Source organism: Benincasa hispida, chromosome 3 (genome assembly GCF_009727055.1).
Source record: "Benincasa hispida cultivar B227 chromosome 3, ASM972705v1, whole genome shotgun sequence".
In the NCBI taxonomy this organism is placed as follows: Eukaryota; Viridiplantae; Streptophyta; class Magnoliopsida; order Cucurbitales; family Cucurbitaceae; genus Benincasa; species Benincasa hispida.
The window spans coordinates 3116692-3188780 of record NC_052351.1 but is presented as its reverse complement, the minus strand read 5'-3'; the positions used below and the strand labels follow the sequence as shown (position 1 = coordinate 3188780).

Genomic DNA, 72089 nt, shown 5'->3' with positions numbered 1-72089 from the left:
GAATCCTCAATGCACATGACTTTGACATGGTTCTGAATAAAAACATGTATGTTGCTCAACATACTTAGTGATCTCGAACAAACCATGTGACTTTTTCTTTATTGCATGAAGTCTCCATTTGCAACATTCTTCCCACTTCTTACACCGAATTGTCCAAATCGTCAGTGTCGATTCCAATGGTGTGTGATATTTAATAGCAAAACATTTGACCGCGTGTTGTAGCATTTCTTTGTCTTGACAAATCATCCCATTATACAATTAGGTATTGTCAACATCCACAGGGCTACACATTGGGCCATGTTCTCGAATGCTATCTAGTACATTCATATTCAAATCATTGAATGTATCTGAAGATAACTTATGTTCACGACCATCAAAATCCAACTCTTCAAATTCATCGCCTGTTTCTGTTCTAAAATCTCTGTACTGATTGTTAGCCATCATATCTTCATCATCACATGGCGATGCAACTGATTCTGATTCAGGATCGATACATTGAGTTGAATCTTCAAATGGACTAAATGGTGCATTCAAGTTTATATCCAACCCTATCCTACGTACATTTACATACAAATGCACTGAATTTGGGAGTGGCATCACAATTGAGAACATCAAATTCATAGCTTGTTCATTCGTAATAGGGAATGACATCAACCTTATTGATCCTGATGGTGCTAGATTATGATGTCTATATATTATTTTTATTTGATTTGTTCTCATATCTATACTAAGTGACATTCCCATCATTTCAATGAATTGTTCAAATACAATTCCACTGTATACATTTACGCTAAAACGTCCACACGGTGGTTGGTCATAATCAACTCCATCAACAACATCAATCATATTACCATTTTGTAAACAACATGAATCCCAAACATTTGTCCGTCATTTTCTAAAGAAAAAAAAGACAAAAATACATTACTAATTGTTTTACTAATTATCAAACTTAAAAAAAAAAAAAAAAACAAACAAACAAACAAACAAAAATAGATTTAAAAAATCAAAATAATTTTGTATTAAACTAAAATACTAAAGTTTTTAAACCCTAAACATCAACTTTTTAAATATAACAATAAACTAAACTTTTTAAAACTATTTTTCAAAGTTAATACTAAAAAAAGCAATTAGCATGAGAAACATATTAAAAAATCACAATAATTTTGTATTAAACTAAAAATACTAAACTTTTTAAACGGTTAACTTTTTAAACATAACAATAAACTAAACTTTTTAAAACTATTTTTTCAAAGTTAATATTAAAAAAATCAAATATCATCAAAAATATATTTAAAAAATCACAATAATTTTGTATTAAACTAAAAATAATAAAGTTTTTAACTATAAACATCAACTTTTTAAACTTAACAATAAACTAAACTTTTTAAACTATAAACATCACAGTTAAATGAAAACAAACAATAAAGTAGTAACTTTTTTTTATTAAAAACAAACAAAATACTAAACTTGTTAACTAAAAAAACAATGCTAAAATATAGAATATCATATAACAAACGATAAATAAACAAAATTACTTCTTGATCTTCAATTAAAAAACAATATTAAAAAAATAAATATTAACATGGTAGACTAACATAAACATAATATATCTAAAATATTATTAAATTCAGCAAAATATAGATACATAACTAATATTAAAAAAATTATTAACATCAATATAAAGAATAACAATGATATATTTAGCATAAGCAAATATTAAAAAAAAAAAAAACTACTAGTAAATAAAAGTTAAAATTCAATTCACAAATTCGACTGTAGTTCTTTTTTTCCTTCAAAGTGATAACGTTCACTTTTTTTCTTTTTTGTTATTTGTTATCCGACAACAAAAACTACAAAAAAATAAAATAATATTAGAATTTATTACTTATAAAAAAAATAGTAATTTGGTTGATAGAACAAATTCCTCTTTTTGAATTTTTGTTTCCCGAATAACAATAAAAATATAAATAATAATGATAATAATATAAGAACAAAAAAAATATTTATAATTATTCTTTAAAAAAGATAGAAATCTAGTAGATGAATTAACAAACAAGTATATTTTGTGATCAAGGGAGAAGTGTGGGGACAATTTGTATCAAACGAAATAGAAGAAGAGAAATGGAAATGGAAAGCAGTGAGGTAAAAAATGGGAGGAGAGGGGTTTCTGACGAAGGGGGAGTAGTGAGGTAAAATGGGAGGAGAGGAGTTTTGATCCAACGAAGAAGTGTGGTAATGTGATCTGAAAATAGGTAGAAGGGGGTTTTAAAAAGCCATAGGTTGAGTGTTGAACACTCGACCTATGAGAAGGTTGTGGCTGGGTTAAGAATCCGGTCAGTATGCAAGCTAGCACAGAAGAATCTCGGCAGAGGCAGGCAGAGGCATGGGGAAGAGGAGAATCTTAGCAGAGGCATGGGGATAGGAGAGACTGATGGGATGTGAGCTTTTTCTAGGCTTGAACTTTCAACCAAAGGAGGTCGAATGTTGTTGAACATTCGACAAGCATAAAACATAGGTTGAATGTTCAACACTCGATAAGCTCCATTGTCGAGCCTTCAACCTTCGACAAGTGCTTTGAAATTACAAAGCAACCACAAATATCTAAATAGTTTCCAAACCACCTATTTCCATAATTACTTTTCAAATTTACAATATTTCAATAAAAGATCCAACTAAAATGTGTGTGTTTTTTATTTTTTATTTTTTAAAAACATGGACGTCAGAAGTAAATATTGATTTAATCTATACTATATTAAAAGAGAGTATAAGTAGGATAATTTTCACATTTCTATTTTGTCCTTCATTTTTTAAACATATTTCCATTATACCCTACTTTAATAGTTAGTTATAACATATTTCCATTTTTACTAAATACACCCTTTCCCTAAAACACTATTTCGACAAACACCTCTCTATATAAAGAGACCATTAATCCTTTTCTTCTAAGCAGTTCACTATTTCGACAAATGTTGATGTTCTGTCACAATGAGATTTGGAACAATCTGCTTCCGCTCATTGGTTCTCTTTATATGTTGACGATATTCTACTCATTGGGAATGAAGTAGGTTACCTAACTGACATCAAGAAATGGTTAGCAATGTAGTTCCAAATGAAAGATTTGGGGAATGCGCAATATGTTCTCGGGATTCAGATTATTCGGAATCGAAAGAATAGAACACTAGCCATGTCTCAAACAACTTATATAGACAAAATGTTGTCTAAGTATAAGATGCAAAATTCCAAAAGAGGTTTGTTACCTTACAGATATGGAATTCATTTTTCAAAGGATCAATGTCCTAAGACACCTCAAGAGGTTGAGGATATGAGACACATACTATATGCTTCCGCAGTCGAGAGCCTGATGTATACAATGTTATGTACTAAATCTGACATATGCTATGCAGTAGGGATAGCCAATAGGTTTCAATCCAATCCTGGATATGATCATTGGACTGTCGTTAAGAATATCCTCAAGTATCTTAGGAGAATGAGGAACTACATGCTCGTGTATTTTACTAAGGATATGATCCTTACTGGATACACTGACTCTGATTTTCAAACCGATAAAGATGCAAGAAAATCTACATCGAGATCAGTGTTCATTCTGAATGGAGGAGTAGTGGTGTGGAGAAGTGTGATGCAAAACTGTATTGTGGACTCCACAATGGAAGCTGAATACGTAGCTGCTTGTGAAGTAGCAAAGGAAGCAGTATGGTTGAGGAAATTCTTGACATATTTGGAAGTCGTTCAGAATATGCATCTGCCTATCACCCTATATTGTGATAATAGTGGTGCAGTTGCAAATTCAAGAGAACCAAGAAGCCACAAGCGCATCAAGCATATTGAGCGCAAATACCATCTAATCCGAGAGATTGTACATCATAGAGACGTTGTAGTAACCCATATATCTTCTCAGCAAAACATTGCTAATCCTTTTACAAAGGCCCTCACGGCTAAAATGTTTGAAGGTCACCTACAGAGTTTAGGTCTACGAAGTTTGTAAACTAGGACAAGTGGGAGAACTTTTGGGTATATGCCCTAGTTTATTATATTCATATGTTTATTGTACTCATATGTTTCTCACTTAAATTCAACATTGTGATACTCCACTAGGAGATTAGTCTAAGTGGGAATTTGTTGGATTTTATGTCCTAAAACTCGTAGTTTGTAAATTAAAAAACATATTCTGTTTTGTTTTTGGATAAAGTTGTTATTGAAATTGTAATCTTGAATCCAATAAACTAAGGTCCTGAGGCTATTTAATATAGTTTGAACTTTATGTAGTGATATAAATGTGGATCAAGTTCAAATATGTAGCCAAAATGGTCTATAGTATATGAATACGGTTGGGCACCTTATTCTGGGGACACTATAGATGCGGCCCACTTTGTAGTTAGTACAAACGATGTGATCCTAAATCATTCATATAGAGATATGTGAGTGGGGGAATCCTATACAATGAGTTTGCATAAGACTAAACCATGAAATAGTCACTTTTTACGTTCTAAATGACGTTTTATGTATAAAACTGACTATTTCGTTAATCGATGACCTAGGTAACTTAATCTTAATCTTGAGCTAACTATGAACTCCTGTTTACTCGGAATTATCCTTAGATCTGCATAGGTTAGGGAAGCTCATCATCGCTGGCCCAATAAGTCTCCCATTTCAGGGGTAAGATCGGGTGGATAGCTGGGAACATAGGGTGCAAGACGAAATTCACTCCTACCCGTTATAGAGATAGTAGATAGGTTGTTCCCTTTAATACTGAATCTAGGTCTTGAACAAGGGGCCCCACCCTCTCCTTGGCCGATAGGGATTCGGTTTATAGGTTGGACCTTAAACCAATTGTTCATTAGAGGATCAGTGGAACTTAACGAACAAGATGTAGTCTTGGGAGTAAAACGATTTTTATGACCCAGCCGAGATTATGAACAACCTGTGAAGGATTAGCTTACTAATCATGGTTATATCAAATGGACACAAATATATCTATAGTGAGAGGAGTGCAACTACGAGACTATAGTGGAATGACCCGTTAGTTAACGAATATTGATTAGCTCCGTCTAAAGAGTTTAGCCAACTAATCTTGGATCGTTGGAGCCCATGATCTATAGGTTCATTAGGTTCCCCTACTAGCTCATACGGAATAAACTTAGAACAGTTGATAGAATGATCAAATTGTTCGAATTAAGTGAAGAGAGAGAAACCGACAAGTATATGCGATATAGTGGTCGGGTTTTTCAGTTTAGAGATACAACTTTAATAATTAAATGTGATTTAAATATCAAGAATATGAATATGATCATATTTGGAAGCTCGAAAATAATGGAAATGGTCAAATATGTAAAAAGTCAAAGAGTTGACTTTTGACTTTGAAAAGTCAAACTTTGACCGACCTTATATTCAAATGTGATTTGAATTTCGAGAAAATGAATGCGGATTCATGCTCGGGAGGCCAAAATTAGTCAACACGGAAAATTCATAAAAAGTCAAAATGTTGACTTTTTGGTCAAAATTTGACTTTGACCAAATGACTATTTTGCCCTTTGACTAAAGTTAGTGGGAAAATCCACACTTTTGTTGGATAATTCCACTAACAAAATAGTGGGCTAAGTGTTGGCTTATAGTGGAGACATTAAGCCCACTTAGATAGTGGATTCTAGGTGTTAGGTTTTTATGAATTGATTTTCATGCATTTGTTGCATGGCCTTTTTCTATAAATATGGGCTTTTGAATTTGGATGGAAAAGTTTTGACAATTTGCCAATTTTGTTTTCAAAATTGGGCTGGAAAAACAAACCCAAACCCTACCCAAATTCCATCTTCTTTTCAATCTCTTTCTCTCTCTCGGGTTCTTCATCCACCGGGTCCCACAACCCGGTTCTGAGTCCAGAGAATAGTAGGTCAACTCTAGTGGTGGTCCGTTCGTGTTCAGGTCGAGATTCAGCAAGAAAAATGGGTTTCGGGAGCTTCAAAGGTAATTTTTAATTACTGTTTTTCCTTCAATTGCTTGCATTTTTTCCTTTAAATTAAAAATAATTAGAGTGTAATTAGGTCCTTTATCCACTGCGTATATCTCGTGTTCCATTACGTGGTATCAGAGCATGCTTTAATTACGCTCAATTGCTTTTGGTGAGTGTTTTTTTCCTTTATATTCAAGTTTTGAATGAAATATGGACTAAAGTGGATTTATTATGATTTTGGCATTGTTTTTCTTTAAATTTCTAGTGAAAATTTATAACTGCTCACATGTTTATGAGCATTAATGTGTGAAAAAGGGTTTGTAAATTTGTTTGAGTCATTAGAGTTGAAATTAGGCTGTAACTTCTTGATTTTGGGAGAGAGGACAGCAGCAAAATTGGAGAATTTTGGCTCACAGACCCGAATTTGGCCACCAGACCCGAGCAAGCTCCCCGACCTGACTCTCAGCCTGAGATCCGACCTGGTTCGGAGAAGCCCCGTGCGCGCTAGCTGTCAACGAAGTGCTCTGGCCCATTTCCACGACCCGACCCGATTCTCTGCCCGAAGCTGCCTCACGCGCGCCTTTTTCCCTCGACCCGCCCCGCGTTTGAACTTCGTTGACTGCGCCAACGGGCGTTGACAAGCCGGTCCAGCCGGTCTGGACCTGTCTGTTTGACCTGGTTGAGCCTGTTTGACCGGTTCAACTTGGTTTTTGGAGTTTTTTGGCCGGTTCGAGAGTTTTCTGAACGGTTCCCGATGGTTCAAAGTGTTTGAAGCCAGTTCCGGAAAGTTAGTTGCTGTTTTTTGTAATAAATTAGTTATTTATTTGTTTTTAATGCCAAAATTGGTCCACTTTAGTGTTGTTTACCTATTATGCATGTGATGTATAATGTTGTTTGATTATGTGTGCATATAGTATGCCATATAGTTTTAAAACCCCACTAGAGGAAAAGCATGTGACATGCATTTTTATATCTTATAAGTATTATAAAATATATACTATGCATGCTTAGTTTTAATATAAGTATTATATTAAAGCATGTTTGATTGAAGGAAGCATGTTATAGATGAATGCTCTAGGGTTATAATTGTTATAATTTATTTTATAATTGTTATAAAATAACCTAGACTTCTAAAATCTATAACAAAGATAAGATGCATGCTCATTTAGGGTTAACCATCGAGCAATCCCAATTTTCATAGAAAATAGGTCGATATCTTGTAAAATTGAAGTTACAAGAAAACTCACCCGGCAAGATCTTGACAAAAAGTTAGATAAGATGACTAAGGTTGAAGGTTTTTAAGTTGACGGTTCACGGAACACCTACTACCTGGAGATCGAGTCGACGTCTGAGTTAGGTTAAACCGGTTTTATGAGCATGTGTGAGTGGTGTGAGGTAATAAAATTTGTTTATCACCTAGACATCGTAGGTTAAAAATCCAGTATAAAAGTTATACTCGGATGAGTCACCTAGACTTAGGATATGTTTAGTTAGCCGAAATGTATCGCTAAGTATTTTATACCCTAACTGTCTAATATACGAATGGTCAGGATCAAACCACTTGTAGCACTTTACAATACTTGTAACACCTACAAAGCGGGCCATAATCGTAGTGTCGCTAGGATAAGGTTTCCCTCCTTTATCCAGATACTACAGACCATTTAGGTTATCACTTAAAGCACGATCCACTTGTATGTCTCCACATACATGCTTAAGTTACAACGATAATCAGGGATCTTAGTTTATTGGTTTATGGTTAATGAAACTAAAATATCTCATATTTCATATACTGTAGTGAATAAAATATCTCATATTATTACATCACAAAGAGTTTGTTCATACAAGTGTTTACAAACTACAGGACCATACGAGATTACCCTACGAGATCAAGGGCATCAACCCCAACAAATACATCTTGCTCCTTAAGTAACCATTGATCCTCGATTAAACAATTGGTTTATAGATCAACTAATAAACCATTCCCCTATCTGTCGTGAGAGGGTGAGGCCCCTTTATTCAAGACCAGTAATCAGTACTTAAAGGAACAATCTATCACCTAACCCTAAAATGGGTAGAAGTGAATTCCATTTTGTAGGGCAATGTCCCTAGCTATCTATCCAGTTTTATCCCCAAAATGGAAGGCTTATTGAGCAGTATTGTTGAACTACTCTCACCTATGCAGATCAAATGATGATCTCGAATAAACAGGAGTTCATAGTTAGCTCAGGATTAAGATCGAGTTACCCTAGATCATTGAATTGAAATAGTCAGTTTTAAGAGTAAATGATCGTTATAAAGAAAAGTGACTATTTTGTCGTTCGATCTTATGCGAACATCTTTCAACGATTTCAGGTTCACATCGTTTGTATCAATATACAAAGTGGGTCGCATCCATAATGCCTCCAGGATGAGGTACCCAATATCAACCATATACTTATAGATCTTTTTAGCTATATACTAAAACTTGATCCTCTTTTATGTCTCTACATAAAGTTAAAGTATTCATACTATAGTCATCGGTTTGTTTATTGGATTTTATAACAGTATGCAATTTCAATAAGACTTTCATTGAATGAAATCTAAATAATACTTTTATTGCAAAATAGAATATGTTTAAACAATACGAACTACGAGTTTTAGGACATTCACTATTGAAGTTGATGCCCTAAATCCCGTGGGGTCCTATAGTTTGTAAACATTGTTGAACAAACTCATTATGCATTTATAAAATATTTGATATTTTATTCATTGTCTATACAATATATGATATTTTAGTTGCATTAACCACGGACCAATAAACTAACATCCAGGGTTATCTTTGTAACTTAAACATGTATGTAGAGACATACTGGTGGATCATGTTTAAGTGATAACCTAAATGATCTGTAGTAGATGGATAAGGCTGAGTACCTTATCCTGGTGACACTACGAGTATGACCCGCTTTGTAGGTGTTACAATTGTTGTAAAGTGCTACAAATGATCTGATATTGATCATTCATGTATAGACATGCGAGCAGGGATATTCTATATAAAGAAGTTTATACAAGACTGGACCACGAAATCTTTAGTCTCACTATATAACACCGTTCATAATAGATACTGACATTTCACTAGGATGACCATGGGTAACATGACCTGAATCTTGAATGAGTTGTGAACTTCACTCCTACCATTTCACCGGTCCTTTGATCTGTATGGGTGAGAGTGACCAGATCATCGACTCAACAAGCCTATCATTTTAGGGATTTGTTTGATTGGGGAGCTGGGAACACAGCTACACAAGATAAAATTCACTCATTCCACGAGACAGGGGTAAGTAGATAAATTGGTCCCTTAAAAGCTGATTCCGAGTCTTGAATAATGTGGTGCCACACCCTCTCCTGGCCCGAGAGAGGTTTAGTCATAGTTGGACTATGATTTATTGTTCATTAGAGGGATCAGTGGTACTCAAAGAGTTACATATAACTATATGGGAAAACGGTAATTTGGCCCAGTTGTACTTACAAGCAATTTGTTACGAGTCATCATACTATCGATTGGTTATATCCAATTGATACAAAATATATTTGTAGTGCGAAGAGTGCAACTGTTGGTCTTTAGTGGAGTGTCCGACAGTTAACGAATGGTGAATAATGTAATTAAAGAGTTTAATTAATTATTCATGTACTATTGGAGCTTTAAACTACAAGTCCATGAGGTCCCCTTGGTAGCTAAATAGGATTTAGTTGAGAATCGGTTTTTGGATTATTTTGAATTGTTTAAATTAATAGAAGGATTTAATTGTATATGATATGATTAAGTTGTTTCAATTATATGTGATATAATTGTCGTAATGTATTTGATGCATTATAGCTTAATGGGAGGAAATAAATATTTATATGAGATTCAAATATAGTTTCTATGAATTGGATTCATAGTTATTAAATTTAATATAAATATGATTTATATTAAATGTCATAAAAAAAAGAAAATAAACTATAGTTTATATTGTATGTGATACAATATTAAAACTACAGATTATATGTTATATTTGATATAACATATTATTTCTCATATATATATATATATATATAATATGATCAATTAGTTATCATATTTATATTTATTTTATTATTTTAATAATAAGGAATGGAGTTATAACTCCCTTCCCATTCTTTTCTCTCAACCCATGTAAAAGGATGATAGTTATTTTTGGCAAGAAGAATAAAAGAAAAATGTTTTTTTCTTCTTTTGGTTGGTTGGTCAATCGAGATTGAGAAAGTGTATACAATAGAAGTGCTCTGTGTCTTTGATTTTTTTTTTTTAAAAAAAAATTCTCAATCCCTTATCTACATTAAGTTTTTCCTAAAAATCCAAAATAGCTAGAGCCCACCTTTCCTGAGTTCTCACCCTGAGAATACAATGGTGACATTCTTGATAGTGTTTCTTCTTGTTCGAGGCTAATTTTTAAGAAGGTCTTCAAGTTGTTCGTGATTTGTTTGAGGGAAAACGTGAGTAAAAGGTCTTCAAATGTGAGGTTTCTTAAAATCCTTTCTAAAACATGTTGTAATTTAGAATTAAATGCATATCTTGCTTATTGTTTACTGTAAACTTTATATTAAATGAAAATTGAATTTGGTCGATCCGCTTCCGCTCAAAGTTCTCTCCCATTAGAGTTCCTTCATTCCCAACATTTATCAATTATGTTATCAGTGAAAGAAACTATCACTGATAACCACGATATGAGTGATACTAGTGATATTAGTGATATCAATGATAGAAGTTAGGTGAAATCTAGATATCGAGTTTATATGAAAGTTTATAACTAGTTTTAGAAGTCTATCAGTGATAGACTTTCATCAATAGAAGATTATGATTCGCTCAACCACAATGGTGGTTATCAGTGATAGTGACGGTATCACTAATAGCAACTACTAGTCGCTATTACTGATAGACTTTTATCAATTAGAATCAACCTTAAAATATTAACACTTAAGGCTAGTAATGATAGACTTCTATAACTAACTATAAACTTTCAAAGAAACTCGATATATAGATTTCACCTAACTTCTATCACCGATATCACTAATATCACTCATATCTTGATTATTAGTGAAAACTTTTTTCCACTGATAATATAACTGATAAGTATTAGGAATGTCTTAAAACTCACAGTTCGTATTGTTTAAACATATTCTACATTGCAATAAAAGTATTGTTGAGATTTCATTCAATAAAAGTGTTATTGAAATTGCATACTGTTATAAAATCCAATAAATGAACTGATGGTAGTCTATCGCGGTTTATCGCAGATAACCGATGATATTTTGCTATATTTGTAAATATTTTCAGTTACTTTGTCATTTAAAATAAGTTCTCATTTTTTTAATACTATAATCTTTTAGAAAATTTAATATTTAATATTTTTATGTTAATGTCTTTTCCATAAGAGCTCTTTAAAATGGTGCAATGTAAATGATTGGTGCTATTAATTCAATTATCAAATATATAAGTTAATATTTTTGTAGCATAATAAATATAATGCAACAATTTTTATTTTAATGTTTTATATATTTTCTACATGAAATAATGTATGGCTTCATTGTATGATAACTTTCATTAGAATTTAATTATCTCAGCAAACACATAATTACCTGGAATAGTTGTCATTGTGGGAGAGAGAGAAACAAAATAGATTTAAAAAAAAAAAAACGCAAATTCTCATTAGGAAATTATCACAAACTTTCATCTTATGAAATGAGTACTCTTTTTTTAAATCCATTATAATAGTTTTTCTTGATATATCTAAGATCAACCACCAAGATTTACTAAAAAATTTAATCTTTTCAATGTTATCGATTCTTTTGGCTTTTTTTAGTGAAATTTCAACCAGTATTAACACCAAGATTTTACCAATTTTTTAAACTTTATATAATCCTTACAAATTTTATACCAAATCTTTATTTTTTTCCTCCAAATTTGATCTATCAAATTTTATATCAAATGTTTACGTATTAGACGTTTGAAAATATTCTAACCAATATATGAAATATACTGGTAAATATGTTTGAAATGTAATCAAATACAACTAGTTTCACGACAACTTGTTGGTTTTTCTAGCAGATTCATGATTATTTTTAAATATTCCTTTTTTTGTGTGTGTTTTTACTCATTGTTAGCAGAAACATCCATTTGTTTATATTGAATGTAATATTTATCCCAGGTATTTTGATTTTGTATATTATATTCCATTGTTTATTTTACATATATTTATATTTCGCATTGGTATCACATATATATCAGTATATCTCATATAAACCTTTTAAACATACCTCTGTATATAGTATAATCCCCTCTTCTATATCCCATTATATTCATATAAACTTTCTACGTCCAATATGTTTCATACAAACCTTTTACATCAACGGGAAATCCAACACATTCATTAGACATATACATGATAAACCCTCAAACATATCATATGATAGAGTATGTAGCATAAAAACTAAAATCCCAAGTCTCATACCATATATCCACATCATATATCGTATACGAATAAATCCTTTTAAAAATAAACCATCTATTAAAGAGTATATATGCCAAAATCTCACCTTCACAATTATAAACCTAAATTTTATCATAAATATCGATACTTTAAAAAAATAGACTTGAGTGCATATCCAGTTCCGGATCGAGACGACACTCACCAAAAGAAAGAGGGAAAAACCTATTTGGTTTTGAGAGAGTGTGTAAAAAGAAGAATTAATTTGGTTCCATATTTTTCTTAAAAAAGTGTGTGCTCATTCAAACCCCATTTCATTTCTCTTTCCTATTTTAAAAAGTGTGTAATTAATTGATGGCTAGGGACTAAATGGTAATTGGACTTTTTTTAAAAAAAAAAAATTTTAAACAACTTAGACATTTTTTTGTTTTGTTAATGAAAAAGTTGAACAGTGTTTTATGTGTTGTTATCATTTGATATTCTGAATTGGTGGAGAATTTGGATGTTGAGAAATTGGGCTGAACATGCTATTCGTTGAAATATCTCATACATCAATATTTTGTGAGGGAATGCAAAAGGATATTTGGAATAGATAGTAAAATGAAGGAAAAAATCTAGAAATATATAACCTCTTTAAGATAATTTTAAATATAGAAGCATTGGCTGGTCAATTTTTTATTTTTTTTTCTAATTTCTAATTTTACCCTCCATTATCTTGTCTTATTGTACATCATCTTCTTCCCTTTCTTTATTTTTTTTAATTTTCTTTCATTTCTCCGATTTTTTATTCACTTTTTTTTAAAAAAAATTTATTTTTTCCTCCAGTTTTTGCTTCTTCCCTTTTGTTCTTTTTTATTTTATTTTCTTTCTCCGATTTTGGCTTCCTTTTCTTTTAATTTTCTTTCATTTTTCAAGTTTTTGCTTATTCTTTTTTTTAACAAAAAAAATCTTTTCTTATCCGACTTTTGCTTCTTCCCTTTTTTTCACAAGAATTATGAGGCTGAGTTTCATACCCAAGACTTGAAAGTACCCAATTTATAAGTGACTAACACTAACAAATCAATTATCAATTTTGATTATTATAACGAAACATTAAATATAAATAGCAAATGAAACGAATTTGAAAGAAACTATTTTTTTAGTCCCCAAATTTGTACCATTTTTAGAAAAATTTCTTAAAAATTTGAAATTAAGAAACGAGAATAGTTATTAAACAAGTTTATTTCTCAAAAAATGAAAAATGCGAACAATATCAGACAGATCAATAATTTTTTTTTAATATATATATAGGATTTTAAGAGTACGATGTCTATCAAAAATAAATTTGAAAAAATGGCATAGATGGCCCAAAATGAAGTGTACAAATTGAAATATTTGTGTCTTTATGTGTTGTAATATTTTTTACAAAATCAAAGGAAGAATAAGGGTTTGGTTTGGTTGTTCGTTGTTTTACGGGAGTGCCTTTGAGAGGTATCAAAAAGAAAAGGAACTGTACGAATGTTTGGAAAGGACAAGGAAAGAGACAATAAGGTGGTCAGTAGTTATCATTGATAGAAGCTACCACTTATAGCATGTTATCGGTGATAGTAGCTAACACTGATGACACGTTATTGATGATAAAAACTACCAATAATAGCACATGAACCATGGTAGAAGCTATCACTGATAGCATGTTATCGGTGATAGAGAGCTATCACAAATAGCATGATATCATTGAGATTATTGGTAGCATGATATCAGGAGATCATTGATAGCATCTTATTGTTAGAGTAAACATGCAATAAACAGAAACTAACATAATCATTATGTACTCTAGTTACATTTAATTTGAGTGATAAGCATACTATAAAAACAAAGTTTTACATAGAGGGTTTCAGAAATACAACCTTTGTAGATTTCCTCCAAATCCTTGCTAATCTCCCCGAATTTGACCTTCAAATCTTCAGTAGACCACCAAGATAATCTTCTCTACTATTCTCAATCTTGGATTTGAGTGGCGAAACTCAGAATTGAGAGGGATTTGGAATGGGAAGGAAAGGATTTTTTAGAGCAACTCAAGAATTGTATAATTTTCATAAAATTTGAAAATTATGAATGCATGAACTTCAATTTCAAAAAATTGAAGTTTTTATTCAGTTCATTCATACAAGCACTAAACCTCTCAGCAATTTGACACTTCAAATTGCACTTAGGTAATGAGGTAGGTGTTAAATCTGGCATGAATCTACTAAAAGAGCAAAAACTTGGATTAATCCACTATAACTCAATTTCAAATTTAATTAGGGACAATAAGGTGGTCAGTAGCTATCATTGATAGAAGCTACCACTGAGAGCATGTTATTGGTGATAGTAGCCAACACTGATAGCACATTATCGATAATAGACGCTATCAATAATAGCACGTGACCGGTGATAGAAGCTACCACTGATAGTATGTTATCAGTGATAGAGAGTTATTACTAATAGCATGACATCATTGAGATCATTGGTAGCATGATATCAAGAGATCATTGATAGCATCTTATTGTTAGAGTAAACATGCAATAAATGAAAGCTAACAGAATCATTAAGCACTCTAATTATATTTAATTTGTGTGATAAGCATGCTATAAAAACAAAGTTCTACATAGAGGGTTTCAGAAATACAACCTTTGTAGATTTCCTCCAAAACCTTGCTAATTTCTACGAATTTGACCTTCAAATCTTCATTAGACCACCAAGAGAATCTTCTCTACTATTCCCAGACTTGGATTTAAGTGGTGAAACTCAGAATTGAAAGGGATTTGGAGTGGGAAGGATAGGGTTTTTTAGAGTAACTCAAGAATTGCATGATTTTCATAAAATTTGAAAATTTTGAATGCATGAACTTCAATCATAGAAAATTGAAGTTTTTATTCAGTTCATTCATGCAAGCACTAAGCCTCTCAACAATTTGTCACTTCAAATTGCACTTAGGTAGTGACCTATGTGTTAAATTTGGGATGAATCCACTAAAAGAGCAAAAACTTGGATTAATCCACTATAATTCAATTTCAAATTTAATTTAATTTTCAACTTAATTAAATTAAACTAAAATTCAATTTATGAAAATGAATTTCTTAATTTGAAATTGATTTAATTTAACTAATTGATTAAATAAATTTAATTAACTAATTAATTAATAATTTAATATCAAATATTAAATTAATAAAACACCTAATTCAAATATGAATCNTGAAAAATGAATTTTTGTACTAACTAATTTAAATAATCCTAGTTTACTAGTTAAATATATTTAAAATATTGTTAGCTAATTAATTAATAATTTAATATCAAATATTAAATTAATAAAACACCTAATTCAAATATGAATCCTATTCATGTAATCAATATTTAAAACACTATTTAAATATTTTGAACTTTTCAATTACATTTAATTTTAACAAATTTAAACGTTAATTATATCGAATATAATTATCCAAAACCTAAATTTAAAGTTGAACGATTCAAATTCACTCAATATTCTAATCCAAAGTTTAATCTTTTACAAGCTAGTAGAGGGACCTTATGGACCTACAGATCATGGGCTCCAACGATTTGAAATAATCGGCTAAACTTTTTAATCGAATTAATCAATATTCGTTAATTATCGAGACATCTCACTATACCTTAGTAGTTGCACTTTCCTCACTATAGATATATTTCTGTTCACTTGATTTAACCATAATTAATAGGTCGATCCTTCAAAGATCGTTCGTATTTACAACTAGATCAAAATTATCGTTTTTAAATTTGCCAACATAACCTTTAGGCCCAAACTAATTGTAGATATAACATTAACCAAAAAATATAACAATAATGGCCAAATTTGAGTCCAACCCATACAGAAAGATTAAAAAGCCCATCAAAATCTAATAAGCCCAAACCAAATTGATTCCACGATCAAATTGTACTTCCATCCATCGATGATTCCACGATCATAATCGATCAATGATTCAGATTCAACTTTCCAAAATCTAACGATGATTCGCCTTTCCATCCATCAACGATTCACATCCATCCTGCTTCCATTGTCGATTCGCCATTTCAATGCTAAACTATTGCTTCCATCATTGTTTAATTTCTTCCTTTTTTTTGTTGGAAAAAAATATAACCCATGGGATCTTTGTTTACAACATCTACCAATCGAAAAAACCCTATATTTCCATTTAACATCCATCATCAACGATGATATTCTTCAAGGATATTCTTCAAGTGCACTCGTTGTTGATCGTTTGTCAACCACTTTTGGCTTAGTGAGCTATGGTATATAATCCTGCTTATTATTTCTTCCCTCTGTTTTTGAATTTTAAAAGTGTAGTATAAGTTGGATGGGTACCAGCATGCAGCAAAAGCGATGAGGATCAATAAGCACTCTAATTGATTAATTTTGGCAGAAACGAAAAATGCTCAAACAGAATTTAATGGGTTTCAAGACATACCTTTGAAGAACCTTTGAAATCTCGATTTTCAGCTGCAAATTCCTCCAAATCTTGGTGTAGAGCACCAAAAGATCCTCCCTACTATTCTCTTGGCATTCTAGATTGAGTTGTGGGACTCAAAATAAGCTGGAATCAAAGGGAACTTGGAGAATGCTCACAACAACAACCCAATGAAGAACACCTTCTTTTACCCGGATTTTCAGCTAAAATTCTATCGGTTTCCATCACTCTAAAATCACTCAAATCTCTTCAATATATTATAGACTATCATGCAAAGAGATTTGCTGCATGGGATGCAACTCATGCTTAGAGTTATTGAAGCTTAATGATGGTGGGTTCTTTGTGAGCTAGTTGAAGATAAAGTTGGAAAAATCCAATTTTTCCTTTGGTGTAATTTCTATTTCCAAAATCCAATTTTGATTTTAAAACCATAATTGATTTCTAAAATCAAAATTTATTAATTTTACAAATTAATTTTCTAATAAAATTAATAAATAATTATTTAAACAATTTAAATAATTCTAATTAATTTAATATCCGATATTAAATTAATTTTGCACAAATCCATCTTCATATATTTCAATCATATTTAAATATATATTCTTCAATTCCGTTTTATTTAATTTGAACGTTCAAATTAACTTATCACACTACTCTAGAGCTAATCCATTTTCGAGTTAGTAGAGAGACCTCGTGAACCTACAGATCATGGGCTCCAACAATCCGAGATTAATCGACTAAACTCATTAGACCGATCTAACCCCCATTCGTTAACTAATGGATCACTCCACTAAAGCCCATAGTTGAACTCCTTTCCCTGTAGATACATTATGTCCACTCGATATACCCATGATTAGTAAGTTAACCCTTCACAGGTTGTTCGTAATAACAGTTGGGTCGAATCTCTATTTTACTCCCGAAATTACCTCTTGTTCTTTAAGTCCCCACTGATCCCCTAATGAACAATTTTTTTGTGATCCAATCAATAAAATCAAGTCCCTCTCAGACCAGTGAGAGGATGAGGCCCCTTGTTCAAGACCCAGAATCTGCAATTAAGGGAACAACCTCTCTACTATCCCTAAAAGTGGGTAGGAGTGAATTTCGTCTTGCACCCTATGTCCCCAGCTATCTATCTAGTCTTACCCCTAAAATGGGAGGTTTATTGAGTCGGTGCTGTTGAGCCAATCCTCACCTATGCAAATCTAAGGATAATTCTAAATAAATAGGAGTTCATAGTTAGCCCATAATTAAGGTTAAGTTACTTAAGTCATCGCTTTGAAATAGTCAGTCTTAAACAGTAAATAGCGTTATAAAGTAAGAGTGACTAATTTCGTGGTCCGATATTGTACAAACCCTTTTGTACAAGGGCACCCCCACTTCTCATGTCCCAACATGAACAAATTAGGATCATTTCGTTTGTAGCACGTTACAACTCTTTGTAACAACTATAAAGCAGGCCGCATCCAATAATGTTACCAGAATAAGGTATCCAACTTATTCATATACTATAGATCATTTTGACTATTTATTCGAACCTGATCCACTTTTATGTCTCCACATAAAGTTCAAGTACTCATCTAATAGTCAAGGGACTTTCAGGTTTATTAGATTTCTATCAAGCAAAACATCTATTCAATAACACCTTATTGAATTTTCAGAATAAGTTCCATTGTTTACAAACCACGAGTTTTAGGACATAAAACCCAAAAAACTCCCACTTGGACTAAAACTCTAGTGGTAACTTATATATCCGATATATAAGACTGAGTTTCTGAGTTTTATAGAGAAATAAAATAAACTAGGGCATTTCATACCCATCTTTTACCATTCAGCATCTCATACCCGATATTTCTCCCACTTGCCCTGGATTATTAATCTGATATTCCTAGTCCTACTAGGTGATTCTCAAACACTTTAGCCGAGAAAATCACTGTAAACATTGTTTAGTATACAATAGGCTTTTGAATAAAGTATATGGGGATTGCATCTTATTTTCAATAATGGCCATGAAGCATACTTTACTCCCACTACATTGAGGTACTCTCAACTTTTTGAGTAAGATGCATCTAACCTGTCTCAATAACTCGTTGTTAATAGTCAGATCTATAAATCTTTAAACTTTCTATACTTTGGTCTAGCCATTTAAATATCTAAATATTTGCAAATGGCTTTTAACAATTTGATTCTTTAACAGAAGTCGCTAGAACAAACATAATTTCTGAAAATGAACACTTCATTTATCACAAAAATATATACAATTTATTCTTTACAAGGTTTACAAAAGCAGTAAAATCAAGCAACAACTACTCCCACTGGATGAGCTGAGAAAACAATCCCAGGAACTAGTTAGCCTGTTTACCTTTCTCTACTTTCTTCTCAGCAAGATACTGAGGGCAGTTTCTCCTCCAGTGCCCTTCTTCATTGCAGTGGAAATATTTCCCTTTATTTGCAGTGTTATCCTTGCCTTTCATTCCAGCAGGTTTATTCTTTTCTTTCCCTTTACCTTTCTTCACAGGAATACTCTTACTCTTTGAAGAGAAGGTAACATCAGGCTTGGAGGACATTCCTCTCTTCTCGGCAATAGTAACATTTACTTATGACTCCAGACCTTTTGTTCTCAACATTGTCTGGTAAGTCTGCAACTCATTCAGTAGAGTAGTCAAGCTGTATTCAATTTTATTCATCAATGCATTCGTACAGAATTGCAGAAAACTCTTCGAAAGAGATTCTAGAATAAAACCAACTTGACTTCTCTCATTCATGACAACATCGTTTACTTCTGCCACGTTAAAGTGGATCATCATGTCCAAGACATGTTCATGAACATTGGTCCCCTCTTTCATGCGACTATTGTAAACGTACTTAATGGCATCATGCCTCAGGGTGAAGGACGGTTGTCCAAACATCCTCACAGAGATTCCATAATCTCTTTGACAGTACTCATATCCTCATGCTTCTTCGCCAAGACATCAGACAAGCTGGCGAGGATATAAGCACGGGCTTTATCATTTGCCCTGACCCGTCTATCATACCCATCTTGAACATTTTGGTTTATGTTAAAGCTAGGAATGGGAGGACAATCCTCAGATAAGACAAACCGCAAATCGTCCATCACAAGTATCGTGTTCAAATTTGATTTCCAATTCACATAATTATCCCCGATAAGTTTATCCGATGCCAACAATTGTATTATTAAACTCGTCATTCTGAAATTATAAACAAATTCTATAAGTGAATTGCTTTTAAATCCAATCAAGTTTTAGCAATTTTAATAATGTACCCAAGATTATTCTTTTGTAATGATACTACAACAAGATATTCTTTTCTAAATACTATCTCCAGAATAACTCATATTTTGATAGTCATTTAGATACCGCTTTTGGTTAGAAATTATTTACACTTAATAATTCTGTAAGTGTAACCCTCCGTTTTCAAATCTTATAGAACGGTATGAGTATGCCTCTGAAATAGAAGAAAAATACCTAAGACGAAACTATAAGACCTTATTCATTTGGGTTGTTCCGAATCCTATGTTACAACTCTCCATGGGGATCATCGCAGTTAATGACTAGCTAGTGCTGCCTAAAAACGACAATAGACGTAATATACGATCCAAACTAGCAGAAGAGACCGCAGGATATGTTGACACATTTTCTTTACCCACTTACTATGAACTATTTCCTCCGTTCACCTTGGTATTGACTCATACATCCACTTTCCGAATAGAGATCACTTCCAGGGTGACACGAAGCGCCATATGAATCTCACGGTGTGAACTATGTGGCGACGTGGCAGTTGAAATCGTGCACTTGATTTCTGTTCGAACAACTTCCTTTTATTCACCAAAATCTAAATTTAAGCTAAAAAATACTTTCCGAATGGAGGTCACTTCCAGGGTGACACGAAGTACCGCTTAAATTCAGATTGTGAACTCTTAGAGACGTGAGAGCTAAGAATAATGTATCGTATATGTTATTAATCTCTCATTGAAGTTTTCTAATAACTCTATCATATAGAAGTTATTGACTACCACTGAAGTGTTCTAATTTTTTGGGTAAATTTATACTTAGGTTCTTTTCCGGCTAATAAAAATAACCCCAAGTTTATGTGGTTTATCCAAGTATAACACTTATAAATGGATTTAAATCTACTGTCTAGGTGATAAACCCTTTTATAACCTCACATCGCTCATGAATACTCATAAAACTGGTTACCAACGCTCAATTATTCGACTATAATCCCTAGGTAGGAGGTGTTCCGTAGACCGTCAACTTAAATACTCCCAAGCTTTGACAGGATTATTTACCGGTTGAGTTTGTAACCCTAGTTTTACAAGTTTAACGACCTATTTTAACTATTAAAAAAAGTGGTTAACCTACGTGTGCATGCAACTATTCTTTGTTATGGATTTTAAATGTCTAACCCAATTTTATAACAACTTATAAAACTTTAGACATGCTAAACATCCATAACATACATAAAGGCATTCAATATCTAATATAACACTTATATTAAATATAAGAAAGACCAACATGCATACTATATATTATAACAACTTATAACATACTTTCAATGCATGTTGCATACTTCCTACGGTAGGATTTTAAATCTAAATAGCATACTATATGCACATACAAGATTTATTTAATTATAACATACATCCAATGCATAAATAATTAAACACGAACTGATAGGTTTTAGTTTTGGCAAAAAACAAGCAAACAAAAGCCTAACTATTACAAAAATAGCTTCAAAACCGCTCGAACCGCTCCAAACTCGCTTGAACCAGACCCGAACTATATGAACCGAACCAACAGAGTTTGAACCAGACTAGCCAAAAAACATTTGAAGCTGAACAGGACCAGACCTCAAGAGAACCGGTCGAACCGGCAACTCTTGCTCTTGCTCAAAATCTCGCTAAGGCTGATCATTTAGCATTGACGACCATCGTCATGAATTTGCCTCATCGTTTAGTGTTTGCGTGATCGATTAGCAACTATCGCATAGCTCCTGATCAAACTACAGATCGTGTAGTGTTTGCCTTCCATCGCATAGTGTCATCATCTAGTGCCGAAGGACGCTACACGATCACTTAGTGTCCAACACCATCGCACAGCTCCATCGTTTAGCACAGAAAATTTACTACACGATTGCTTAACACCATCGTTTAGCGCCTCGTCTTGATCATTTAGCACGCGCACAAGGTAAACGATCGCTTAGTGCTATCACATAGCTCTCAACGCATCGTTTAGCTGCCGTACATAGGTAAATGATCGCGTAGTGCTATCGCTTAGACCTTGACGCATCGCTTAGCTGCCGATCAAAGGTAAACGATCATTTAGTACTATCGCTTAGCATCTCAACGCATCGTTTAGCTATCACCCGGAGCTACACAATCGTGTAGTGCCATCGTATAGCAATACAACGCATCGCTTAGCTCCTGCAGGTATACGATCGTCTAGCGCACAACACTTGACCAATCAACGCTCGAAGCTACACGATCGTTTAGCTTTTCTTCACATCGTTTAAAGCCGTTTAGCTACTGAAGCCTAAACGATATGAACAGAGGCTGAACGTCTAGAATCTGCAACTCGGCCTCTTCGCTTGATTCTTCGAATTAAAGCTTAATTTCAACTCTAATGACTCCAAATAAATTACAGACTCTTGGGAAGACATATAAGCTCATCAAGCAAGAGTCGATTACAAATTTAAACGAGAAATTAAAGAGAGAAAAAAAAATCTCAGAAAACCATATCAGTACAGCAATTTCATATTTTTCATATAAAACATCCACCAAACCAAAATTAAACCGAATGAATGCTTATATGATGCTCTCATATCAATTGTTGGATGGGTACCAACATACAGCCGAAGCAACAAGGATCGATAAGCACTCTAATTGATTAAATTTGGCATAAATGAAAACATGCTCAAACAGAATTTAATGGGTTTCAAGACATACCTTTGAAGAACCTTTGAAATTTTGATTTTCAGCTGCAAATTCCTCCAGATCTTTGTGTAGACCACTACATGATCTTCCCTACTATTCTCTTGGTGCTCTAGATTGAGTTGTGGGACTCAAAATAAGTTGAAATCAAAGGGAACTTGGAGAATGCTTACAACAGCAACCCAATGAAGAACACCTTCTTCTTCCCGAATTTTCAACTAAAATTCTATCGGTTGCCATGACTCCAAAATCACTCCAATCTCTTCAATATATTGTAGACTATCATGTGGAGAGATTTATTGTATGGGATACAGCTCATGCTTAGAGTTATTGAAGCTTGATGATGGTGAGTTCTTTGTGAGCTAATTGAAGATGAAGTTGGAAAAATCCAATTTTTCCTTTTGTGTAATTTCTATTTCCAAAATCCAATTTTGATTTTAAAATCATAATTGATTTCTAAAATCAAAATTTATTAATTTTACAAATTAATTTTCTAATAAAATTAATAAATAATTATTTAAACAATTTAAATAATTCTAAATTAATTTAATATCCAATATTAAATTAATTTTACACAAATTCATCTTCACATATTTAAATCATATTTAAATATATATTCTCCAATTCCGTTTGATTCTAATTTGAACGTTTCAAATTAACTTATCACACTACTCTAGAGCTAATCCATTTCCAAGCTAGTAGAGAGACTCGTGACCACAGATCATGAGCTCCAATGATCTGAGATTAATCGGCTAAACTCATTAGACTGATCTAAACTCCATTTTTAAACTAATGGATCACTCCACTAAAGCCCATAGTTGAACTCTCCCACTGTAGATATATTATGTCCACTCGATATACCCATGATTAGTAAGTCAACCCTTCACAGATTGTTCGTAATAATAGTTGGGTCGAATCTCTGTTTTACTCCCGAAATTATCTCTTGTTCCTTAAATCCCCACTGATCCCCTAATGAACAATTGTTTTGTGATCCAATCAACAAAACCAAGTCCCTCTCGGGCCAGTGAGAGGGTGAGGCCCCTTGTTCAAGACCCAAAGTCAACAACAACCTCCCTACTGTCCCTAAAAGCGGGTAGGAGTGAATTTCGTCTTGCACCCTATATCCCCAACTATCTATCTGGTCTTACCCTGAAATGGGAGGTTTATTGAGTCGGTGCTGTTGACCAACCCTCACCTATGCAAATCTAAGGATAATTCCAAATAAACAAGAGTTCATAGTTAGCTCAGGATGAAAGTCAAGTTACCTAGGTCATCGCTTTGAAATAGTTAGTCTTAAACAGTAAACAACGTTATAAAATAAGAATGCTTAATTTCGTGGTTTGATCTTGTACAAACCCTTTTGCACAAGGACACCCCCACTCCTCATGTCCCAATATGAACAAATTAGGATCACTTCGTTTGTAGCACGTTACAACTCTTTGTAACAACTACAGAGCAGGTCGCATCCAATAGTGTTACCAGAATAAGGTACCCAACCTTATTCATATACTATAGATCATTTTGACTATTTACTCGAACCTGGTCCACCTTTATGTCTCCACATAAAGTTCGAGTACTCATCCAATAGTCAAGGGACTTTAAGATTTATTGGATTTCTATCAAGCAAAACATCTATTCAATAACACCTTATTGAATTTTCAGTATAAGTTCCATTGTTTACAAACCACGAGTTTTAGGACATAAAACCCAACATATTGAACTTATTTCTTTTCTTTGCTTATTATTTTAGTTTGATTATTTGTAGATTTTTATGTGTAGGTTGATTAAGGTTTATAAGTGATAGAAAACTACTTCAATATGCTTGGGTACCTTGAAATTAAGTAGGCTTGAAATCGGTGATAGAAATCTATTTGTCGTTTTTTATTGGGGTACTTTAAACTTCAATGGTCTTGAAGAATATTGACAAAAATCTATTTGTTGGTGTGCTTTACTTAAAATGTATTTTTTATTGGGGTCTATCATTGATATATTTCTATCACCAGTAGCCTTGAAGAATGTTGAGGTTGTTTTGTTTGTTTTGTTTTTCATGCAATATAAGTAAATGCATAGATACAATATTCTTTTTTTCTTCTTGATGACTTCAACAAAAAAATAGCAACAATAAGTAACTACTAAGTAACTACTTTAACAATATTTGCTTTTCTAGAACTCAAGGACACAGTTGTACAACCTATACAATCTTTAACAATATTTGTTCTCGAGTATGGAAATGGAACGAAAATATAATAGAACAAACAAGAACAAAACCAGATTTGAACTGGAAATTCAGCCAAAAAATAGAAGAGTTGAAATCATAATAACTAGAAACAAACTAAAAGGGTAATTGTATTAGGTAACAACTTTAGGGATAACAACAAAGTGTATAGCAACATTTAAAAAAATGTAAGTATAGCAAAACCTATCGGTGATAGACTTGTATCGTTGATATACTTTTTATGGTCTATCAATGATAAACCATAAGAGTCTATCAACATCAGAAGTCTATCACGGATAGACTTTGCTATATTTGCAATTTTTTAAAAAAAATATTGTTATATATGCTAATACTAATTTGAATCTGATTGTTAATATTTGCAACTGTCTCAAAATAAAATTTAAACGAGTTTAAGATGCAATGGTCAAAACATGTATTTGTCGGATGGATGACCCAAATCTTGAGGAAAATTTGAGATTTGTCCCACTTTTTGAAAATGAATATTTTTTTTGCCCATCAAATTTAGATGAAATTACCGAAAAGGAACTTCATGCATGTGGAATGAACTTTCACATTCTTTTGCTCTCTTTTCTCTTGCAGATCGCTCTCCTCTCTCCCTTTTTCTCAGTCTTACTTTGTTACTCTCATTTTTGCACTTTCACTCTTTTACTCTCGCTCTTGCACTTTTGCTCCCTTACTTCACTCTAACACTCTCACTCTACAACACAACTTGTATATAGAGAGAGAAGAAGAAGATGGTGCTCATGTAGATTTGTCAGAGCTAATGCGTGGTCTCCTCGAAATTGGAGAAGGAGAAGAAGAGTATCGTAAGAAGGGGACTAAGAAGAAATAAGGATAGTTTTGTAAAATTGCGGTCAAAATCGCTAGTACGTGGTAAAAAATGGTTCAAATATCATTTTAAGTCTTGAGAAGGGGTGTTTTAGGGTTTAGCATCACTTTGAGCAAATTTAGTCTTTTGAGGTTTTAAGAGATGAGCAAAAATCATTTTAATCAATTTTACAGAACATCAAACGACGGGTAGAATTATTTAAACTACAAAGCAACCACATAGATTTTAGATTGAATATTCGATAGAGCTGAAACAAAAGGACCAGAAAGAAGATCAAGACTAACGAAAAATCTAAAAAAAACTGCGACAGACTATAGTGATGTAGTGGAGCAAATAGAATCGATACTTGTGAGTGATGTATTGGAGCAACTCAACAGTGCCAAAGTACTCAATGTTGATGTCGACCAATTGGCCACAACTACGATCAACAGCGTTCCTGCACATCTCTACCTAGATTTACTTTAAATTGTATATTATCACAACATATTTACGTGGCTAAAGGTTATGATGAATCCTTTCTTTCTTTCTTTGTATCGATAAGAATCAGAAAAGACCAATCTAGGATGTCTGTCAAAGCTGTAATCTTTCCTTCGACTACAAAATGAATTCGTGGGTGAAATCCCAGAAAATGGAACTCGCTCACTTGTGGTGAGTTAAATTGAGTTGGGTTGAAGGACTTTCTAGACCAACCCAATTATTCGAGTGGTTACTTTCTTCAACCCAAATAATCTTAGATGAACCCAATTCTTGGACTGGGTTGGATTGATCGGTGTTCTAATAGAAAGTAAGTTGTTAATATATAAAAATTTGATTTAATTATTTTTATATATTAAATTAAGATTAACAAATCAATTTCAATTTATATAATGAATATTTTCTTTTCAAAGTGCTAAAAAAAACTGTTTTTAAGAGTTATTGGAGAATAAATTATCCAAAAAAATAATAAAACTTAAATAAATATATGTATATATGATTATATCATAAGTAAAAAATATACATGATAAAGTTAATAATAAGTTCGAATGGTTTAGGTCATTTTAGGTCAACCCATCAACCAACCCAACCCACAAAAGTTTCATTTATTTGAGCACAACCCAACCCAAATGAGTTGATAACCCAACCTATGATCAGTTTTTTCGAGTCATCGAATTTTTTTTTAACACGGGTCAAATTCCTCAAAATCTAAGCAGGCTGAGCGAGCTACTGAATTATGAGATCCAGCCTTTGCTCATTAAAGAATTGTGACACTTGTATGATTCCTTTTACTTGGACAAGTTTAGTGTAAAAATGATTTTGTATCTCAACCTTTAATATTATATTTTTGGGAGAAAAAATACAAACCAAACTCAACAAATTATATGAACAAATTATGCACTTCAAAAAGTCAAAATAACTTTTCATATCAATACATCATCCATCCAATTAAAGGGAACACTTAAATCTAATTTGAAGCCAATCTTTTGACATGGAAATACATCCATTAGTTCAAGTATAAGAACATTCCAACACATGGTTAGTTAAATTTCTACACTTGTCTTCCAAAAGTAACTCATATATCAAAATGACAAACCCAAAAAACAAAAGGGCAGGTTGAGTTGTTACTCACTCTGAAAAGAGAAACTTCTCATACTAGTCTTGAAGTTCGAAAGAGGTAAAAACACAGGGCTTTCCAACATAACCTCCTAAATCTAACCTATCTAATGTTAATAATATTCTGGGAAGTCATCATTGGTCAAATAAATCGAGTTTTGTGAAGTCCTCATAGTCAGAGTAATTGACATACCCTGGAAAACCAAAGTGGTTGCCAGTACCATCGTCATAATGATCACGATCACTAACAAAGCTAATTTCACTAGAATAACCATCGTCGTGATCATGAGCTAGATGCAAAATTTTGATCTTATCAGCACATTTTTGTCCCAACTATCCCGCCAATAAATCTAAATTAAAACATTGGCATAAATCTAGAGATTCTAAATCAAGACAGCCATCAAGAACGGTCTGCAAGCCCGTGTTAGTTAGGTCATTGCACAATATTTGAAGATGATGCAACTTAGGCATAGTTTCAGCAATTGCAAGGGCCTCATTGTCACAAACCATCCCTCCGGAGAACTGTTTGTTCAGTTTCAGCAATTTCAGAAGAGGGCAACACTGTCCAACAGCTTTCAAAGTTTCCACAAAAAATGAACAATGGATGGTTTGAAACTGCTTCAGACAATCTCTTGTCTGAAATGTCATGGCAAAATGCAATCCGGAGTCTTCTAAGTCGATTTGAACTGCAACAGGGGAATATGTAGAGAAGAAAGAAACATCAAAATAGAAAAAAATATATGAAACATAAAACTTGCATAACGGAAGTTGACACGATAAGAAAATAGTTTCAAACAATCTTCTTACTAGGGGTTGTTCACAATTTGGATTAGTGGAAACTGCTTTTCATTCAAATAGACAACAACGATAAAGGAAAAAATAAATGGAATTGCATATGGAAGAAGGATGAATAGTATTTTCACAAGAAATTGCAGTAATGACTGGCATCCAAACTTCCTCTCTTTCGATGTTCTATTTTGATTCTAAAAAATCCACTTAATCTTCTTGCTTAAAGTCGAATAACATTAAACAGAAATGTTATGTTCCAGCCTACAAACTCATGTTATGTCAATATACTGATCTTGAGTATGGAAATGAAACATCTCCGATATGCATCATGCAAAACAGAAATATAACAGCGAAAAACAAAAGTAGATTTTAACTCAGAACTTCAGACCAAAAACAGAAAAATTGAAATGATAAAAACGGGAAACAAAGTAAAATTTACACCACAAGCTCGAGATGCAATCGCCAGAACATCAAACAACATAAGAATTATTTGAACTATCAAAGCAACTACACAAGATTATAGAAAGAACCATAAAAGTAGATCAAGATAACGAAACAACTCAAAATACTGAGAAAGACTAAAGAGATGCAGTGGAGCAGATAAAATCGATACCTCTGACTGATGTATTGGAGCAATTCATCGAAGCCAAAGTACACAATGTTGATTTCAAGTTTTCAACCAATTGGTTACGACTACGGTCAACATTGTGCTTGCAGATAGCCTCCAAGTTGTACTTCATCTAAATCTAACTTGACAAATGTTAATAATATTCCATGGAGTCATCATCATGGTCAAAGAGACCGAGTTTTGTGAAGTCCTCATAGTCAGAGTAATTGATTCTTGTGGAGTCGTCATAATCTAAGAAATCACTGTCTACTAAGAAATCATAGTAATCGTGATCAATGCCCGAGAAATCAATCGAATCTTCATCTTCAGAATCATGGTCTCCAAAATGTATAGTTTTGTTAGTACACTCGTGACCATTAGTGAGACGATCATGAGGTAGATGCAAAACTTTGAATCTTTCAGCACATTCTTTTCCCAATTGTCCGTTCAAATTTAAATGGAAACATTGGCGCAAGTCAAGAGACTCTAAATCAGGACAGCCATCAAGAATGGCCTGCAATCCCATGTTAGTTAGGCCATTACCAATTATCTGAAGGTGACGTAACTTGGGCATAGTTTCAGCAATAGCAAGAGCCTCCTTGTTAGTCACCATATCTTCTCTCCAATACTGTTCTTCAATCAGTTTCAGCCATTTCAGAAGAGGGCAACACCGTCCAACAGTTTTCAAAGTTTCCACATCAAATGAATAGATGAAGATTTCAAGATGCTCCAACAATGGAAGTCTTGAAATTGCTTCGGTCAATCCCTCATCTGAGATGTCATAGCAATCTGCAAGCCGGAGTCTTCTAAGTTGATTTGAACTGCATCGGGTGAATATTTATCGAAAGAAACATCAAAATCGAGGAAATATGAAACTCATAAAAATAAAACTCCCGCATCAAAAGTTATGTTTCTAAACACACAGGCAGGCCATCAGGAAATACTTGACAAAAAAAAATAATAATAAATAAATAAATAAATCCAAGCAAATCTTAAGTGACTCCCAAGTTACTTACAAGGGGTTGCTCCCCAGTCTCCATTTTGACTAGTGATTTTTTTTTTTTTTCTATCAAATGGAAGACAAGAATAAAGAAAAAATAAATGGGATTGCAGATGCCTCCATTGAGTTCAACTACCAAGGTCAGTGCCAAGGTAGAAATTTTAATGAAATATTTGACAATTCTGATGGAAAAAGAATAAAATAGTATTTCCACAAGAAATTGCAGCAATGATTGGCATTTAGGCATCCTCTCTTATATCAGAGAATACTTCCGAACATCACTTTAAAACTTGTCGCCCACATGAGCAGAACAATACTTTATGAGGCAGCAGGCACACTAGGGAGAAAGAAAATTCATTATAGCAGCTGTTAGAATTTGGAGATGACACGCCAAAATATAAAATATTATTCTAAGTTCGTTTTCGCTGGCCATTACTTAACAATTTTTTTTGGATACAGACTCTGCCTTGTGTTAAAATTTTAAAATGTTTTCTACATGCAATAAATGAAATATATGAACTTCAATCTATTCCACACCACCTTTATAGATGTTTCAAAATTAATTTCATCCTAAACTTCCACACTTCCTTTAAATCCTTATATACTTTCCACATACGTCCTTTGAGAATGGAACTGGACCATCTCTGAATTGTATTACATACATTACAGAAATATAACAGCAAATAACAAAAAGAACAGAACAACAGAAATCATAAAGACTAGAACAAAGACAGGTGGAACAACACATCTGCAAAATAAAATCTATACTGCAAATTCAAGATTCAATGCCAGAACATCGAACTGACAATAGAACTGTTTCAACTACCACAGTAACTACACACGATTTTAGACCGATTTCTCCATAGCCCTAGAACCAAAGAATCTTAAAAGAACGCCAAGATTATAAAAACAGCCCGAAATACTGCGAAAGGCTAAAGTGATGCGGTGGAGCAAAATGAATCGATACCTCTGAGTGATGTATTGGAGCAACTCATCAGTGCCGAAGTACTCAATGTTGATGTCGATCAATTGGCCACAACTACGGTCGACAGCGTGCCTGCACATGATCTCCAAATCGTGATCCATATCATACAAATTACCCGAATTGCGCATATCGATGACACGCCACATGAGAGGATCCTTGCAGATCTTACGCCAGGAAGAGCAGACGTTTTGAGCACTGGTGAGGATTTCAATGGCGCCAAGCTTCAGTAATATCATAGACATTACTTCTGCAGGCAGATCAAGCCAGTTCCTCGCTTCCGCTTCCGACTGAATCACGGAGTTCGACTCCATGAGATGGTAATCGATTGGACCAGGAAACAAGCAAATTGAATGGACACCGTATTGAATTTCTGAGAAAATTGGAGGAATTCGAGGACGTTTCGAAATGGAAACGAGGATAATGTATATTAGGGTTTGCCCGTTAAACCGCAATAATTTAGTTCATCACATTGATATGTAACGATTTGTGTCAATTTACTTCTTGAATTTTGATGAGAAAATTTGAAATCAATTTTTATTATTTATGATGCAGATTTTGTATTTTATAAAATTATTGAACTTCTAATTAATTTATAGGATAATTATAATTTTAATAAAAAAAAATAAAAATTGAGTGCGTGATTTTAAATTTTGTTTTTTTACAAACATGTAAAAAAAAATTTATGCCTAAAAAGTTGATTGCTATCTATTCTATGTGATTGCTATTTGATCGTCAACTATAAAATAAATGAAATCATGACTTTAATTTCTTAAAATATATTTGATATATAATGTAATTTTTTTTAATTTATCGATTTATTTAGGCAAAAAATCTCATTAAATTTTTTTACGGTTAGAAAAAATGGGGATAAAACTTCGATCTCTTATTTCTTAACCCATAAGCCTTATTTTTTATTGGTTGAGTTGAAGGTGAGTAATTGTGAAAAAAAGAAATATTGGACGGTGGTACACTTGTAAAACAAGAAACATGCAGAATTCTTTCTTGATTTATTTTTGCAATGGCCCATTATTAAGGGCAGCAATACACATATATAAATATTTGTTTATGATCTAGTGTTTGTACTATCGATCTCAACATTAGAAATTCGATTCCTCCACCCTACTTTAATTATAATACTGAATTTGTACAGAGGTTTGTCGTAAAGTGTAGAAGGGTCGTGAGCTCCCTCTATCAGTAAAGAATAAAAAGAGAGACATCTTCATCATAGTAGAACCTGCAATTGTAGAAGACTGAACGTAGTGGCGAACCAATCTATTTATCGATGTTGTTCTCCTTTTTTTCTTTATTTTATTATTTATTATTTTACGATCAATTACTTATTTGGTTCTAACCTGTAAAGTAGGAGTTTGAGGTATAACTTAGTTTATTCCACATTTATTTAAATCTAGCATAAATTTCCAACACTAATTTTTACAATAGGCACTGAATCATTGAAAATTTTAAAGTACAAGAATTAAATTGTTACATAGTCAAGTTTATGGATTAAATTGTTACAAAAATAAAAGTTCGGAGACTAAATCATTACAAACCAAAGTTCAAAAACTAAATTTTTACTTTTATTAAAGTTTAGGGACTATAAGTGATTTTTAACCAAATTGAAATATAACTTTTTTGTAATGGTATAAAAAGTTTATTTAATATGTAAAATGAATCATCCTCAGTGTCGGCATTGGCATCGTAGAAAAATAGAAGGAAACTTGTGTAAAAGTTATAATATTAATCTCAACAAATATATAGGCCTATTATTACACTTAAAAAAAACACATACTTTGTAAATTTTCAATTCTATTAAATTGGACCTTAGTTAAATGTCAAATCCTTCATTTAGAGTTTGTTAATTTATCCACTAATTTTAGTATAGAAAAAGTAGAGCGATAATCTTTATAAATGCATCACATTTGGATTGATTTGAAAAAAAAATATGTTTTTTTTATTTGAGAAAAAAAAATGTTTTCAAAAACTCAATTTTATTTATTTATTTTATTTTATTTTGATAAAAATGGTTGAAAATACGCTTTAAAAAGACATTTTAAAATTTTTAAAATCAAGCAATGTAAGCGGCCAAGGGCATCTAATAGGAAGGTTAACATTTGGGAAGTGGGAACTAAGAAGGGCGATGGCTTTCCGGCGCCGCCGGTTTGCCAATCCTTCTCACACACTCACAACGGCTTCTTCTCACAGAACAAACTCTCCATATCAGTTCCGTAGAATCTCCCGACATCGCGAAAGCTTTCCCCTCCACCCATTCAATCGTTCGTTTACAGCGCGCCGTCTGGGATTCTCATTATAAATTCATCTTCTTCATGTTTTACAGGTGATTATCTCTCTTTTTCTTTCAAACTTTAGTTATAATCAAGTGAAATCATCTGAAATTTCGTTCACACACAAATATTTGCTCCAATTTCGTAAACAGCCCGATGTAACATTTTGTTTTTTATTTTTATTTTTGAAAATGGAGCTTATCAGCACTATCTATCCCGCTAAATTTCTTCTTTTGTTATCTATCTTTCATCCATGTTTAAAAAATTAAGTCAAATTTTTAGAACGCATTCAAAAAGTTGTTTATGTTTAAGAATTCAACCATTGAATATGTAAATTATTATAAAAAATGTGGATGAAATAAGTTTAATTTTCAAAAATAAAAATAAAAAACTAAATGAGGTTTTCAATTTTCGTTTCAAATTTATTGGGTCGTGGATGTTTTGGAGTTGGATAGTGATTTTTGGAGATTTTTCATAAACTTATCTTTTTATAAAAGAAATAATTTTATTGATGGTATAAAATTAGAAAAAGAAATAATTTCATTGATGGTATGAAATTAGAGAAGAAGAGGAGACCCAAAGAAGAGTTACAAAGACCTTTCCAATTGGAAAGGAGCATGGTAAAGTTATAGTTGTGAAATAAGGGGAACATTTTTTAACTATAGCATCAAAAAATCTAGAGGGGATTTCTTTATCTTAGAAAATTTTTATATGCATTTATTGCCATAATTCCAGCAGAGGGCTCTCATAAAATTCTCTGAAATCATCTTTTTTCTCCTTTTTGTAGGGGTGTCCACTAAGAGTGTATGAGAGATGAGATTAGGATCTTCCAGGAGGACTGCTTGCCAATGTGGAGACAAAACCATATGGGGACAATGTTCTTTGAAGCTTTTCATGAGTATTAATGGCTGTGTGGTAGCTCCCATAGGAAGAAGTTTACCTTTTTTTGGATAATGCTCTTTCCAAATCAAATCATTGATAGGCAAAGCATAATATGTGTTAGAGGGACTCTATCACGCAAGAGAGATCCGTTGGAGAAGATACCATTCGGTTCGGACGTCCATAATCGTTTGTCAGGACTATGAGACTAGGAGATTGTGGACAAGCATTGCATAAGAGCTCCATATTCATCGATTTCTATATCTGTTTGGTTTCTTCTCAACCTCAAATTCCAGAAGGCAGAATCCACCATTATTTAAGAGAAGAATAAGTTACGAAGGGAAAGTGTGTTTTATGTTTTGGACGATGAAGATTGCATTTAGTAGGTAACTGAATGATTTGTCATGTTCTTAGCCTATTTATAAATCTGGTGTCGTAAAATTCTTATATTCTCTCATTATATTGAGAAAGTACACCACTCTTTACAAAAGTTGTATGTTTATCTGTTTATTTGTCTGTCAATCTGTAGTTTTGAAGATTGCATAAATGACTCTGTTATTATATACTTGTTGCAAGCCCATGATAGCTTACCGGGTAATTCTAATTCAACTAATGTTTGCGTTTTGAATTGATATAATTTTTAGCTCATATTGATGGCTTAGCTAGGGTTCATACTCTTCTAATTTGCAATTATTGATATCTTGCACGTTAATCTGATATTTGATTTAAATTGTCTAGTTGTTGGGTTTCTATTAGTTTTAAATGTTTAACACATAATTCTTAAAAAAAAAAAAAAAAAAAAACAGGATCATTGTTCGTAACTCTTGCCATATACGTCCTTTTCAGCTGCAAGCTCCGCCCCAACTAGGCTGTCAAATTGTTCATTCTATTCACCCAAGTTAATTGATATGTGTAGTTTATACATGCTGCAGTTTTTGGTTTTGTGCATTTCATTTGTAGTCATAGTTTTACTTCATATAATACAGTTCACTGTGATATTAGAGCTTCACGTTGAGAAGTTTGTCTCGTGAGGTTTAAAAACAGTGGTATATCAATTAGAGCTTCATGAAACCCTTTTGATTATGAGGTGATCACTTGGATGAACTTTGGAAGTCGGTGGCTCTACATAGTACATATGGTCCTTCCTAAGTTTTACGTTTCTCCCTGGACATCGGTGACGATTATTTTGTCTGGAATTGTACGACAGGTCTTATTGTGCTTTACTAGCCTCTTTTTTGTGAACTTGTTCTTTGGATGCATTTCGAGTCTTGTGTTTTTTTTTTTTTTTTTTTAATGAAAGTTTAATTTTTTATAATATACGTTAGGTTTTATCTACTTACTAACATTGCTCTCTTACTGTTGTGAACACATAGCGATCAAAAAGTTTAGAAGAACCCCATTCAGTTTTTGTTTATCTTCTTCTTTTAGCCAAAATATGGAATGTGTGTGCATGCGCATGTTCATATGCCTGAGATAGCTGAAATCTCAATATGACAACACAATACTTCAACGAAGTCTATTCACACAGGTGTTATGCTTGCTTCTGTTTGTTTTTCAAATGTCTCATTCGTATATCTCTTTCTCGCTGTTTATCATTTAACTTCTGATTGACATAGAACATTCGCTGCAACAGTATCGTTGAGTGCATTTTGACCCTTTTCCGACTTAATTTCCAGCTATTTAGCTCATTTGTTTGATTCTTTCTTTCAGATTCCATCACAGGAGGTGTTAAATCTGGTTTGTCGATCAGCCACGATTAGATTGTGTAAACTGTAAACCAAAGCTCTGATAGGTTTTCGGTCTATTGCATCTGTTGACGACATTCAATCTCAAATTCATGTGTTATGTATCTTGTTTACCTTTTCTATTTCCAATTTTGTTGAGGAAGAATGATGTAGAAAAATGTCATTTTCTTTCTAGGCAGCAGAAAAGTAATGAAATTTGATATCTCACATCTACATGTTCGGTTGATTAGGGGTGTTCGAAAAATCCCACAATCCAGATTATCCAATCCAAACTACAAGGGTTGGGTTGTATTAGTTTTTTTCTTAGATTGGGTTGGGTTTAACTTTTTTTTTTGTTTTTGTTAGGTTGGGTTGGTCTCAGGTTGGTTAAGTAAAAAATTCGAATTGACTCAGTTCAACTCGAATTACACGTATGTGCCCGTGCACACATATATTTTTCTCTTGAATTTATGAATTTTTAATATTTTTCTTTTAAAATTGTTATGATGGTTGTATTTGTTTAAAGTTTGTAATAAATATTATGGATATTTGATTTTTAACATTTGAATTATATGAGATCCTAGTTATTAGTAATATGTTGTAGATAATTTTACGTAATATAAAATAATATAAAAAAAAACTATAATCCGACAATCCAACCCAACCTGGATTTTAAGGGTTAGGTTGGGTTTGGTTAGAGATTTTATTCGGATCTTTTGGGTTGTCAATACAATCAACTTGAATTTTTGGTTTGATAAAAAAAAATATCAACGATCCAATCCATATACACCCCTACTCCTGATCCCTTGGTTATATTTCAGACTATTTTTCAGTCTTATTTTTCTTTAAATGAATCTCTTCTACGGAAGTTTCCTACTTGGTATGGTTCATTCAAAAACCTTACTTACGTCTGAAGTTCTGTAAAATACGTCTTCGATTTTGCTGCAAACAATGTTACTCTTGTTCTCAAATGAAGTGCTTGAATCCAAAGTTGAATTATTAAATGAATCAATTTAAATTGTAAGCTTTCTCAAAAGTATATTAATTCATACCTTTTATGGTGTTCGGTTTAGATAAAAAATAGTGTGGAACTTATAATTTTATAAATTAAATTCCTAAATTTTTATAAACAAAATAATTTAAACTTTAAAAATTGTTCGTACATCAATTCTAATTGTCCATTTTATTAATCTTGAAATAATTATATATTTTACATGATATTTTTTAAATAATAAAATAAGTCTAAAGGAATATTAATTAGTATACTTATGAGAAGTTGAAGGTTTAAGCTTATACAATTATAATCAATTATTAGTTTAGAATTTAAATTTATACAATACAATTATTAAAATGTATAAATTAAGATTTTTTCAAGTTGTTATTATCAAGTCACCGTAACATGCTAACAAATGAAGAATAATAAATAACTTTCTGACTAAAAATTTAGGATAAATTGATTTTTGGTTTGATGTTTTTATTGATACCGTCTTCAAAATTAATAGATTTCTATTGATGCTTTTATTTATCCTTAAATTTTAACTAAAATTTTAAAACTACACACATAAAATAATTCAAATGGTATCGATAAAAACCAATCAAAGATTAAAAATTTGAAAATTTGAAAATAAACAAAACACCAAATTTTAAAAGAAAATATACTTTTATAAAAATCAGTTTGATCTCCGGAAAGCATTTGCATCTTGAGGAGCTTCTGATACTATGTAAGTTGAAAGCTCTCTTCGAGCGATGGCGAGTTCAATTTGAAGTTCATTAAGCCTCTTCTGAAGAATTGATATAAAACCAACGCAGCCATGCACGGGATCACGCTGCCAAGCCTCTGCCTCATAGATTAGAGACTTGGCAGCTTTATCTCGCTCATCATAACTCAATTGATTAAGAAGTTTAGACACGTTACTGGCACCGTAAATCGTATGTATAGCTTCGAATTTTTTAGGCTGATCGGCTGGAAAATGCGGAGCGAAAATGCAATCGGGAAGACACTTTCTTCTTAAAAATTTACATGCTGCGCATGGTGAGCCATAATTGATTGAAGGCTTTTGGGATTGAGAATGAGAATTAGAGGAACTCATGTTAGTTAATTCTCTAAGGTTTCTATAAGCACAATAATATACACAGCCAAATGCTATTTATATATAACAATCTCTTTATCCTTTTCCTTTTCCTTTTTATGTTTAATATATTTAAATATAGTTTTAAGTATTTTTATTTAAAAATTTAAGATAACATTTACTTTTCAGAAAACAAAAATTATTTTTAAATTGTATGGAATTTAAACTATTCTAATTTAGAAAATTTTTAAACAAATAAAAACAAAATTTTAAATTGTATTTAACTCTGAAATAGTTCACTTTTAAGAATAACAAAAATAAAAATAAAAATGATTTGCCATTATTAAATTCTCTATTCTTGAAATTTTTTTATTAAGTTTTCTGGGATAAAACAAAGATTTAATTTCTCGTCTAAATTATTTTTTCTACAAAAATCTATTTGTTTTTATTAAAAAAATCTTCAATAAAATGAAGAGATAATATTTACAATACAAAAATATATATATATATATTTAATACCAAATAATATGATTATCTGATTATCCATACATATAGTTCAAATGTTCTATTATTAAGATAAGATTTATTTTTTTTAGAAAACAAAAATTATTGTGAAACATGTGTGATTTAGAATTTTAATTTAGAATTTTTTTAAGTAAATAAAAATAAAATTTAAAATTTCATTTAATTTTGAAATAATATTTTTTTTAAGAATAATAAAAATAAAAGCATCCATTAAGTGGAGGCTTTTTGGGTTGGGATTTGGAGGAACTCATAATAAAGAATGAAACCCATGTTTTTATAATTCTATATTAAGTTTGCAACATAAAAATCAAAATAATAAATATTTCTATAATTCTTACTGTTTCCGTTTTTTTTTTTTTTTTTCTTAAAAATGTTTTGTATATTAGATGAAATAAATAATTTTATCTACGACTCATTAAAAAAAAGAAAAGAAAAAAGCCAGTACTATTTAGGCCGCAACGTGGAACTAAAAGAAAAAAAAACTAATAAAATAAAATAGGTAAAATTGTACAAACCTGAACAACTATAAAGTTTATTACAATCACACTCGATAACTTTTAATTTGTTTAATTATACCCTTTTGTTGATTCATGATATTAAGGAAGAATTATTTTTTTTGGTACAATTGGGATAGAAGATTCAACGGACCTCGTGTTTATTAATACACTCATTTCCATTGTGGTTGGTTTGACACCTAAATGAAAACTGTTAAAATGTATTCGTTTGAGTAAATATTTACAAATTTGTCATAGATGGTTAAATTTTGCATATGTATTTTCTTATTTTGTTATATTATTTTTGTGATTATTTTTTCTTTTATTCTTATATATATATATATAGTTGGAAGATTTCTTTCTAAAATATCAATATACTTTTTTTAATCTGATTTATTTAATAAATAAAAAGTCAGATTATATCTCAAATTATAAGAATTTATATAATTTTTTTTATTTGATTGTAGACTCTAATGTTGTTTTCAAATTTCATTTTTTTTTTTTTTTACAGTTTTGACTTGATTTCAATTGTATTATAATTGGATTAGATTATTTACCTGTTGTATTATAGTATTTTTAAATATACAAAGAAAATAAAAGAAGGAAAAAAAAAAAACAATCTCATTCAACTTGTAGGCCATAGGTATTATATCTACATAACTTTCTAAATTAAATATGGTCAACGATAATTTATTAAAAAAATTAAATAAAGAGGCAAAGATGTTTTTTACAAGAAAATCAACTTTATTTAGTCTTTGGTTTTTAAAATTGTATTCTTACTTACTGATAAATTTTTATTCTTATTTTATTTTAATATTTAAGAAATGATAATTTTTTTTCATACTAGGTTTCTCCTAAGTTAAAATTTTTAAATTTCTATTAGCCACAACTAAAATAAAAGATCAACATCATTGTAAAAATAAAGTTATATTTTGCATTCTAGAGTAAATTTTTAAAATAGGAGAAAAATATAAAAAATACTAACGTGAACAGAATTCAACTGACATAAATTTGCTCTATCAACTTTGAGTTCTGAAGTTCAATACCCACTCAAATTGAAAAAATAAAATAAAAATAAATTATCAACAATTTCTCCACTAAAAATGAAATTGTGTGGAAAAAGAAAGCTAAAAAAGGTATGAAATTCCAAGTATTGTCAAAAAGGCACATTCAACTAATCGATTTCTGTTTATAAAGGGCAATGTATTACAAACTTACAAACTTAGAACTTCATCAGTCTAGCAATCTCTTCATATTTCAACTGTAACTCTTTAAAAAAACAAAGACAACAAAACTGCCTAACAAGTCGGTATAATTCGCTGAACGGGTCGCACACCGACCCGGGAAAATAAACTCGCCATTATATCTAAGCTTGAAAATCCAAGAAAATATGCAGTTTCTGCAAAAGCAACTCACGGGTACCAAAAGGGGGCTTTTCATCAGTGATCCAATCTTTCTCAAGAACACCAGACTTAGCACTGTTCAGCATCTCGTTATGAAATGCAGAAACAATGAGATAGATCGAGGCCCTCAATACATCTGCGGTTGCATATGCCTTCGAGTGCAGTGGACCACTTTTCTTTTTACCAACTGAAGTATCTACTCTTCTAATACTCGATGTTGCCCACTTAATACCAGCCGGGCCGAATAGTTCGTGTGAAGATTGTATATTAATCTTCTTCCCCATCAGTACTTCAACAGCAAGCAGGCAAGACAACAGTGTGGACATAACAGTAGCATTACTACCAGAGAGCTGCGCAACCCCAAATCGATCTTCCACATGTGAGCGTGCAGTCAACGTAGAAACCGTCCGGGCACACCATGCATATAACTGCAAAGTTTAGCAAGCACAGTCATTATATCCAATAACCACACAGATGTTCTCATTCATTTACAAAGTTCAACGACATTAAAGCTCTAAAAATAGAGGACCTTACGCCTCCATGTAATAAAATAAAAGGATAATGTAATGGGCTGCTATCTTCTACATTGGGCAAGCATAACAATTTGAAAAAGTGAATGCAATTAGATGAGTTTGTCAATCTTAATATGCTTCCCTTTGCTTTCCAATCCGTCCCGAGAAGGAAGAATAAGGGTACCGGGCCATTGATCTTCCGTTCGCAAAAGTTTTAACAGAAGAATTTGCCATGACAGTGAAGGTTTTCACAAAATGTGTACCAGGTACCATGTATCATAAAATGTGTAGTATAATACTAGCCAGACATGCTCATGTGATGGATGGAGAAGGATTTTCCATGACAATGAAGGTTTTCAAACAGTTATACCTTTCACATTCTTTTCTTCGGAAGATTTTAAAATCTAGGTTAATGCATGATAAGAACAGAGTTGACATTGATTCCAATCCAGAAAAAACTATATGCAAAGATTCTAGGATTGATAAGTAAAATCCACTGCAAAACTCCCATAGAGATGAACAAGAACAAAGGAAAAGAAAAAGACATAAAAATAAAACTAGACGAGCTAAAAGAAGAAATCGAGAAAAATAGTTATAGTCCAATTAAAATTGATCCCCAACCTGAAAGTTTTTAAGAGTTTCCAATTGTTTTATGTCCAAGTGAGAGTCCTTTGGCGGTAATAGCTGTTTGGATAGTTGGGAAGTTATGTCTACAGCACCTTCCAAACCTTCACCTAAGTTCAGGGCAAATTGCTCCAGAGGCCTCAAGGATATGGATATAACTCGCTTGTACGTCTCACCTGTTTCTTCAAAAAATGCAGCTCTCCTCCATATATCGACATTAGTCTCACAAACCATGCAGAGATCGAGAAATGCAAGATATTGCAAAAGAGACCCTGAGTTGCTGTCCTCCAAAGCTGCAAAGAGGTACTCACTAGGATTTGTTTCTGCAGCTGCAGATCCCTTTGGAGGTGCAAAAGCAAACCTCTTGGTATGTAGGACCTAAAATTACAAAATCAATCACACAGTAAATAATCAAAAAGCAGGCTTGACAAAAAATGATGTTACAAACTAGTAAATAACCAGACTTAATGGCAGAACAAAAGAGATTAAATCCATGGAGGGCAGCAACATTTTTATCGGAAAACTAACTTACGAATAAATTGTTGCTTTAAGATAGTGACTAAAACTGGAGTGGAGGATCTATCTCTTTGTGAAAACTCTTTATAAGAATCTAGTCCATCTAAAGCATAAAAGCTTCCCATTTTCTTCCCTAATAATATGGACGGGATATTTAAATTTAAGTTAAATTATACAGAACACCCCTGTGACTTCGAAAAAAGTTTGAATTATGTCCCTAGACTTTGAAAACTTTTAAACCCTTAAACTTTACAATTGTTTCAAAACACACCCTCAGATTTTTTCCTTTAAATGAAAGCTGGAAATTGATGTGACAATGAGTAAAATTTGGAAGGCATAATAGACATCATTTACAAATCAATTTTAGCTGCATAGTTTATTAAAAATCATTATGACCATTCAATTACAACTGAAAAAATATCAGTAGCATCATTTACAATATCATTTATATTATGAATTTTTATACCTCAACTATCAAGCTAATTTACATGAATGATGTAAATAATGTGTGTTTTCTAATTTTACAAATCAACAAGCACTTCAAATTTAGGGCTAAAGTTTAGGGACATACTAAAATGGCCCAGATAACAGGGGTGTTTTCTTAAATTTATGTGGAATGCTTCCTTTTCTGCGAGGAAGTCCCTTTGTAGAATTTATAACAAGATGGCAAAAGTCAGGTCACAGAGTTTCAATTAAATGGTCTTTTAGAATAGTGCTTCCATAACCATATAGCCTGGTAAAGCTCTAAAAATTCTTGTTCAAACCAGTATCGAGTTCAGCAATAATTGCCTAAAAATTAAGTCTATCAGATTGTCTCCAAGAGGGGGTATATTCATCAAACTCAAAAGTCACAAAAAATCAGAATATCTGCTGCAAGCCACAAAGTACTCAACAAAATGTTCTCGATGTGTAAATCACAGTCATAATGGGGTAGTTCAAGTTAGTTTAATTTAAAGTCTCAATATGTCATCAGGGAATGTTTGAATTGCCATTGAGGTTACATGAAGTGGGGGCATCATTGAACAGTTCCCACTGTGTGAGATGAATCATGAAGAAGGAAAGAGAACAACATAGATAATAAATAACTTGGTAGATTAGAATAATAATATGAACTTTTCACAAAGCCATCAATTCCACTTCAAAAACCTAATAGGGACTACCGACATGGCTCACTTAATGACATTAATGTGAAAAGAGAGAGCATGAAAAGCCAAGGGACATTAAAGTGGTGATCTATAGGTAAGGATTGTTGGAGCACCGACATAATTTTGAGGAAAGATATATAACCAGTGGACCCACTTAGTTAAGAGTACACATGGTTAATGGAACAATTTTTTCAAATGAACGATTTGAAGACCTCTATTCTTTTAGTAATAATGGAACAATTCTATTCTATTCGTAGGAACGAATCCATTTTCCTTTTTCTACGTAATCAAAGTCGTACATACAGTCTGAACCTTTGAGTTGAGTCCAATATTGAAATTCTTCTATAGCTGTGATAAATAATAATAATAAAAAATTATATTAAAATAAGAGAAAAGAATTCAAAAAACTACGGACTTGGATTGGATTGGCACTATAGAGATAATCAACATACAGATCATAATTTGGCAATCAATTTCTTATGTCACTCTGGTTGTAATGAAAGTTATTCTCCAAGACATTGCAGAACATAAAAATCTCAGCAAAATAAGGCATGAGATTATGATGTGACAAACATAGTTGATATTGGTTATCAAACCTAAAGCACAATGTACTAACCCGATGTAAGTGGTGAGTCAATTCCCAAGAAAGAAATACTGCAAAGCTTCCAATGAATAGAATGGCCTGGTTAGCAATGAATTTCCTGACTGTAACATTTCTCTTAAGTTGATCCGGCAGAAGGATTATTAGTACCGCTGAAAATAGGAAAGTTGCAGCAGAAAGTTTGGAAGCCAACGTGGTAGCTGATGGAAAACCCATCTTGAAGCTGAAAAAGGGGGGACGCTGTTGATAAAAGTATTTGCAATCAGTAAACCAGAAACTTAAAATTTTGACCATGAAACATGCAAGAGCACAAATAAAGATAAGTTGTGAAGTAAATATGGTAGCTAAGCTTAAAGTTCGAACCGACCGAAGGGACTTGACTTATTCGAACCGAACGATAGCGGCTTCTTTCATTTGTTTTCTGGTAATAAGCCTATCTACAGAAGCAACTGAACTACGGCATATCAAAAGAAAACAACACTGGATTTCATATTCTAATGGTGAGTTAATGATTGTATAGAGAAGTCTTCAAAATGAACAAATAGGCAAAAAATTGTGTATAAACAATCAACAACAGATATCTAGCATCAGTCTCTAACTAAAGCAGAAATTCAACCACTATAACAAAATCACTGATTGGAAATTGAAGAATGTATTTTATTAATAACAAGCATTACGTAACAGAAAGTATCCTCCCAAATTTAATCCTAAATGTACCCAAAGAAGCAGTAAGGCGTACAGCATTCAAAATCTCCCAAGTTATTTTCTTATGCATCCTAAGAAATACTCCATATTCAACATAGTTCTCAAAGCTGTTGTCATAACTACTAAGATCCAAAGACATTTTCTTCTGGACAGAACATCTGACAAGTATAATCTGTTTTCAATAAGAAAGTATCAAACTAATCTCACATCTTCTAAGTTGAAATCAATAAATACCAACAGACAAACTAAGCCGGTAGTTCCCTCTCAAGTACTCCAAACTCCCAATAGAAAGTACAAACATATAAACAACTAACAGCTAACACAGACTTAAAAAATCAAAATGTATGTAATGCAGCATTGCCGTGATATTCAACAATGAGTCCCAGTAGAAACTAAGGCCCCTGTAAATTTTGGAAATAAAGTATATACTAATTCAGTGTCTTCTCTTTGCACTCAAGCCCTAATATATCAGATGTAAGACGATCAGAACACCGATTAGGCAATTACCAATTCAAAAAATCCCACAACAACTCCATTCTGAAGGGTTCACACAACTAGCTATTTCTTCATACTCAAAACCAGCCGAGTAAATTATAATTACTCATTATAACATCCCAAGTTCCACTCTTCTAACAACCAGACAGAAGATAAACAATAAAACTACGAACGGAGGACCGAAAACTAACCTGTATGATTGGGAACGTTAGAACCCATCTTTTCTTGTAAACATAGAAAACGCCATAAATCAGACCCATCAAGAGACCCGTATGCCACGCACTTCTAAGACCATCTGATTTCCCCCAACATATGGAAACTGCCGCCAAGGAACCCGAAACTGCAGTTGCCACTACAAACAGAACCAAAGAGAACGAAACCATAGCCCGACGGCGAAAATCCGCCGAAGCCGAAGCCGATGCCGATGAAACATTATCACCGCCTGAGACTACAAGAAACCGAACAAGCCCAAAAGCGAGCTCAAGCGGCGCGGCAGGTCGCTCAAGCTGGGGGGAAGCAAGAAGAGAAAGGGAAGCAGAGAAGAGAAGCTGAGAGAGATGAAATGTAAGAAAAGTAAGGAACCCAGTGAGCAATGAAGCAAAAGGGGGAGATGGGTTTGTAGTCCCACTTGAGGAATTGGTAAAAGAAACAGAAGAAACAGCTGAAACGAAGATTTTGAAGAGGAAAAAGACGATGGTTGAAGGAATAGACTGCCAAATAAGGAAACCCAGAAAGCGATTCTTGACAACCATTTCTGGGGGTCCGAAAAACGGAGAAGACGAAGACATCTTCATGTGGGTTTTTCTTTACAGAATCAAAATCGAAGCCTGTGGCTATGGCGATCTACGTCCTTGAGAGTTGAAATTAATCAACTGGGTTTGCTTGCAAGGAAATTTAGAAGCGAGTTAAATTGTGGGATGCTTCAAAGGGGATTCCAATTTTCATCTCCCAATTCAATTTGTTTGAAGCGCACAAACCTCAACTACAACTACAAAGCTCCTTTTAGGGGGGAAAACGCTGAATGCACTCACACCACAGTACCTCTCCCATTTTTTTCCATTACAAAAATTGAAATTTGAAGGAAAAAAAAACACTTATTTTTGTTTTAACATTTTTATTTTTAAAAATAATATATTTTCTTTTATGGTAGATGTCCACGAGATGGGACAAGTTGAGATGTCATTCCCATCTCCATCTCCGCTCCCTATTTCATTCTCCATCCCCGTAAAATTTCGTACGGGGATCGGATTTCCTATAGGAAATTTTTCCCTGTTATTTTTTATTTTTATTTTTATTTTTTTAAAAAAATCAATTAACTTAAATCACTGTGAACAAATTTTAATTAAATAATTAACTTTATCATTAAATTGTTTATTAGAGTTAAGTTTGACAATTTAAATTTAAAGATAAATTACTCAAATCTTAGCTTAAAAATACTAATTAATTTTTAGTAGATATAAATAAATATAAATCAAATTATTCACATATATAATCTAAATTTAAATATTCAATTTGAACCTACTCATTATCTTTCCCAATAAAAAATCAAAATTTAAATTTAAATATAATATTTATATAATAATAATAATAACATAACATTATATAACTATATGAAATAAATAGGTATAAGCTAATTGGGGCGAGGGCGGCATTCCCTAACTCCGTTTAAGAATTTTTTCTCTATTCCTTCCTCCATTCCCTACCTAATCAGAGAATCTCCGCCCCATTCGGGGACGGGTCCCGTCCCCGTAAAATATTGGACATCTCTAATCTCCATTCGATAACCATTTACCTTTTAACATATAAGAATCAATCTTACAAACACCATTCTCTTATAATTTTCTATATTTTATTATCCACTTATTTTGAAAGTTAAAAGAAGTAGAATTCAAATTTCGAATTTGATTAAGAATTAAAGTGTAATCTTGAGAAAGATGAAAATACAATTTGAAAAATTGAAAGAAAACGATAATAAATTACAAAAACAAAAAATGGAATCTATCATTAAAAGAGGCTAAAATTATTTTTCTTTTTCTTTTCTTTTCTTTTTTTTAAAAAAAAAACTGCATCTTGCTCGGTAAAATTATAAAAAATGTCCCGAAATCTATACTTTGTATAAAAAATATTCCCAAAGTTTCAAAAGTTTCAAGAATACCCTTAAACTTTCAAAAAAAAGTTTAAAAAATACTCTTGTTGTTAGTTTTGGATAGAAATTATTAAAGTTTTGTTTCAAAAATAGCCATGAACTTTCAAAACGTTTGAAAAATTATCCTTAACTTAATAAAAATTCAAAATAACTCCACAGTTAGTATTTGAACAAAAATTGTTAATTCCCCATGACAAAAATGACTTTAAAAATAAAAAATTAAAAAAATTAAAAATTGCTCCTACTAATCAATTTGTTTGAAGTTTTCTTAAGTTCGAAAAGAACCAATTTTAAAACAAATTATATAGATATCCTCATTTTTTTCATATATGTACTCTCATATTTCTCTTAATTTTTCAATTCTTAGCTTACACCAATTTTCTAAACAACCAAAATGTTAAAGTTAAAACATAAAATACTGCAAAATTTCAAAAAATTCCAATATCAAAATCTCTTCTTGAAACATACCAAAACGATAAATAGTCAAATAAAAAAAGTATTTGACTATTATCGTACATATAAGTACTTTCATATTTCTCTTAATTTTCCAATTCTTAGCTTACACCAATTTTCTCAACAACCAAAACATACCAAAATGTTGCGACACTGAAGGCCCCCTCACAAAGCGCCTTGGAGAGTAAATTGTAAGGAGTGTTTCTTCATGCGTGTATATCAAATGGAGAGCGTTGCGGCGCCGCAAGGCAACATTGCAACGCTTGCCTAGTGGCGTGGGAGACAAGTGTCGTAACACTTGCACAATGTCGTGTCTCCCCTTGCTCGATTTTGCCGTTTTGTCTTATATTATCAATTGCTCCATTGAAGCCTGAATTGTATCCGGAATGTCCCGACGACTTCTTTTGTTTGATAACCTATCTAAGAACTAAAACAAAAATTAAATTCCTAAGAACCAACATGATTTAGGTTGATACTTTTTTTATTTGATTATTTATCATTTTAGTATGTTTTAAGAGAAGATTTTGATTTTGAAATTTTTTGGTATTTTATGTTTTAATTTAAAATTTTGGTTTTTATTTTTGTTGTTGAGAAAGTTGGTGTAAGCTAAGAATTGAAAAATTAAGAGAAATATGAGAGTATCTATATGAAAAAAAATATATATCTATATAATTTATTTTAAAATGGGTTCTTTTCGAATTTAAGAAAACTTCAAACAAATTTATCGGTAAGAACATTTTTTAATTTTTTTTTTTTTTTTAAAGTCATTTTTGTCACGAGGAATTAATAATTTTTGTTCCGATACTAACGGTTGAGGTATTTTTGAACTTTTATTAAGGGTATTTTTGAAACATTTTGAAAGTTTAGGGATATTTTTTAAACAAAACTTTAACGGTTTCCCTCCAAAACTAACGGCAATGGTACTTTTTGAACTTTTTTTTAAAGTTTAAGGGGTATTTTTGAAACTTTTGAAACTTCAGGGTCATTTTTGACACAAAGTGTTAAGTTGAAAGGCATTTTTTTATAAATCAACCCACATTTTTTTTCTTTTATTAAAAAATGTTAAATTATACAAAATACCCTTAAACTTTGTACTTTATATCAAAAATATTCTTGAACTTTTAAAAGTTTAAAAAATACCATTGAACTTTTAAAAGTTTCAAAAATACCCTTAAACCTTCAATGCGAGTTCAAAATTACCCTTATCTTTAGTTTTGGATGGGAACCGTTAGTATTTTTTCAAAAATATCCCTAAACTTACAAAATTTTCATAAATACCATTAAACTTTAAAAAAGTTAAAAATACCCTTACTTTTGTATGAATAGAAATCCTTAATACCATCTTACTTCTCTAATTTTCATCTTTTTTCTCCCCTCCTTTCTTCGATATCCTCTTACTCCCCCTTTTGTTAATTGTCTGATATTAATTATCTAAAATAAATACAACTACACACTTCAATTAAGGCATATGAACTATAATAAGAAGAAAGAGAAAATTGGTTCTTTTCGAACTTAAGAAAACTTCATACAATTTGATCACTACATTAACTGTAAGAGCTTTTTTAATTTTTTTAATTATAAGATTATTTTTGCAATAAGGTATTAACAAGTTCTGTTTATATAATAACGGTGAAGATATTTTTAAAATTTTTCTCGAGTTAAGGGTATTTCAATTTTTGAAACTTTTAAAAGTTTAGAGGTATTTTTAAAACACAACTTTAACAATTTTCATTTAAAACTAATGACAAGGGCTTTTTTTTTTTTTTTTTTACTCTTTTGAAAGTTTAAGAATATTTTTGAAAATTTTGAAAATTTAAGAATATTTTTGACACAACGTATAAAGTTTAGGAATATGTTTTGTAATTTAGCCTTAAAAAATAATAACTATAAAAAATTTTAGTAGTAGCAAATGTGTAAGCAAGTTTTTTAGGGAATTTGTACGGATAGCCCCTATTCAAGGGCCCATTCGAAATTTGGCTTCACTTCTAAACAAACAAAATTTGGCCTTTTGTTGATGTCATCACGCTGTGAATTTACCACTTTAACCCTTCCTCTTCTTCCTCCTTCCTCTTATCTTTTGCAATACTTTATTTCTTTTTTTTTTCCTTCTTTTTTTCTTTTATTTATGTCTCCCTCTAGGTGATTTTCCTTTTTTCTTCTTCGGTGATTTATATTTATATCGCCCTTTTTTGTTTTTCTCTTTTTATTCTTTGTTTTGCAGTTTTTTCCTAAAGATAAAAGTTGCAAGTGCGTTTGATGAAGAACAAGACAAATGAGAGAGGAGTGAGAGCGAGAAAATGAGAGGAAGAATTTGAACAAATGAAAAGAAAAATTGAAGAAAAAATTGCAGTTATATCTTATGAGGATCAAGACAAAGGATAGAGAAGTGGAATCGGGAAACAAGGAGCGGGAACAGAAGTGATGAGCTAGAAACAGACCCTCACACATATTTTGAGGTCAAATGGGTACTTCCATATATGGATGACGTTAGTAAAAGGCCAAATTTCGAGTCGGCTCCTACATCTGTACAAATTCTCCAAGTTTTTGCATAGTTAAAATTTGATGAAAAAAAACTTAACAACAATTTGGTAAAAGTATTTCGATTGACCACTACTAAAATTTTGACACTTATTTAATTTGTTGAAAAATAAAAAATGGTTGTTTGTTTTCCTTGTTTTGCATTTACTTAGGTCATAAAAAATTTAATAGTTGTAGGGGGTGAAATTAAACCTAATTAATTAAATTAAAGCCAAGATTATGGCATAAGTAATTGAGAGCCCATTTTGAGCAATGTATTTCATTTAGGCCCAAATTAAAGAAAATGACCTTAGCTAGCTGGACCCACTTAAAGCCAAGAGTTTGAGCTAAGAAAGCAAGTCGAGCTAAGAAAACAACCCAAGTTAAGAGGTTGAGCCAAGAGACTTTTTGGTGGCTTTTAGCCATTTAGGAGCAATACTGTGGTGTATGCCTTTAGCCATGCAAAATAATGTGTATATATACACACTAGAATATATTAAAAAAAATTAAAAAAAGAAAAAAAGAAAAATTAGGGGGGGGGGGGGGGGGGGGGGGGGAGGACAATTAAGAAGCAAAACCCCATGAAGGAATCAACTTGGCTCCAAGATGAAAAGTTGGCCCATTTGTCGACCCCATAAACCAAAGGCTGACCTCAAATGCGATTAGCATCAGCGGCGAAGCCAGAAATTTTATATAGGGGGCGCTATATGCAAAAAAAATATCTATAAATGAATGTAAAAATGTATTCATAACTTCATAAATTAACTAATTTAGTACATTACAATTGCCCTCTACGAGTTTTCATGTTTTGAAATCGATCCATGATAACTTCAGTATCTAACTTATCAAATAAATCTTTTTCAATATAGGCTATAAGACAATCATTCATCCATTGATCTCCTATTCGATTACGCAATCGAGTCTTCACAATATGCATAGCAGAAAATGTTCTCTCTACAGTAATTGTGGCGATAGGTAAAATCAATGCCAAGGTGAGTAATCTATAAAATAATGGATAGACCTTGTCTTTATTCATCAGGATCATATTTACTACAAGATCACATATACTTTTTAGCTCAACAAACTTAATATTTGAACGCATATCAATAATGTAATTTTGAAGTTGATCCTCAAGCATAGATAGTTCAATAGCTGAAAAGTCTCTTAGGTAAAATTGAGCAAGTTGACTAAGCTTTTTTCTATCAGAAGAAACAAATGAATTAATCAAAATTAGACATGTTACATAGAGAAAAAATCAAGTATTTTTTTTCAGTAAAACGATCATTCAGCTCTTGAAGTTGCATATCAATGACGACATAGAAAACTTCAACACGATAATGATGTAAATTTGTAAGTGGTTGAGATTTTCACCTTTGTCTTCCTCAAATTAGAAATAGGTCATCCATTTTACAGACTTCGATATCATGACTAAGACATAAATAAAAAACCATACTCAACAACGAATCCCAATCAGACTATCTTGTTTTTTGCAGTTGATAATTTGTAGAAATACAAGTTATTTTGCCTACTTCTCTGAAACAATTAGAAAAAAAAGCTCTGAAAATGCGACGAATTGCTAAGAAAATTCATAGAAATAATTGCAGCATTTGATGGCATGCACGCAACGGTTCATCTATCTATTTTAAAGCTAAATCATTTTGTTTAAGTGCAAAATGACTGATGATATGATCAAATGAGAAATATCAACACTTACATATGATCGCATAGCAAGGCAAGTCGGTAACACTAGGTGATGAGACATGGCACGACACTTGGACGTGAAGGAAATCAGACTCGAGATTTCTATGAGCAGCGAAAATAAGAACATTCCAAATTACAATCATGAATGAACAATACAAATTACATTCGTACATAAACAAGCGGTTATACAATTAATATAGAAATTACAGTATGAAAACTCAAATGAACAAAGAGAAAACTCTATGAACATTTGAAGATGTGTCTCCACGCTCCTTTGCGCACGACCGCTCGAACAACAGCAACCTCGAACGCTCGATCTACACGACTGCAACACAGCACCTGTCTCTTATACACATCTAGATGTGTATAAGAGACAGGACCTCCACAGCACCTCGACGATGTCGAGTTGAGTATGACACCACCAACAAGGCTACCTTGGTATTCTCGGTGTGAGAATCCAAAGGGTGGACTCTGTTCGGACTTAGAATGAGGCAGACGAAGGAGGAAACACCGATCGCGTACACGACTGGGCAAGTGGGAGATGGCGGAGACCTATCATATAGGTCGATGCCCAATCGTTTAGCTAAAGCTATACAATCGTCTAGCAAAAGCCTTGTGATCATTTAGCTCATCCTATAGCTCAATGTTTGTCACCTACAAACACTACACGATCGTTTACTTTGGGCAAGCGATCGTCTAGCAAAAACTACACGATCGTTTAATAAATATTGTACGATCATTTAGCTCGCCCAAGCTGTCGTTTAATAAATCTAGATTTACTTGACAATTACCGTGATCCTTTTTGCCAAGAGAAACCTAAAAAAACTTTTTATGAAAACTTACTAAAATTAGGAAAATCATTTTCCTTTTATCTCATGGTTACCATGAATCCAATAACCACCAACTCAATTGGTTATTAAAAAAAATAATTAATATTATTATAAATATAAATGATAACCAACTTATCATACTATATTTATAACCTATAGTTTTAATATTTCATCTCATGAAACATATAAACCATAATTCATTTTCTATTCCATGGTACTTAATGTAAATCTCATTTACATCAATCTTCCACTAGATGTATCTCATACATCATACCGATTATATTATATATAATCAAAATACCTCTAGTCAATTTGAACATTTCAAATCAACACCAAGAACTAATCCTCAACTGAATCCATTGAACTACCAAGGAGACCTTATGGACCTGTAGCTTGAAGCTCCAATGGTACGTGAATAACTGACTAAACTCTTTAGTCAAGAGATCCATCATCCGTTAACGGCCAGGCACTCCACTAAAGACCGGCAGCTGAACTTTCCTTACCACGATATATTATGTGTCCATCTTAACCAATCAGTAGTGCGACAACCTTCCACAGATCGCTCGTAAGTACAGCTAGGCCAATAACCGTTATGCCCCTGTAGTTATATCTGTCTCCTTAAGTACCATTGATCCCTCTAATGAATATAAGTCATAGTCCTATTATGATTGAGTCTCCTCTTCTAAAGATAAGCTGTTGCCACTATGTTCAAGCCCCGAAATCAGCCCTTAAGGGAGCAATCTCTTTACTTATCCTTACTTCCGGAAAGGAGTGAATTCCATTTTGTGGATTGAGTTCCCAGCTCCCAGATCAGACAAGTCCCCAAAAAGGTAGGCATGTTGAGTTGGCAATCTGGCCACTCTCACTCATACTAATCAAAGGACTACCCTCAAAGGCAGGAGTTCCAAAACACTCAGGATTGAGGTCGTGTCATCTATGGTCGTTTAGGTGAGATGAAAATCTCTAGTATCAATGGCATTATATACAAAGTCTAGTCATCTCGTGGTCCAGGTCTTATACAAACTCTTTGTATAGGACACATCCGCTCGCACGTCTCCATATGAATGGTCAGGATCTACCATCTGTAGTAGTTTACAACACTTGCAAACCTCTACAAAGTGGGTCGTATCCGTAGTGTCACCAGAATCAGGTATCCCACCTTAATCCATATACTACAGACCTATTTAGGTTATCACTTAAGGCATGATCCACTTGTATATCACATATACNTATACTACAGACCTATTTAGGTTATCACTTAAGGCATGATCCACTTGTATATCACATATACATGCTTAAGTTCACATAAGATAACCAATGAGCTTTGTTTATTGGATATAAATAAATGTCAGAATTAAATAACACTTATTTTATTCATTAAACAATGTGTATCTTTACAAAACAACGAGACTCTGGAAGAATTAGGACACCAATCCCAACAGCACGGTGGAGGTCAAATCAAAGATTAAGTTGATGGCTGATAAGAAAGCTTTGTTGTAGAGTCAATGAACTTCTGACACGCAGTAGGCTACACATCAGGATAAGGAATTTAATGCACCTTATCAACACAATCATAAGTAAGAGAAGAAAAGCTATCCTCTTCGTCTATAAATAGCAATGAAATCACCATGTAAAGAGAGAGAGGACGTGCGAAGAGAAGAGTCAAGAGTACACATTCTGCTAAAGAAGTCTTTTTTCTCTTACATCTATTCAAAAACCTTAATGAGAGTTTCGTTTCCTGTGGGAGCAGAAGAGGATCTCCATCTTTCAATACTTACAGTGAAGCAGTCGCTTAGGAAGCCGAGGGAAACAAGAAATTGTGCACCACGACTTGATTATTCTTTTTCTCTATTTTCTATCTTAAACCGTATTTGTATTATTTAAGCATTGCAAAGACTTACTTCTTTAGTATGAATACATATTCATTTCAATTTTCATCCATACTCTCCTTATTCATTATGAGCAGCCAAAATCTTTCATGGGTTGAGAAACATGAACTAAGTAATATTTAACTCATGTGTTTCACTTGTTTTATGTATGTCTAATGAAATACTTGGATAGATTACTCTAAGTAGCTTAAATTTCAGTTTGAGAAAATTAGAGATTTAGAACTCATAAAATAAGAAAAGAGGTTCCTGAGAAATAACGAACATCTTTTGCATTACACAATCATCGCATGCATCCTAGAGATAGGATAATGTGACTATGTACACTGAAAAGTGTAAGTTCTAATATTATATGCATCGCATGAACGCATGATTTATATATTCACTCAGGAATTGTTAGCGAACATTCTTCTCAACCCTATCACCGCATATACTATTTCACTTAAAGTATAAACCTTCCCATCGCACATAACTTGTTGTTTAAGTTTTACCAAAAATCAATTTGATCTGTAATCAATTGCATCAAGATCAAGGCATTAGATTGTTAGGTTGTATGTCCTGAAACTCGCAGTTTGTAAATTTAAACATATTCTACAATCAATAAAAAGATGTTATTGACATTTATTCCATAAAGTTGTTGAATATGTAAATTGCACTTGTAAAGACTAAATCCAATAAACTAGGATCCATGGTTATTACATAAATACTTGAACTTTATGTGGAGACATAAAGATGGATCAAGTTCGAGTAAATAGCCAAAACGATCTATAGTATATGAATAAGATTGGGTACCTTATTCTGGTAACACTATCGGATGCGGCCCGCTTTGTAGATAGTACAAACGATGTGATCCTGAATTGTTCATGTGTAAGAATATAAGAGTGATACCTTATCCTGGTGACACTACGGATACGATCCGCTTTGTAGAGGTTTACATGTATTGTGAACTACTACGGATGGTTTGATCCTGACTATTCATGTGGAGACATGTGAGTGGAGGTGTCCTATACAAAGAGTTTATATAAGACCGGACCACGAGATGATTACTCTTTTTATATAACGCCGTTGATACTTGAGACTTACATCTCACTTAAACGACCATAGGTGACATAACCCTAATCTTGAGTGTTTTGGGAACTCTTGCCTATGAGGCGATCCTTTAATTAGTATGGGTGAGAGTGGCCAGATTGCCAACTCAACAAGCCTACCTTTTTAGGGATTTGTCTGATTGGGGAGCTGGGAACTCCGTTACACAAGACGAAATTCACTTCTTCTTCAAAATAGGGGTAAGTAGATAGATTGCTCCCTTAAGGGTTGATTCCGAGTCTTAAATATAGTGGCTACATGCTCTCTTTAGAAGAGAGGACCCAGTCATAGTAGGACTATGACTTATTGTTCATTAGAGGAATCAGTGGTACTTAAAGAGTTAGATATAACTATAGGGACAAAACAGTAAATTGGCCTAACTGTACTTACAAGCGATCTGTGAAAGGTTATCGCACTGTTGATTGGTTGATATGGACATAGAAATATATCTGTAGTGAGGAGAGTGCAGCTGTCGATCTTTAGTGGAGTGCCCGACAGTTAACGGATGGTGGATCCCGTGAATAAAGAGTTTAGTTAGTTATTCACGTACCGTTGGAGATTCAAGCTACAGGTCCATAAGGTCCCTTTGGTAGCTCATGGATTCAAGTTGAGAATCAGTTCTTGAGGTTAGTTTGAAGTGTTCAAATTAACAAGAGGAAATTCAATTATATATTATATAATTGGTGTGATGTATGAGATACATCAAGTGGAGGATTAATGTAAATATGATTTACATTAAGTACCATAAACTAGAAAAAGAACTACGGTTTGTATGTTTTATGAGATGAAATATTAAAACTATATGTTATAAACATAATATGGTAAGTTGGTTATCGTACTTATTTATAATATATTAATTATATGATAATTAATTTATTTTTCTCTAATAACCGATTGAGTAGACGGTTATTGGTGGTTTTATGGTAACAGTGAGATAAAAAAGAAAATTGTTTTTCTAAAATGAGAATTTACTTCATTCGGAAAGAATTCACGGATAAGCTATCAAATGAAAGTGTTTCACTAAGCGATAGCTGACACAGACAAAACGATCGTGAAACTTTGACTATACGATAGTTCATCAACCTGATCATAGCTAAACAATCGAGTGGCTAAGTTTATACGTTAAGTTGTCATTTACTAAACGATCGAGCACATCGTCTATATGATAGACAACTTTCTATCTCCCACTTGCTCGATCGTCTACACGATCGTTGTCCTCCAGTATTTTCCTCAAGCCAAGATCATACAGAGCCCACAACTCTTGGATTCTCACACCGAGAATACCAAGGTAACCATTGTGGTGGTGTCCTCACTCACTTTGTGAATCGAGTGTCACTCGATTGGTTTTGATGAGCGGTTGGTCATTCGTTGTGTTCGTGATGTTAATCGTGTTGTTCCGATCATGGCGTTCGTGTATTGCTGTCTTGGACGCTTGTGAAAGAGTTAAATAACATGCAGCGAAAGTATCAATGATCCATATGCATTCAAATCCATTAATTTTGGCAGAAACTAAAGCATGCTTTTCTAAAAAAAAGGTTTTAAGATCATACCTTTGAAGAACTCTCCAAGAATCCGAATGTACAGTAGTAGTCTTCACCAGAGATCACCGTGAACCAACTCAAAGTCTTCTTTACTATCCTCTTGGAGCTTTAGATAGAGTTGTGGGACTCAATAACAGCTTGAATTGGTGAAGAACACACGGTAGCCGAAAGGAAGAACACTTTCTTCTCCAAAGATTTTCTCTCAACTATTTTCCATTGGAGGAGTTTATATTGAGCAAACCCTATGGGACCTTGGAACCAGCATCAATCTTATGCTTTATCAATCTTTAAGCAACTGGGAATGGGAGAACTTGCACCCACCATGTTTACATTGTAACTGGAAGACCGTTCTTTTGTACATCCATAGGGAAAAATAGAAGATGTGCTCGTCAAAGTGGATAAATTCATTCTGCCAGCTTATTTCATTATATTAGACTACGAAGCGGATAAAAATGTACCCATCATTTTGGGAAGAACCTTCATATCCACAGGAAGAACCCAAATTGATGTGCACAAAGGTGAAATCACCATGAAGTTATTGGCCAAAAGATGAAGTTCAACATTCTTAAGGCAATGGAATATCCTGATGAGGTCAACGCATGCAAAACAGTTGACTTGGAAGAAGATTGGCCTTGTAGGCTGGAAATTGAAATCAATAAAAAAAATAGAATTGACGAATGAGGGAACGCAACATTTAAATCCTGTTATGCGATAAAAGAGATACAAAGGAGTTTTGAACCCTTGGGTTCAAAAAATCAAGAAGGCAAAATCAAGCTTTCGCTCAAACAATCGTCGGTTTTAGAATTGAAAGCACTCCTTGTCCACTTGAAATATGCGTTCCTTGGTAAAAATGATACTTTACTTGTCATTATTTTAGCAACACTCTCAGAAGAAAAATAAGATGCTTTCTTGAAGGTCTTGAAGATATACATCAAGGCGATAGAGTGGACCCTAGCTGATATTAAGGGAATTGGTCAATCCTATTGCATAAAATCAGACTCGAGGATGGAAAAGGAGGTTTTATTGAACACCAACGCAGACTTAACCCTACGATGAAAGAAGTTGTCAAAAAAAGAAATTATTAAATGGTTAGACGCAAGGATTATTTTTCCTATCTCAGATAGCACGTGGGTCAGTCCTGTGCATTGTGTTCCAAAAAAGGCAAAATGACTATAGTTTCCAACCAAAAAAACGAACTAATTCCAACGCGTATGATTATAAATTAGATAATATGTATGGATTACAGGCAGCTCAATACAGCTACTAAGAAGGATCACTTTCCCCTACCATTTATTGATCAAATGTTGGACAGATTAACATGGAACGACTTCTTTTGCTTCCTAGATGGCTATGCGGGGTATAATCAAATCATGATCGCACCTGAGGATCAAGAAGAAACAACTTTCACTTGCTCCTATGGGATATTCGCCTTCTATCACATGCCCTTTGAGCTATGTAACGCCCCAAGCACCTCTTTTTTTATTACCTTGAAGAGTCAGTTGATATTTTTATGGATGATCTCTCAGTATATGGAAAGACATATGAAATATGTCTAGTGAATCTTGAGAAAAATTTGAAGAGATACGAAGACACCAACCTGGTTTTAAATTGGGATTGAAGGTGATCATTCATACGGATCCTTCAGCCATTAAATATAGTATGACCAAAAAGGACGTGAAGCCGTGATTAATTAGATGGGTATTACTCTTGCAAGAATTTGATATTGAAATCATTGGCTGCAAGGGATCAGAAAGTAAAGTTGCAGATAATTTGTCGTGGCTTGAAAATGTTGAGTGTGATCGCCGCCAGCCATAAGTGAACACTTGTTTTTCTGATGAAACAATTTTAAAATTGATGAATTCTTGCCTTCATATGTAAACATTGTTAATTTTCTGGTCTGCAAGAAATTCCCAGAGGAATATACTTCACAACAAAAGAAGAACGTTATGCATGAATGTAAATTTTACTACTGGGATGAGCCACATTTTTATAAAAGAGGCCCAGATCATATCCTAAATCAATGTCATGAGGTCACCATTCAGTGGCCATTTTGGAAATCAGCGCACAACAACAAAAGTAGTTAAGAGTGGGTACTATTGGCCCACATTGTTTAAAGATGCCAGAGACTATGTTATGAAGTATGACAACTGTCAACGCATTGGGAACATTTTCGGAAGTAATGAGATGTCGTTGAACATTATCCTAGAAGTTGAATCGTTTGATGTATGGAGAATTGACTTCATGGGCCCATTTCTGCCCTCAAATGGCCACACCTACATTCTGGTAGCCGTTGATTATTTTTCAAAATGGGTCGAAGCAATATCATGTGTTACAAATGATGCGGCAACGTCTCAAAATTCCTATAAAAAATATTTTCACTCGCTTTGGCACCCCACATTCCATCATAAGTGGCGAGGGAACTCATTTCATTAATCACATCCTCAACAAGCTTTTGGTAAAATATAATGTTCATCACAAAATCACAACAAGTTACTATCCTCAAACAAATGGACAAATTGAGGTGTCCAATCGGGAAATCAAATCAATACTTGAAAAGGTTGTCAATTCAACACGAAGAGACTATTATAACACACTAAATGTTTAATTCGGCTTGTAAATGGATCTACAAGAGGAAATGAGGTGCTGATGGGAAGGTGTAAACCTCCAAGACTAGACTGGTGGCAAAAGGTTATATCTAAGTAAAAAGAGTCGACTATGAGGAGACTTTTTCGCCTATTGTCATGCTTCCTCCTATCCATTGCCTCATATTAGGACTACAAAATATGGCAAAAGGATGTCAAGACTGCACTTCTAAATGAAAATCTTGAGGAGACCATTTATATAGTGCATCCCTAGAGATTCATAGCCTAAGGTCAAGAGCAAAAGATTTGCAAGTTGAATCGGTCCATTTATGAACTGAAACAGGCATCTCAATCTTGGAGCATAAGATTTGATACTACGATCAAATATTATGATTTTGACCAAAACGTGGATGAGTCTTATGTCTACAAGAAAATCATCAACAGTTCAGTAGTTTTCCTAGTGTTATATGTAGACGATATCCTACTAATTGGGAATGACGTAGGCTTACCGACTTCAGTTAAGAACTGGCTAGCAACCCAATTCCAAATAAAAGATTTAGGAGAGGCTCAGTTTGTTCTTGGGATTCAGATCTTTCGAGATCGAAAGAACAAAATGCTAGCACTGTCCCAAGCATCGTACATTGACAAAATGTTGATCAAGTACTTAATGCAAAACTCCAAGAGGGACTTATTGCTTTTTCAGCACGGAGTTACATTGTCTAAGGAACAGTATTCTAAGACACCTTAAGAGGTTGAGGAAATGAGAAGGGTCCCCTATGCATTTGCTGTAGGCAGTTTGATGTACATGATGTTATGTACTAAACCTGACATCTGCTATGTTATGGGGATAGTCAGTAGATATCAGTCTAATCTAAGACAGGGTCATTGGACTGCTGTCAAGAACATCCTCAAGCATCTTCGAAAAACGAGGGACTACATGCTTGTATATGGTTCTAAGGATTTGATCCTTACATGATACACAGACTCTAATTTTCAGACTGATAACGATTCTAGGAAATCTACTTTAGGATCAGTGTTCACTCTTAACAGAGGGGCAGTAGTATGGTGAAGTACTAAGCAGGGGTGCATCGCGGATTCCACTATGGATGTCGAGTATATAGCGGCTTGTGAAGCTACTAAGAAGGACGTTTGGCTCAGGAAGTTCCTGACTGATCTGGAAGTTATTCCCGACATGTCTAGGTCCATCACCCTTTATTGTTATAATAGTGGTGTTGTGGTGAATTCGAGTGAGACTCAAAGTCATAAGCATGGCAAGCACATTGAGCGAAAATACCATCTCATCCGAGAAATTGTGCATCGAGGGGATGTGATTATCAAGAAGATAGCTTCGGCACACAACGTTGCTGATTCATTTACGAAAGCCCTAACGACTACAATGTTTGAGGGTCACCTGCAGAGTATGGGTCTATGGGACAGACCACGGCTAGACTAAGGCAAGTGGGAGATCTTCTGTTGGACGTTTTTGCCATAGTTTATTATTTTGTGTACTTGTAATTTGATTATCTTGTATACCCCACTAGCTTTAGGACAAGTGAAAGATTGTTAGGATTGATGCCCTAAATCTCTTAGGGTCTTATAGTTTGTAAACACTTGTATGAACAAACATTTTGTGATTTATAATGTAAGATATTTTATTCACTTCAGTATATGAAATATTTGATCTTAGTTGCATTAACCACAAACCTGTTGGATTGATATGGCAACCCTAGAGGGGTGAATAGAGTTTAATTAAACTTTTTTTTCTAAATTAACCCAATTAAACTAATTAATACACTTTTTATAAATAATAAGAAAATTTCAAATTATGCAACAAATAAGATGACAAAAATGTGATAATTTAATTCTATCAAAATTTAGCAAATAAATAAGAACAAACTAAAACATACAATAATTAACTTAAATTAATTGCAAAAAATAAAAAGGAAAGAGTTAGAGAAGAAGACACCGTAATTTTATAGTGGTTCGGTCAAACTCGACCTACTCCACTCCTCAAGCGCCTCTTGGGAATTTGAATAAAATCTTTCCGACTCTTTCCACGGATTAGAGCCCAACCATTATAACCACCGCTCCTTTTACGGGTTCAAGAGCAAATTTCAATCATTTCCACGATTTAGGATCAAACCGTTACAAATGTTGGAATTTTTTGAAGAACACAATACACTCTCACTATAGTGGAATTTACAAGTTAAGCACTCAGCAAAATTTATCCTCACAATACATATAACAACTCTTCAAGAATAAGAAAAAAAGAAAAAACATTGGGAACTTAGAGAGAACAATAATAGAACTTTTGAGTTTTGGAGGATTATGAAATGTAAAATTGTTTGGTTTTTAAAAAATGGAGAGGAAGATTAGTTTATATAGAGATGGAAAAATTTTTAGAAACCATAATTAAATTTGAACCATTGGATTTTGGAAAAGAAAAATCAATGGTAGAGATTTTAAACTAAACTAGTCGTTAGATACAAACAAATATAAATGTTAAATTCCTTTTCTTTTTAAAAATTAATCCAAAAAAAAAAAAAAAATACCATATGTCAAAAACTAGCCATTAGACACAAACATAAAATAATATTAAATTCATTTTCCTTTTAATTCATTTTCTTTTTAAATTCATTCTCTTTAAAGTCAATCCAAAAATAAAAAACATACCATGTGTAAAAAAAAACTAGCCGTTAGACACAAACATAAAATAATATTAAATTTATTTTCCTTTTAAATTTCTTTTTAATTTCAATTTTTTTATTTTAAATTAATCCAAAAATCAAAAGCCCATCATATATTAATCTCTTAATGATCCACCATTCAACCAATATACTGCCACATGTCTACATGCAAATGGTCTGGTTATGTCATGTCATCCACCACTATATTTTCTCTATAAACTTATTTCGGTCATATCGTCTTCGTTTTAGCTTCGATTTGAGTGATTCAAGAGGTGTTGGAATCGTTGTTCCGAGCTCTATGCTATGGACATATTAAAACAATAAGATTTTTAGTAATTAAAAATTGAGTTTGTTATCATCAAAACATTGATTTATTTATTAATTAAAATTAATTAATTTGAGATTAAGGGCCAAAAAGCCAACAAAACCAATAAACTAAGATCCATGGTTATCGTAACTTAAACATGTATGTGGAGACATACAAGTGGATCAAGTGATAACCTAAAGGGTCTGTAGTATATGGGAAGTTCATCCCTAATCTTGCTACTAATTGAATTTTCCCAACTAAGGCAGATTCTTGAAATTAGACTACATTTTCATTATTCTACATTGCTTATTGATATTTTTAATACTATCTGGTTAGGGTCTCTTTTTCTTTTCCATATATAAACATTCTTGTGTTTTTCTATCTAGTTGGTCAATTTTTTTTAAACTTATGTTCTTGTTTGTGGTCTATGTTTTTGTTTGATTTCTAATGTACATTAGTGGTCTATGTATGTCCATTGTAGGTCTATGATTTTCAACTTGTGTGCTTTATTTCACATTACCACAAACTTTTGTGCATCTTTTGGTTTCTAATGCACATTGTTGGTATTTGTATCTCTATTGTTGGTCTCTGCTGTTTTCTGATTTACCATTGTTCATGATATATTCTAAAATTTGAATTATGGTTGGACCCTATTCTCATTCATTGATTTTTTTTATAATAGATTTACATTGGTTGGTCAATCCCCTGTTTTTTAGGTCTGTTTTCTTTATTGTACATTGATTGATAAGAGTACTTTGGTTCTGTTTTTTGGGTTGATTGGATTGTCATATCCCCTTAGAATGGTTTATTGTATAGTGATTGACATTAGTTGTTAGGTACTCTTTATTGAGTAGGTTTATTTCAAAATCATCGATTTATTGGTCTATGTATCTAGGTTGTTGTTTTCTGATTTACCATTATTCATGATATATTCTGAAATTTGAATCTCAATGAATAAAATATAGTACGTTGGTACTGTTTATTTGGTTCATTGGATTGTCATATCTCCTTTTTAGGATGATTCACATTAGTTGTTAGTTACTCTTTATTGGATAGGTTTATTTCAAACTCATTCACTTTGTTCTCAAATGGTGCTCTTAGCCTTTATTTGACATCAATTGTGTTCTTTATATATTGATATCACTTCCCTTCAATTTTAAGGACCCTCCCATTCCATCTACTTTCTAAATGCAATTGGTATGTCATTTTCATCTTCCTCCTTTAGTTTCTTATCATGTGTCTTCACTCCTCCCTATATTGTTTTTAGTTTTATATAATATACTAATGTTTTCCCTTATACCTTGTTTTGGGATTGGACTTATTAAAAAACAATCGCGTCCCCACTCTCTCTTGCTAAGGTTAAACTTTCTTTTTCCCTTTTGCTTTATGTAAATCTTTTGAAGAATGGTTACAAAATTTTCATTTTTACGTGACTAATCTTTACTTTTGTGTGCTCTTGGCAAGATAGACAACTAGCATACAACTTCAGTGGCTTGAGATTTATGCGAGAATATATTTATATATATTTGTTACTATGATAAAATAGAAAATGTATGTGTAATGATGGACTTACTTTAAGAACATATATTTTTTTTTTTCTGTTTTTTGTTCATGATTACACCAGGTGAATACACATTTTTTTTGTTTCTTGTTCATGATTACGTCATGTGGACACATATTACTTATGCTTTTTTACTCATAATTACTGTTTTTTGCTCATGATTACCCATGGACTCTATTCCCATTTATTGGGGTTTTTTGTTCATACTACACATTAGCAACCAACTCGGTCTAATTACCATTGAATTTTACTCAATAATCACATTGAAGCCCGTTACTAAACCAGTTTAAAATGAATACAATAATATATATAAAAAAAATAACAATTTTATAACAAAAATTAGAATTATTAACAAAATCACATTACCATATTATGACTTCTATAACAAAAATTCAAAGATAATTTCTTCCTCATTTTATGACGGTAAAAAAAACTGTTTTAACAAAAAGTCAACCCAGTTTTACAAATTTAGATATCAAGCCAATTACAGTTGGTTTTTATTCAAGAATCACATTAAAGCCAATTACCAACACAATTTAAAATTAATACAATGATTAACAAAATAACAATTTTATGACAAAAAGTCAAATTTATTAAGAAAAACACATTACCATATTTTGAATTCTATAACAAAATGACAAAAAATTAAATTAAAATCCAATTAATTTTACAAAATTGGTAAAACATATAGTTTAAATTATATTTTCAAAATATGATATTTCATGTAAACTCTAATATAGATTCAAAATTCGAGTACAGTTATAATTCAAACTCTAATAACTTGTACTCTAAATACAGACTATTATAACACACTAAATTAATATGCACCCTAGAGTATTATAAATTAGACTATAATAATCTATACCTCAAATATAAACTATAATAACACACTGTTCATACATGAAAGGATTATCCACATGTAATCTGGAAAGAAAGGAAATAACACTTTGAGTTTCATTAAATACAGAAGACATTGAAGAATTGCTATGGATCATTCATTCTTCTTGTACACACATGATACCTTTCTCATGGCTATTAAACTAAACCAAGGGGGAAAACCATAAACACAAAGTGAGGTGTACATTAATCACAACCTAACTTCTTAATCCCTAATGCAAACTATCAACATTTTTCATCTAACTTTCACACAAGATTCGTGGACAAACCAAGAACGACGTAAATTTCTATCAAACAAATGATCCTGTTCTCGAAACTTGAGACCGTGCATCTTCGAATTGGTCGTCATCAACCTTCTCAGAGCTCAAACTTGGTGGAATGAAACACCTGAACACTTGTTCCATGTTAGGAACTTCCTTCAACTCACTACGAGCAACTTCAAGAGCGGTATCAGCGAAAGATCGGTAGAACTTTTTGTGACAAAGGAAGGCAAATATCAAGGAAATTATGGGAAGTGGAATTAAGATTGGAGCATAGAAAAATTTCTTCACTCCGAAGAAACCGAACATGGTAAGTTGGTACAATAGGAGAGACGCTACGATACGGTTGAATATATGTGGCCATATTCTTCCATAGGTCTCATAGGAAGGAACATAAACTTTCAGGACCTGTAAAAAAAGGTCATACACATTAACACAACAAAAGAAAGATCCAAAAGGCAGAAAATGGGCTTAGTTGTTACATTTTGCCAATCAGATCTACGATTGATTTACGTTACCTGATTGCGAAGAATAAGCCATCCAAGACCAAAATATATGACGCCGAATGGAACAATCAGAGGTGTTATGATGGAGTAGCAGAGGACTATAGTAAAAATGAGCAAGTCACCAGGAATTCTAGTTCCATAACCAAGATCTCCAGGAGTCCAAGCATCCTTCACATCAGCTTCACATTTGCAAAGGAATTTCTTCTTCAAATGAAATATGATAAGAGGAACTATCCTAGATAGTTCAAGACCAAAACCGACGAAGAACCTATGATGCACAATAGAACCATAATCAGTTTGCTAGTAACAATCGCTAGACTTAGATTCTCAATCTACACTCATTAGACATAGAATTTAAATGAAAAACCAAAATGAAGTTGAATGATCTTAGAATCGAAGCTTACTTGAGAGCCACAAAGGTAAGGAAGAAAGTTGCACTGCCTGGAAGACTACTTGCCAACAAGGGAACAAGAGAGTTTGGATCTTTCTGGATGCTCTTGAATGTTCTGAACAATGCACCACTCAAAGTGACTCCAAGGAACACGTTCAACACTGTGAAATAGAAATATTTCCCAGAAGCAGCCCTCTGTGCATGTCCCTCTGAAGGAATGCCCTCAGATTTAGATAGAAAGAGTAGTAACTTAGGCAGCAGAGCCAAGAAGATAATCAGAGCTAACTGAGGTAAGTAAGCTTCTAAAATTGCCTTGACTGCATTTATGTTCACAATTGGCTTCAAAAATGGCAGAAACTTCCTCAAGTTATCGAGCGTGGTAACAGCCGAAACTGCAGTAATTGGAATCATGTAGAAGAAAATCATCAGGGCCACAATGAAATACACAACATACTGCCTGACTTGCCTCTGAATGAAATTGATATAAAGATTAGGCCAGATAAGCTGGCGGGGTTCTGGAGCTGCCAGAACTGTCCATTTATCAACGATTTGTGCATGTAAGTTTTGAGCTGCAGAAGCTGCACTTGTCCGGTTATTAAAGAAGACTAAAGCAGCATTCTTCTGCTTCTCTCTGAGAGTAGCCTTCTGTTCAGATTCCAACTTTGGGACTAGCTCATTGATCTTCTCAGAGTAGAATTCTATGCTGTCAACTTTTTTCCCAATAAGACCAAGAAGGCCAGTTTTATGCGTTGGTCTTACACCTTCTGGCTTGGCTTCTGTTTTTGAAGCTGAAAAGATAGCTTCAGACCGTTCGAGCTTCTTCTTGTATCCTTCCAACTCCTCCCACAATTTATTAACCTGCTTGACATACGAACATTTATAATATGTCACACAGAAATTAAGTGTGGAAGAAATCTCTCTTAAAAAAAGTGTGGAAGAACTCAAAACTGTTTCTCATACAGAGTGGCAAATACGATCTAATCTGTTGCGCATTTTCTTAAATGTGTTTCACACAATCTACATCTTATCTTAGATATCCTAAAAGAGACATCTTATCCTAAATATCCTAGAAGCAAAAGGCTTCAACCGGAAAAACCATACACGACAATGCAAATACAACAACAGACTCTATTCCTAGCAACAGACTATAGTGTGGAAGAACCCAAAACTATCACTCACCCAGAGGAAAAATTTGATCTTGTTTGTTTCTATTTTCCTTAAATTTGTTGAGCAAAATTCAAATTTGTTTTGTTAAACATCCTACAGACAAATATTTCAACAACAAAAAAAACAACACATCACAAGGTAGATACAACTGTACGAGATGAAACAAGAGCAAGAAGATTAAAGAAACTGAACCACTGGGTCACAAGCAATCTTGAGATATTGAACGACTAAGATTCAAAAAGTTCATGTTGAACAAACCTGTTTGTTGTCTGTGACAATCATCGATCGATAAAAGGTATCTGGATAGATATTCCTAAAGAAAGAATCAACCTGTTCCTTCCTAGTTTGACCTTCAGGAACTGGAGGGATATCTCTAACAATAATGGCAAATTGTTCAGCCTTTACTTCTGGAGCCATTAAAGCTTGAGCTCTCAGAGCTGAGACATGATTATAAGCTTTCCATGTCAGGTAATATGCCACAAAGGAAACCCAGTAGGTGGCTAATAAGAAGGCCCAAAGCCGATTACTCCGCAGCTGCAGATGAAAACAAACAAGTCAAAACTCAAATCTGAGAATCAAAAAGGCCAAGCCTCCAGTTCCCTGTTTTCTGAAAGATAAGAACTAACATTTTTTTTTCTCATTTTCTAATCCAAACGCATTTATGTATTAACTAAAGAAAGAAAACACGGTTAACAAAATCCTTATCAAACAGGACATTAATGTTGCTTACATTGATATTCCCCATCGATAAATTGTCAAGTTCACTGAAAGTCCCAACACTTTGGGTATTGTTCATTTTAGCATTCTTAATACCATCATCTGTAACAGCAATTGGAATGAGAACTGGCAGCAGAACAACAGCAGACAACACAAAAATCCCGAGCACTGAAAAAACATTCCAATTGCAGAACAAAATGAGAAACAGAGCAAACACCCAATAACAATAGAAATAGAAACATTCTAAAGAAAGAAAAACAGACCAGTGGCCAAAAACACAAAGTAAACAGCAGAATCAACCCCAGACATAGAGATCACATCCTTCTCAGAAGAAGACAGAGCTTCCACAATCCAAGCAAACGGGCTCCTAGACCTGGACCCGCCGGTCGGATCCAGACCCTTAAGGATCCGATTTGGGTAATAAATGACATGATTGCTAGGCCTTGAAGAAAGCCAAGCGAAAACAAGCATCAAAACCAGAAATATCACAAAAGACGTCCCTAAGGACGTCAAAAAGGAAGAAAAATCCATCTGGGTCTGTTTCTAAAATCCCAATTCCTTGAGCTTCTGAGTGAATCTGGAGAAACCCACCTGGAAAAGAAGCTTAAACACTCTCAGAATGCAAGTAAAGCGGAATTTAATGGGTTTTTTTTCCGTTTCTTCTTTGAGTCATTCAAAGAGGGATTAAAGTAACCGTTGAGAAACGGTGGTTGGAGGTGAGATATTTATGATGAATAGGGAAAGGAAATGGCATACATAATATAAAGAGTGAGCTTAAAAATCAGGGTTGTGTGGGGCTGAGGATGAAATTTTGGATGATTTGTAGTTAGCTGGTTGTGGGGTTGGGTCCGTGTTTCATCGTTTTCTTAATTGCCTTTCTTCAAAATCAGAGAAAAGAGAGAGAGTAGAACTGTTGAATAAGCGGATAAGGAGGGAAAAGAGAGGGATTGAAGACGATGGATGGGACAGTACTTGGGAGAAGTGTAAAAGACCAAAAAACCCTTCTTTTTCTTTTTCCATTTTGGAATCAGGTGCTTTGGCTCCAAACTCACCTTTCCTTCTTCAACTGTGAATTTTCAAAGGTGGAAAATAATTACAATTTTAATTTCAAGTATATATGATTTTGTTTCTAATTTTGTACCTTTAAAATTTAAACTTGTTTTTATAAACTATTTTTAGTTTTAAATTTTGGTTTCAATTTTAGTAACATGCAAATAATTAAAAAAAAAAAACTATAGGTGAAAATAGAAATACTCTTAATTTTATGTAACTATAAATCGAATAATTGTGAAAATGGGATCTGACAATCTTTATATATTTAATTATTATAAGAAAACGATAGGTTTCAACCTCTCATTGTATATATGATATAATATTATATTAAATTTAAGTTAACGTGAGTTTGTGAAGTTCAAGCGAATTAATTTAGACATTTGATAACATTTTCTTTTTCTGTTTTTTAAAAAAATTAAGCTTATAAATCGTATTTCTGAATGTAGTTTCTTACTTTATCACCAACGTTTTAAAAATGTTTTGAAAAGTCATGATAAATTTTGAAATAAAAAAATTAATAATGATAAAACTTAATTTGATTTTTGAAATCTACCTTAGAATCCAAGTGTGTTATCATAAAATGTGGAAAGCTTATCAAACAAATGGTAAGTAAGTATGCATGATTTTCAAAGGAAGCCTTTAACCTTTGGTTTTTTATTTTACATTGCTCCTCTATTTTTAGAAAGAGTCTAGTCTAATTTTAAATTTTTTATTAAAAAAAATATAAATCTTTTTTCCTGTGATTTTGTTTTTAACTATAAAAAAAAAAAAAAAAAAAATTAGCATATTTATATAAACTTCAACGTTATAAGCCAAAGTGAATTTGACTCGTAATATTGGCATGACCTCTATTCAAAGGGGTTGTACTGGAAAAATATTAATGTTACAGTTTTGAATCTATCCATTACTTAAAAAATAACTATCATGGATTAACTTAGTGGTAAAAGGAAGACATAATATCAATAAATGATTAAGAAGTCAAAGGTTCAATATATGGTGGTCACCTACTTAGAAATTAATTTACTACAAATTTTCTCGCTACCCAAATATTGTAGGGTCAAGTGGGTTATCCCTTCGAAAATTGTATATGAAAAAGATAGGAATTTGGTGACATATAGAGAATTTTGTATAATTTAGATTTTGTTTGGTGACTATTTTGTTTTTTTGTTTTTGTTTTCTAAAATTAAGTCTATGGACACTACTTCCACCTCTAAATTTCTTAATTTCTTTTCTACTTTTCATCAATTGTTTAAAAAATCAAGTCAAATTTTGAGAATTAAAAAAAATAACTTTCAAAAAGTTGTTTTTGTTTTTGTAATTTGGTTAAGAACTCAACCATTGTACTTAACAAATGTGTAAATCATTATAAGAAAGATGAATGATATAGGTTTAATTTTAAAAAAAAAAAATTAAAAAAAGAAAAAAGACAAAAGAGACAAAAAAACCAAATGATTATCAAATGAAGCTTTAATTTATATATATATATATATATATATATATATATATATATATATATATTCTTGAATTAAGCCATTTAATGGAAAACCCAAAAATTTAGGAATATATATGCACATCAGGTATAAATTCTTTACTTCATTTAATTGAATTTTCCTTTCCTCCCAAACAATTTTTCCTTTCTTCATTCGAAATATTTTTAATTTCATTTATGGGAGATTCTCGAAAATTAAAAAAAAAAAATCTTAAAACTATTTATACAAAATAACAAAATTTAATGATTTTAGATTTCTATCCGTTTCTATCATTTATAAACTTCTATCAGTTTCTATCAATTTCTATCGTTGATTAACATTGATAGAAGTTTATCATTATCTATTAGTATTTTTTTTATTTTTATAAATAGTTTGACATTTTTTCTATCTATGAAAAAAAATTATTTATTTATAATTTTTATTTTTTATTTATTATTGAACTGAAATTGCAATTCTTCCTTAGGAAACGGTTTTGTTAGGTTTCCACATTTGTCTTCCTTTCTCTCACAAGAGGAATCATTATCTTCATGGATTGATTTTTGCATTTTTTTTAAATAATAACAATAAATCTTCATAGAGATTCGAGTCGTAACATTTCGTTAAATAATTTTCATTTTATGTAATGACGATATTTAATTTTAAAGTTGTAATGTATTCCATTTCAACTTTCGTCTCAAAAAACAATAAACTTTATATTTGAACAACATCAATTCAAGTTTTCTTTCTACTATTTTTTTCTCTTTATGATGATTGTCTTAAAAGTGTATCTTAGTTACAATTTAATTAAAATGTGAGGATTTAAGCATACAAAAATATTCTCAATGCTTAATAATTTTAGTTATGATTAGAGATGATTCTTTGTATTTATATTGTAAGAATAAAAGAATGTTGATTTGACAACATTTTCTTTTGGCACGACATAAGGTATATTTCACCAATAAAATTATTCAATTTAGTCAATTTTTATTTTAAACTTTTAGTTTCATTAAATTGTAGTTCAAATTTAGATACGCATTGCAATCTTAATTTTCATTTTAAAATATGCCCAAATTTAACTTCTTTACTAGAAAAAAAAAAAATCTTTGTGCTTTTCATTTAACATTGCTCCTAATAAATTCTACCTCAAATATTGTTAAGAAAATTTAGAGAAAAAACCATGTTAGAGCTATTTTTACTATTAAATTAGGTAATTTTTCCAATAGTATTAAATAGTTAACCAGTGTAAGTTTTTGTTAATTTTTTTTAGGCAAATAATGCAAGCTTATTGTTGTGCAAAAAAAATATTTTTATGAAGGTATTTATTATTATTATTATTTAAAACCTTGGGCCTATGTACTTCATGTGAGGCAAATAATCCATATCAGATATCGATATTTTCAAATACTTCTCAGATATGTTGATGTGTTTCTATAGATGCGATGAGATGATTCTATACTTTGGTCTCCTT

General features: G+C 32.6%; 5 protein-coding genes and 1 long non-coding RNA gene across 11 annotated transcripts; 1 reads left to right on the top strand and 5 right to left on the bottom strand.

Moving 5' to 3' along the window:
- Nucleotides 1–27361: 27361 nt before the first annotated feature.
- On the bottom strand, nt 27362–31373 carry LOC120074451 (F-box protein SKIP19-like). The gene is made up of 3 exons (XM_039027578.1): nt 30873–31373; nt 28912–29726; nt 27362–28195 (listed from the first exon to the last, which is right to left on the bottom strand). The coding sequence occupies exons 1-2, from the start codon at nt 31199–31201 to the stop codon at nt 29060–29062; spliced, it is 996 nt and encodes a 331-aa protein (XP_038883506.1). The 5' UTR covers nt 31202–31373; the 3' UTR covers nt 27362–28195; nt 28912–29059.
- Nucleotides 27645–29038, bottom strand: LOC120073052 (F-box protein SKIP19-like). Its single transcript, XM_039025651.1, has 3 exons — nt 28912–29038; nt 28017–28195; nt 27645–27842 (listed from the first exon to the last, which is right to left on the bottom strand). The coding sequence occupies exons 1-3, from the start codon at nt 29036–29038 to the stop codon at nt 27645–27647; spliced, it is 504 nt and encodes a 167-aa protein (XP_038881579.1).
- A 1590-nt stretch (nt 31374–32963) lies between the features above and the next one.
- Nucleotides 32964–36273, top strand: LOC120072578. 6 transcript variants are annotated; one of them, XR_005480540.1, is made up of 5 exons: nt 32964–33225; nt 33960–34437; nt 34581–34645; nt 35425–35579; nt 35762–36273. It is a non-coding gene; the product is annotated as an uncharacterized LOC120072578 (long non-coding RNA). The 6 variants fall into 6 exon arrangements; XR_005480539.1 differs by lacking the exon at nt 34581–34645; XR_005480542.1 differs by lacking the exon at nt 35425–35579.
- Nucleotides 36274–37445: 1172 nt separating this feature from the next.
- LOC120073051 (protein ASYMMETRIC LEAVES 2-like) lies at nt 37446–37865 on the bottom strand. The gene has a single exon (XM_039025650.1). The coding sequence runs from the start codon at nt 37863–37865 to the stop codon at nt 37446–37448; it is 420 nt and encodes a 139-aa protein (XP_038881578.1).
- A 2149-nt stretch (nt 37866–40014) lies between these two features.
- Nucleotides 40015–45928, bottom strand: LOC120074035. Its single transcript, XM_039027014.1, has 4 exons — nt 45056–45928; nt 43680–43904; nt 41400–41780; nt 40015–40694 (listed from the first exon to the last, which is right to left on the bottom strand). Exons 1-4 carry the CDS (start codon nt 45656–45658, stop codon nt 40230–40232), a joined length of 1674 nt encoding a protein of 557 aa, XP_038882942.1. The 5' UTR covers nt 45659–45928; the 3' UTR covers nt 40015–40229.
- A 19124-nt stretch (nt 45929–65052) lies between these two features.
- LOC120073220 (CSC1-like protein ERD4) lies at nt 65053–68897 on the bottom strand. Its single transcript, XM_039025935.1, has 6 exons — nt 68363–68897; nt 68113–68267; nt 67641–67916; nt 66229–67073; nt 65837–66092; nt 65053–65726 (listed from the first exon to the last, which is right to left on the bottom strand). Exons 1-6 carry the CDS (start codon nt 68628–68630, stop codon nt 65349–65351), a joined length of 2178 nt encoding a protein of 725 aa, XP_038881863.1. The 5' UTR covers nt 68631–68897; the 3' UTR covers nt 65053–65348.
- Nucleotides 68898–72089: the final 3192 nt, after the last annotated feature.

Excerpts from the sequence above, each read along its gene's own strand:
- LOC120073052 (XM_039025651.1), bottom strand. The coding sequence starts at position 29,038 with ATGAAGTACAACTTGGAGGCTATCTGCAAGCACAATGTTGACCGTAGT. Across the intron at positions 28,196-28,911 it reads CTCCAATACATCAGTCAGAG|TTCAAATCGACTTAGAAGAC; the intron begins GTATCGATTTTA and ends CCCCTGTTGCAG. Across the intron at positions 27,843-28,016 it reads AACAGTTCTCCGGAGGGATG|TTGGGACAAAAATGTGCTGA; the intron begins GTTTGTGACAAT and ends TTGGCGGGATAG.
- LOC120074451 (XM_039027578.1), bottom strand. The coding sequence starts at position 31,201 with ATGGAGTCGAACTCCGTGATTCAGTCGGAAGCGGAAGCGAGGAACTGG. Across the intron at positions 29,727-30,872 it reads CTCCAATACATCACTCAGAG|TTCAAATCAACTTAGAAGAC; the intron begins GTATCGATTCAT and ends CACCCGATGCAG.
- LOC120073051 (XM_039025650.1), bottom strand. The coding sequence starts at position 37,865 with ATGAGTTCCTCTAATTCTCATTCTCAATCCCAAAAGCCTTCAATCAAT.
- LOC120074035 (XM_039027014.1), bottom strand. The coding sequence starts at position 45,658 with ATGAAGATGTCTTCGTCTTCTCCGTTTTTCGGACCCCCAGAAATGGTT. Across the intron at positions 43,905-45,055 it reads TAACGTTCCCAATCATACAG|CGTCCCCCCTTTTTCAGCTT; the intron begins GTTAGTTTTCGG and ends TTTTATCAACAG. Across the intron at positions 41,781-43,679 it reads TGACTCACCACTTACATCGG|GTCCTACATACCAAGAGGTT; the intron begins GTTAGTACATTG and ends TTGTAATTTTAG.
- LOC120073220 (XM_039025935.1), bottom strand. The coding sequence starts at position 68,630 with ATGGATTTTTCTTCCTTTTTGACGTCCTTAGGGACGTCTTTTGTGATA. Across the intron at positions 68,268-68,362 it reads CTTTGTGTTTTTGGCCACTG|TGCTCGGGATTTTTGTGTTG; the intron begins GTCTGTTTTTCT and ends ATGTTTTTTCAG. Across the intron at positions 67,074-67,640 it reads TTGTCACAGACAACAAACAG|GTTAATAAATTGTGGGAGGA; the intron begins GTTTGTTCAACA and ends TATGTCAAGCAG.